At 44.0% G+C, this 70,001-nt stretch overlaps 6 protein-coding genes and 1 long non-coding RNA gene across 12 annotated transcripts; 3 read left to right on the forward strand and 4 right to left on the reverse strand.

The window, feature by feature from the left end:
• Window positions 1-5,036: 5,036 nt before the first annotated feature.
• LOC117894235 (1-acyl-sn-glycerol-3-phosphate acyltransferase alpha) lies at window positions 5,037-12,011 on the reverse strand. 2 transcript variants are annotated; one of them, XM_034801166.1, is made up of 5 exons: window positions 11,854-12,011; window positions 9,799-10,156; window positions 6,949-7,082; window positions 6,433-6,886; window positions 5,037-6,085 (listed from the first exon to the last, which is right to left on the reverse strand). In XM_034801166.1, the coding sequence occupies exons 2-5, from the start codon at window positions 9,978-9,980 to the stop codon at window positions 5,908-5,910; spliced, it is 948 nt and encodes a 315-aa protein (XP_034657057.1). In that variant the 5' UTR covers window positions 9,981-10,156; window positions 11,854-12,011; the 3' UTR covers window positions 5,037-5,907. The 2 variants fall into 2 exon arrangements, with proteins under 2 accessions (XP_034657057.1, XP_034657048.1); XM_034801157.1 differs by lacking the exon at window positions 5,037-6,085 and having other exon boundaries at window positions 6,112-6,886; window positions 11,854-12,010.
• A 1,832-nt stretch (window positions 12,012-13,843) lies between these two features.
• On the forward strand, window positions 13,844-16,095 carry LOC117894226 (multifunctional protein ADE2). Its single transcript, XM_034801145.1, has 5 exons — window positions 13,844-14,086; window positions 14,159-14,362; window positions 14,443-14,587; window positions 14,937-15,049; window positions 15,101-16,095. The coding sequence occupies exons 1-5, from the start codon at window positions 14,071-14,073 to the stop codon at window positions 15,901-15,903; spliced, it is 1,281 nt and encodes a 426-aa protein (XP_034657036.1). The 5' UTR covers window positions 13,844-14,070; the 3' UTR covers window positions 15,904-16,095.
• A 792-nt stretch (window positions 16,096-16,887) lies between these two features.
• Window positions 16,888-20,040, reverse strand: LOC117903638 (TBC domain-containing protein kinase-like protein). Its single transcript, XM_034815961.1, has 6 exons — window positions 19,662-20,040; window positions 18,187-19,596; window positions 17,908-18,114; window positions 17,583-17,854; window positions 17,217-17,513; window positions 16,888-17,139 (listed from the first exon to the last, which is right to left on the reverse strand). The coding sequence occupies exons 1-6, from the start codon at window positions 19,852-19,854 to the stop codon at window positions 17,035-17,037; spliced, it is 2,484 nt and encodes an 827-aa protein (XP_034671852.1). The 5' UTR covers window positions 19,855-20,040; the 3' UTR covers window positions 16,888-17,034.
• Window positions 20,041-20,311: 271 nt separating this feature from the next.
• On the forward strand, window positions 20,312-22,970 carry LOC117903819 (heparan-alpha-glucosaminide N-acetyltransferase). The gene is made up of 6 exons (XM_034816299.1): window positions 20,312-20,706; window positions 20,814-20,956; window positions 21,263-21,384; window positions 21,443-21,617; window positions 21,683-22,344; window positions 22,408-22,970. The coding sequence occupies exons 1-6, from the start codon at window positions 20,563-20,565 to the stop codon at window positions 22,890-22,892; spliced, it is 1,731 nt and encodes a 576-aa protein (XP_034672190.1). The 5' UTR covers window positions 20,312-20,562; the 3' UTR covers window positions 22,893-22,970.
• Window positions 22,971-23,476: 506 nt separating this feature from the next.
• On the reverse strand, window positions 23,477-30,131 carry LOC117903704. Of its 2 annotated transcripts, none has more exons than XM_034816085.1 (3): window positions 29,992-30,131; window positions 26,057-26,670; window positions 23,477-25,987 (listed from the first exon to the last, which is right to left on the reverse strand). In XM_034816085.1, exons 2-3 carry the CDS (start codon window positions 26,282-26,284, stop codon window positions 24,386-24,388), a joined length of 1,830 nt encoding a protein of 609 aa, XP_034671976.1. In that variant the 5' UTR covers window positions 26,285-26,670; window positions 29,992-30,131; the 3' UTR covers window positions 23,477-24,385. The 2 variants fall into 2 exon arrangements, with proteins under 2 accessions (XP_034671976.1, XP_034672067.1); XM_034816176.1 differs by lacking the exon at window positions 29,992-30,131 and adding an exon at window positions 27,617-27,785.
• Window positions 30,132-31,019: 888 nt separating this feature from the next.
• LOC117892367 lies at window positions 31,020-32,116 on the reverse strand. Its single transcript, XR_004648722.1, has 2 exons — window positions 31,572-32,116; window positions 31,020-31,498 (listed from the first exon to the last, which is right to left on the reverse strand). It is a non-coding gene; the product is annotated as an uncharacterized LOC117892367 (long non-coding RNA).
• Window positions 32,117-32,438: 322 nt separating this feature from the next.
• LOC117903337 (tyrosine-protein phosphatase 10D) lies at window positions 32,439-55,526 on the forward strand. Of its 4 annotated transcripts, none has more exons than XM_034815287.1 (12): window positions 32,439-32,733; window positions 34,075-34,491; window positions 45,338-45,584; window positions 45,646-45,924; window positions 47,179-47,854; window positions 47,917-48,377; window positions 48,447-48,875; window positions 48,943-51,146; window positions 51,203-51,461; window positions 51,536-51,664; window positions 53,722-54,276; window positions 54,788-55,526. In XM_034815287.1, the coding sequence occupies exons 2-11, from the start codon at window positions 34,312-34,314 to the stop codon at window positions 54,249-54,251; spliced, it is 5,394 nt and encodes a 1,797-aa protein (XP_034671178.1). In that variant the 5' UTR covers window positions 32,439-32,733; window positions 34,075-34,311; the 3' UTR covers window positions 54,252-54,276; window positions 54,788-55,526. The 4 variants fall into 4 exon arrangements, with proteins under 4 accessions (XP_034671178.1, XP_034671187.1, XP_034671195.1 ...); XM_034815296.1 differs by having other exon boundaries at window positions 32,445-32,733; window positions 53,722-54,264; XM_034815304.1 differs by having other exon boundaries at window positions 32,445-32,733; window positions 53,740-54,276.
• Window positions 55,527-70,001: the final 14,475 nt, after the last annotated feature.

Here is a 70,001-nt window from a genome sequence, read left to right on the forward strand (position 1 = left end):
GATATCCATTCTCTGAGCCTTAGCAATCTCACTTTTCGCTTTGAAGGAGTTCTGGTCCAGGACAGCTCAACGGCGAGTAGCATGTCGCTTCGCAACTACGCCTCCATAGATGTCACCATTCGAGATGAAGACGAAGCAGGAGAAGAAGAAGAAGAAGCAGAAGCATAAGAAACAGAAGAAGAAGGAGAAACATCCAGCTATTTGCCTTCTCACTGTCGGCTGCAGTAAAAATGTGTAAGTTTTCTTATTTTCTTGCAGTTCTCTTCAACTGCGAAGCCTCTTTTCCATCTTTAAGGATTGATTATAGTATGCATTGATCAAGCACTTATCTCTTATCTTATGACTGACTTGTCTCTCTCTCTCATTCCAAAAACTTCACAGTTAAAGTCAGAAATACAACATACAAAGAACAAAGCAAAGACTCCGAAAATGGAACGAGAGCCACTAAAAGATATCACCAACATGCAGACTGATAAAAAAGGACCCAACAGAACACCCAAAATGGGCAACCAGCCCGCAGATGCTTCGAGATCTTTAGAGGATCTAACTGATGGGCGGACAAGAGAGTGAGTTTCAGAGAGGAGCCAGAGCTCTCCAATTTCTTTGACAGTTTGGCTCAGTCTAGGAGTACGAGGAGTATTATCGATCCTTCACAAAGCTCGCTATCTCTTGGAATAGTCATATTTAATTTGGAAAGCAGCAGAATTCACACAGAATACAAAAGCACACAAAATACACAATCGCAAACCGCAAACAGCAGGAAATAAATGGTTTCGGATCTTGGAATTTTCTTCGAACCATCAAAAGGTGTCAGACTCTGTTAGACCAATAAAAAACTGATGGACTAATAAAACAAGGGATAAAGAAGGGACGTGTGAGACGCTTCTTTTATAGAGGCAACTTTTATAACCGACACTCAGTGCAACATCTGTACCTTAGCAGTTTTTATCAAATTTTGAATTTTTATACCCGGTACTCGATGAGTAAATAGGGTATATTGTATTTGTGCACAAAGTGGATGAAGGAAACGTTCCGACCCCATAAAGTATATATATTCTTGATCAGCATCAATAGCAATGTCGGTAGAGCCGCTCCGTCTTTCTTGAATTCCATTTATTCGTAGTTTTTCTTCTCATTAAAGTTAGAGAGATCGGCACAACAAGCACGATTGAGTACCAGCGGAAGACTGACTGCTTGAAAGCTCAAAGCACTCGCAGATGCCGCTTGCCAGAAGTCGCCTGCCAGCCGTCAGCTGCCAGATGTAGTCTGCCAAATGCCAAAAATATAAAAAAATAAAAGAAAATTAACTTAAACTCTTTTTCTTAACTAACTAACTTTAAACCCCATGCCATCAAAGGGTTAATCAGCACACTCCATTGTCGTTTCACTCACACTTACTATGCAGAGCCCTTTCACTCGCACTTATTGACAGCATTGTTAGGGGAGCCGTTCTGCCGACGAGACCTCCTTATGTAGTTGCTTCATGGGTAACGTCTATCTAAGTCGTTCGACTACAGGCCACTGTAGCACTTATTTAGAACTCGGCATACAGTCACCCATGAAGCAACTATAAAGGAGGGCCCGTCGGCTTTTTAGAGGGAAACGTAACAATACTGTCAATAAGTGCAAGTGAAAGGGCTCTCGCTGTAAGTGAGAGTGGGGCTCAGGGGGAAATGACCCGAGGAACGCTGCCGCCGACGAGTCCTCCTTTATACTTCATCATGCAGTCACTCACGTGATTTGGTGCTTTTGATTCTCTGCCGCTGCGACAGCCGAGCAATTGTGCATAGGCCCCATACGAAGCTGATTTTCTGTCGCTGCGGCGTTTCTCTGTGCTGGTGCCAAAGTGACAGGAAATCTCTACGCTGCGCGTGTGCCGACAGCGCTGCCCGAGATCGCTGCCGGCCTCTGCTCTGATTTCGTGTTTTTCAGGTGTACAAACGAAGGAAAACCCATCAATATCCTGTGAAAACATCAAAGCCATGCCCTATCCCTCGACATACGAATATTTCAAGTACAGAAACTTGCAAATCTTAGTACACCAGACGATAAATATCACTGTTGTGTGTTTCGAGTAAATCTAAACAGCTAGACACGCAGCTGCTTCCCAATTTGTGATTTGGAACTTGTAATCTAAAACAAAAAAACGCGAGCAATGAGTCGAATTCATATCGTAATGCGCTCTCCGGGCAGACTAGAAACGGATTTCCACTACTTCAAAAATCAGCCGATGCTACGGTTGAAGGAAACCTATGCTGATATCCATTCTCTGAGCCTTAGCAATCTCACTTTTCGCTTTGAAGGAGTTCTGGTCCAGGACAGCTCAACGGCGAGTAGCATGTCGCTTCGCAACTACGCCTCCATAGATGTCACCATTCGAGATGAAGACGAAGCAGTAGAAGAAGAAGAAGAAGCAGAAGCATAAGAAACAGAAGAAGAAGGAGAAACACCCAGCTATTTGCCTTCTCACTGTCGGCTGCAGTAAAAATGTGTAAGTTTTCTTATTTTCTTGCAGTTCTCTTCAACTGCGAAGCCTCTTTTCCATCTTTAAGGATTGATTATAGTATGCATTGATCAAGCACTTATCTCTTATCTTATGACTGACTTGTCTCTCTCTCTCATTCCAAAAACTTCACAGTTAAAGTCAGAAATACAACATACAAAGAACAAAGCAAAGACTCCGAAAATGGAACGAGAGCCACTAAAAGATATCACCAACATGCAGACTGATAAAAAAAGGACCCAACAGAACACCCAAAATGGGCAACCAGCCCGCAGATGCTTCGAGATCTTTAGAGGATCTAACTGATGGGCGGACAAGAGAGTGAGTTTCAGAGAGGAGCCAGAGCTCTCCAATTTCTTTGACAGTTTGGCTCAGTCTAGGAGTACGAGGAGTATTATCGATCCTTCACAAAGCTAGCTATCTCTTGGAATAGTCATATTTAATTTGGAAAGCAGCAGAATTCACACAGAATACAAAAGCACACAAAAGACACAATCGCAAACCGCAAACAGCAGGAAATAAATGGTTTCGGATCTTGGAATTTTCTTCGAACCATCAAAAGGTTTCAGACTCTGTTAGACCAATAAAAACTGATGGACTAATAAAACAAGGGATAAAGAAGGGACGTGTGAGACGCTTCTTTTATAGAGGCAACTTTTATAACCGACACTCAGTGCAACATCTGTACCTTAGCAGTTTTTATCAAATTTTGAATTTTTATACCCGGTACTCGATGAGTAAATAGGGTATATTGTATTTGTGCACAAAGTGGATGAAGGAAACGTTCCGACCCCATAAAGTATATATATTCTTGATCAGCATCAATAGCAATGTCGTTAGAGCCAGTCCGTCTTTCTTGAATTCCATTTATTCGTAGTTTTTCTTCTCATTAAAGTTAGAGAGATCGGCACAACAAGCACGATTGAGTACCAGCGGAAGACTGACTGCTCGAAAGCTCAAAGCACTCGCAGATGCCGCTTGCCAGAAGTCGCCTGCCAGACGTCAGCTGCCAGATGTAGTCTGCCAGATGCCGCGCGCCAGCGGCCAATCACGTCAGCTGCCAGACGTCGTCTGCCAGACGTCGCTCGCCAGCGGCCAAGCACAAGTGGCTATATTTATGCTTACTTTATTGGTACAGTGTACCTCAATTTATGCAATATACTATTTACAACTACTATCCTACTATTTCCATACTACAGCATACTACCCATGTCTGTCTGTCCGTCTTGTTTGTCGGCGCCAGACTGCTGTGTGCTCACACTGTTACAAGTGTATTTAAAAAACGAGAAGGGACGTGTGAGACGCGTCTTCTTACGCGTCACAACTTTTATACCCGGCACTCAGTACTACATCTGCACTTTAGCGGTTATTTGTCAAATTTTACATTTTTTCTTCATCTGTCATCTACATCAACAACACTGCTCACACCAACACGCTCCTTTAGCTCGCCACCCTCCCCTAAAGACACACACTGCAGAGTCGTGGCAGAGACAGAGACGTGTCAGGGGGAGAGGCCATAAACAGCGAAAAGCATGGTGTGAATGCTGCGGGACGGGGTGGGTTTGGCCACTGCAAATTAATTTCTTCATTGTGGCTATAATAATGATCCAATCGTATCCCAATTTGGTGATCTGATATATATGGTCATTCCCTACGGAATGGCGTTTTTCTGCTATCTTCAAAATTGTAGATTTGGGAGGTTTTCGCCCTTTTGCGGAGGCGGAAGGGGGTCCGACTAAATCATTATTATAGCCGCACACTCTGCTTCTGCAGTGTGAGGCCTCTGCCTCTGCCGTTCCTCTGCCTCTGCCTGTGCCTGTGCCTCTGCCGTGACTCTGCAGTGTAAGTGTTGGCGTGAGAAGTTCTGTAGATGGCAGGTGTAGAAAAAATTTAAAATGTCAAATATAAAATTCTAAAAAAAAACAATATGGTACTGACTGAGTACCGGGTATAAAAGTTGTGACGCGTAAGATGCGACTTACAAGTCCCTTCTCGTTTCTTCATCTGTCATCGCTACATCACTTCTCAACCCAAAACGCTCGTCGCCCTCCCTTTAGCCGAACACTGCACGGGCACTGCAGAGGCAGAGGCCGCCTCTCCATAGATTTTGATGACCAATACCTTAAACGACGCATAATTAATGCATCTATTCATAAAAAATAGTGGACACATGATTTTTTTTCGACTTTTCCCGAGTTTTTAAAGTCAAAATTTCGTAAAAAATACCTCACAAAAATCAACATTTTTGCATTTCAAAATTTAATCTTTCCCAAACGGTAAGCTAAAACCACAAAGTGTTTGGGTACACTTTAAATTAGTACTAAGTATATTACAACCAGATGTCAACCACCTCTAAAAAACTGTTAAAAAAATAGCAGATTTGAAAAATTATTTAAAAAAAAGTTCTGACAGAAAAAAAAATTATCATCAAACCATTTCTAAGCCCCATATCGTGTTGAGTAGTGTAATCGGATACGGATACCGTTCATTTTGTTTGATTCGTTGCATTTTTGTACACAAACACATTAAAATCTTTAAAAAAATAAAATTTTTAATACAATTTAGTTTAATTATATTTTATGAATCTATTTCACACCCTTCGGAGTTAGTCACATTGCTCCTATGAGGTGCGAGAATAAGGAGGGAATCATCTAAATATGTTGAAATTTCAACTTAAAGTATGGCAAATGAGATAAGTTTCAATCACAAGAACAAGATCATCACAAACTGGAACAAAACAGTGCTTAAACGTTTACACAGATCATTCTTATTGAACATGTTTAAAGATAGTGTCAACTAATTTATTAAAAAACGATCGGATAAAAAACAGAATGACAAAATATTCAAAAAATTGTTTTTGGTTTTGGTAATAAAATTGCGTATCAATTTTCGTTGGATCTATTTTTGTCCCATTGAATGGAAAAATTCATTGGTTTGTATACAACACGGATCGCGGAGTTCCATTTGCGTTCTGCTCACAGTACCAACTCTCAACTCTCAATGAGCAGAGCACATTTTATCTCTTCGCTGAAATCGAAGAAATCGGTCTCCGCTTGAGCTATAGTGTCAATAATTAGTTACGAATATTATCTAATGTGTAAAACACATCGATTTATATGGCTTTCTATTCATTTTTGGAGTTTTTAAAGTAGAAAACACATTTGCACATGTAGAAATCGGTCTCCGCTTCGGCAATAGTGTCAATAATTATTTACGAGATCGTGTTGAATATTATCTGATGTGTAAAACACTCGATCTGGTTTCCTATTAATCTTTTGAGTTTTTATAGTAGAAAATGCTAGCGTGCTCATTAGAAGCAAGACTTGTGGGATTGGATTGTTGTTCTGTATTTTTCCTTTATGCACGAGTATGTGGAAGTAGATACTTTAATCTGTGTCTTGACGTCATGTTGCACAGTGTTGAATTTGGTTTGTCGCTAAGAATAATATTACATATGTCTGACAGTCGTTGTTGGCTTGCAATTTGGTTATTGCTGCTCCTACTAATAGTCCTAATCCTGGTGCCTGGATAAGCCTTGCTAATTTATCTACTTGGATGTATTTATGAGGTTTGTGTGTGTGTGTGGGTCAAGTGTGAGATAAGATTAAAAGCTGATTATTTCCTATCGACTCTCGCTCAAGCAGCATCACTATCACTACATCTAGAGCGTTTTTATCATGCTTGCCTTGGCGGCTGTGGCGCTGCTCTTGTACGTCTCGTAGCTGGCCGATGCTGCTGCTGCGGCTCCCACATGAAGCGGTGCACAGCTCGTACTGCCGCTTTCCACAGTGTCATCTATTTCTGACACTGGTTGCGGGTCTCCTTCCAACGCTGATGCTCCTGCTGATGATGATGATGTTGAAGATAGCGCTGAGGACTTGAGCGGATTGTAACGCAGCTCCAAGGCCTCCGCAGAGGTTAGCTTGAATGTTTCAATCATCTGGGAACGTACACGCTCCATTAGCGGCTCAATGTCGTCCTTGGTCAGGCCTTCTGTGCTGACCGGCGGCAGTGTGGTGATAACTATCCGTCCAGCGTTGAGTATCTTCTTCTTGTCGTTGAGGAATGTGCAGTAGGAGCTAAATACCACGGGCAGTATGGGTATCTGCTCCTCAATGGCCATGTGGAAGGCGCCCTTCTTGAATGGATGCAACTCGCCTGTGTTGCGACGCGTTCCCTCTGGGAATACCCACAGCTTGATGCGCTGCTTCTTAATGCGTCGATTCACCTCATTCAGGGTCTCGCGCGCCTTCTCCCCCCGCACCCGATCGATGAATATGAGTCCTGCCAGCCAGGCGGCCAATCCAAACGGCCAGGCGTAGAAAAGCTCTCTCTTGGCCACCACGGTGCATTTGTTCATCACATGCCAAATGTTAAACATTCCTGTGCGATTAAAAATAATTATGAGCATAGATCACATCAACCAGATTCGATTCCTTAGTTACCCAGCACATCCAACGAGCTCTGATGATTGGCTACAATGATGCAGGCCTGATCCTTGGCCAGATGCTCCTTGCCACGCAGCTCCCAGCGCAGCCCAATCAGCGCTGTCACGCGATGACACCAAGTGCTGGCCCAGCTGCAAAATCGAGAAATCAATGATTTGAGTTTTGTTACAGTGTGAATTTGTGTGCCCTTAACACTTAGAGCTCATGCCAATTGTCTCCCGTGCGGATCATTGATCGCTCGTTGTCTCTATGAATCGTACTAAATCGCTTTGCAGGTTCTATGGTATTCTTTTTTCAATCATATTAATACCCAGCCAGACGTAGCCGGGCAATCAAAGCTATGTATAGGTACTATATACGAGAATTTACTATATGTGGACTAGAGTGACGCGTTTACAGCCGCTTTATTGCACGTCATTTAGAGGCTTGGAGTAGAATTAATTATAGGCCAGACGATGGCATTACCATTGTTGGATACCGGTGACCGGGTACCATCCAATCGATATACTGCATAAAGTAGTTGAGGAAACAAAGGCATAATTGATACTACAAGCACGAGTACGAGTAAACCACAACGTTATCAAATATTCATGATTTTTCACAACAGTGTCATACGAGTCGAGTCGTGTTGAGTCGATTCGTAAGTGCGGGACGGAGGTATGTGGACGGGAGAAATTATTACAAGTGCACTTGCAACCACAGCACTATGGGTAAAAAGCACGTTTTTTTGGCATTAACCAAACCAAAAGAGCTAGAGCTCTAAAAATTGGCATGAATGTTCGTTAGACTAAAGTAGAATTTCGGAATAAAAGTCATTTGGACCCCGCCTACCTCCCGCCCCCATACGAACTGGAACCCATTTAAGTCGTATTTAAAATAAAAAAAAGTATTCAAAAGATTAATTATGATAAAAGATCCTTTCAAACATTTTGTTTGGTTAAAAGCAATTTGATTGGAATCGCTCCAACGTACAATTTCGCTTAGTACTTGTTTAACTAAGCAATAAATTGGATAAATTTCGTTTGAATTGTAATAGTTTCATCTTTAGTTAGTCAGTTTTTGTCAATACTCTTTAAATTACAACATTTTATTGCGTCTGCTCTACGAATGTTGTTGGTCCAGACCTACAGCAGCGCTGCATGAGTGAACTCATAAGCATCTGCAAAATTTAAAATTGTTCGAAAAGGGGCAAAAACGGGCAAAAAGCATTAACATCACGTGATTCTAAAATATTTGGTAATTAACAAGTAACTTGAACTTCTGTGCAGTGGTGTGCTGTGCAAAAGTAATATTCACAGAAAACACGTGCAATTGTTAGTACCAAGCTAAAAGGCACTCGAACAAAACATTGGACAATTAAATAACTACACACAACCATACAAAAACATGTATTAACAATTAATATATGTATGTAAATGCCTCGACCTGTTATTTTCATATTTTTACTTGTATATAAACTTTGTAATCGAGCTACAATTACATCTGGAAGTTGCTCAATTTTTCCCGCACTTTTTCACAAGTCCAAGCATCTCAAAATCAGCCGACTTTAAAAAGCGCTCAAAAAACATATGGTACTAGGTAAAAATCTTCTAAAACCAGTTTTGTTCTATGTGGGTATTTAGGAATCAGAAAAGTTAAGTCGCATTCAAATATTTTACCCAAAATAAATTAAATAAATGCCAAAAATTCGGGCTTTTTACCCATAGTGCACAGGCACAAAAGGCGAGGGGACAGACACCGCAATGGAGCGACCTCGGGGCCACCTTTTGCCACAGTTTACCATTAGCGTGCAACAGCGCCGCCAGTGTCCCACTCTCACCGCCTTTCTTCTGGCCACCCTGCGCCACCGAAATGCGCAAACACGTTTCAAATCGGACGACAAGCTCCCACCTTCATCCATATTTTGGTATAGGTATAGTCCCAGCAGAAGGGCAAATCACCAACTTTGTCCTTCGATTGACACCCAGGGGGCGGTGTCGGCAAGCATTGCCAAAACAAAACAAAAAGCAATTATTAATGCCGTTTATGCGGTTGTTCGACTATGGGATACCCTCTGAACGGAATGTGTTTATCCATTTTCAGATGATAACGCTGACATCAATCCATATACCTTACAGTAATGTGACTCTTTGTGGCGCACTTTTGCATCCAGTTCAATGGGAAACTAACCACACAATCCAGAGTACTCTGGAAATGTATGTACACAGAATATACAGTTTCGATTTGTTCAAAGTGACATCCAGATGGCCCCACCGAGTTGCGTTTTTTGATTGCCACCTGCATTCTTAACTTGTTAATATTGATGGGAAATTAATGTTGTATGTGTCATTGACGTCGCATGGTGGTGGCTTAATAATTCATGTAGCATTGGGGAGATGGGATTTCTAGTCCCAACTTTGCAAAACCCTCCAACCACAAAGTCGGGCCGGCAGAGAGCCACCAATCGTACCGGTTTAGCTACATATGTATGTAAGTCCCAATATTGACTTGATCATTGGACCTGCACACTGTAAGTACAATTTCTTATGCGTAAATTAAGTGCTTCGTTCCCCAGCAATTTGTACCTCACGAGAGCTGTCGAGTATTTGAGTGTCCTACAATTGGTTATAGGCTAACCACTTTGAGGTTGCATGCCATTCGAATGCAGCAAAAATTGTGCAGAGTAGGATGCGGAATGATGGAATTCCTACAGCAAATGGCTTCTCAATTTATACTAATTTTCTCCCTTGTCGGCCAGTCCAAAACTAATCCTTTTAAAAGGACGTTCCACTGTAACTGCATGCAGAGTGGACGACGCAAGAGCAATGCCAGTCAGATTGAAGTTAATTAAATAAGAATAATACTTACAGCAGGTTGCGCACATCGCAGGGGCGTGTGAGGAAGGCCGGTATAAGTACGATCGAGTTGAACGACACGATGCCGTAGTAGATGAGGAATTTGAAATAATAGCGAAAAATGTGATTCGTCTCGTACAGGAAGGGCAACATCAGCAGCAGAAACAGTCCCAGCAGCTCGATGAATGAACTCATGGCGTATGGACCACAACCACACCGCCGTTGCCGGTTCGTGCCGGATTCAGATTATTTTTTCTAAATCTGGATCTGGGCTTGTCCTCCGTCTGTTCCTCATCCACCGCTTCTCCTCTTTCTCCGGCCAAGGCAGATTGCAGTATTTGCTTCAGGTAGAAACTATCGGTCTTTTTCCGCTAAAATAAAATAATCTTTTTAAATTATGTAAATCGGGAATGACCATTTCAATGACCAAGTAATGTTTGTTAGTTAGTTAGTTAATATCTAAAATTCCTTTTATATAACAAACAATTTAACATTTTTAGGGGCTCAAGAAGCAAAGGGGCGTCTCAGGCGTACATATGTATGTATGTATGTATGTACATATGTACATACATATTGAGAACGCCGGCGACAAAAATGCAGTGAAGTCAAAAAGAAGGTTTGAAATTTGAATAATTGTTAACATATGTACATACATATTCACATACTTATGTATGCATGCCAGCCAGTACTGAAAGTATTTCAAAGACTTCATTCCTTTTGTTGCTCCTTGATCAGCGCTTACCGCTGGATTTGTGCCGCTGGGCGCGTCGTGTATGCAGCATATAATACATATATGCATACTAATGTATGTATGTACATTTGTATACATAGTATGCACATATGTATGTACTTACATATGCATGGTTCTTGCAGCTGAGAAGCAGCAGCAGCCGGAATAAGAGAAGAAAAATCAATTTAGATTTGCGTCCAACGTCGCACGAAGAAAAAAAAAACAAAACACAACAAAGCAAGAAACAAGAAGAAGAACAAGAAGCAAACACTAACTTTAAGTACCGAAACACTCGATACCCTCTGCAGAACAACGCATACGACACACGTCTATTGATGCTAATGAAAATTCCTTAAGGGTTATGGGGGGATGAAAATGCATCGTTTACTGCGTTGCAAACATTTTGAAAAAATCATAATACCTTCGCCGCACGGGTATCAAAAATGAAGAGTTCGTTTGCATATTTACATATGTACATACATATGTATATATGTACTTGTGTATGGATGCATGTGTGTGTGTGTTTGTGTGTGCGGGCACCCATGCGAGAAGAGATACTGAGAACAATTAGGAATATCAAATAAAAAATGCATACTGCTGAAAGACCTTTGAGATCTTCGATAATGTCTCGTAAATAATTTCTATGCCCACTGTATGCCCACTCTTGCACTCTCGAAACAGTGACCGGGACCCGCACACATCTGGTAGAAAAGCAACACAACAACAGAGGGTTGCAGATGCAATCACAAAGAGAGAGAGAGAAAGAGAGAACGGCGACAAAAACTAAGGCACGACCATGAAGCAACTATAAAGGAAGTCTCGTCGGCAAAAATAGGCAGAACTTGCGAGTGAAAGGGCTCTCGCTGTAACCTTCCGCATTGACAAGCACACGAGCACTGAAAATAGGCAGAAGTAGCGAGTAACTCTGCCACCGACGAGCCCTCCTTTATAGTTGCTTCATGGGCACGACACGCCAAGGATAACAGAACAAAACGAAACAAAACCGTGGGAAGAAAATTTTCCATTTTTGCAAATACAATAACAAATTTGTACACAAATTTTGATTCCACTGTTCATATATTTATGTATTTAATTTAATGTCTTTGAATTGCTACTTATGTTGGTTTTGCCGCTGCTACCGATTCCTTTGTGGAAGACGTGACTCTGTTCTTTACAATCCAGTTAAACAAATTTTCAGATGAAACAATTGACAAACAGACGCGGACGTTTCACTAGAAGCGGGCGAAAAGCAACAACACCCAAACACTAGTGAACGAATTGAAATTTACAACAACAATAAGAGAAGCGTTTTGTTGCTAGTATAACAAAAGGTATTACGTTTCTTTTTTGTATTTTGCTGCGATGCGTCTGCGACTACTTCGACGCCGCTTTGATGGATGACGGGCGCGCCTTTAAACGTTAAACGCGAAACTGCTTTGGGGCGAAAATTCCCGTTGTCGGCGTTGGCGGCGGAAGTTCTATGACACTGAAACTACGAGGCGAGGCGGCAAATGCTGGTCCACAAGATAAAACAAAATCCGGCGCCGAAACCCACGACCTGCGCGTAGGGGTCGGTGCTGTGGGTTGGCAGTGGACACTTACCTTAGCTGTGAGGACACCCTGGTCCTATTGTGGCGGAAAATTTAAATTAACAATGTATCGAAACGCAGCTCCTCGCCCGCAGAGCATTATGGTGCAACATCTTGCTGCCAGTCTGGTTAGATCTCGAAATCGCAACATCACTTTTACGTTTGAAAAGCCGAAGATCGTTGTTGGATTTTGCAGATTTCGATGCCGTCCAACATCGATTGCTTGATGCAGTTGTCATTGAGTATCGAGTAGAATTATGACAGTAGAGGTGGACAAGCATCGATGTTTACAGGCATCGATACTATTGATACAATGTAGTTTTAACATAAAGCTCACAAGACTCTATATGTGCTTAGAAACTATATCTGTTCCATTTCCGAATTAACGAGCTTCTTCTCCATTTAGTTATTTCTCTCATATGTAGATAGACGAAACAAAATGTAAAACTTATCATCGATACTCTGCCAGAAAACATCGATGTTTTTCCATCCCTGGGGTTACATGCTCTCACGCAACTCTGTATGCTTAGGTATGAACTTTGCGCGAGGTTCAAAATTGTGCCAAAAAGCAACAAATTTACTTGAAATATGCTAGTTTTCTTTGATAAAACTTACTAATTAATTGGCGGTTTTCCTTTTTTCATTATTTTACTCACAAACAGCAATGGCCTCACAATGTATGGGTACAATTTTAGGATTTCTGGCGGATCGTTAAATTTTCCAAGAAGTCTGGATTGCAACCGATACAAAATCCTGATTACGTTCCCAATCACATTTGGCCGGCGGAAAACGTGTCGGGGAAAGGTTTATTATTAAAAACTATGGGGAAAAACAACAGAAACAAAAATATTTTTGTTTACCCTCCATTTGACAGACTTGAAGGAAACTATGGCGCGTCATTATCGCCATTTGATCTGTGTGGGGAGAGGGCCTAAGCCATACCAAAACTAGACTAGATTAAAGTATGAATTGGTTGCCGCTAAGGGCATACTCTAACTAGCTGTGGTGGGACGATTTAATTGAATAAAATAATCATTTTTCTTCAAACACTAATTTTTTGAGTAGCGCCTCATGCCATCTGTTTTCCTTTTTTCATTATTTTACCCCCAAACAGCAATGGCCTCACAATGTTTTGGCAGAGCGGCTGTCGTACATATGTAGAATATCCGAAAAACCCGTTGCTTTGCCTACGCTTTGCACGTACACGCTGCTGTAACGCATGACCGCATAGATAGTAGAGCAATTTTGCCGGCGGCACCTCCTTATATAATTACTTCATGAGCGATCATGATGATTATATAAGGTGGTCGTGTCGGCAGAACGTCACCGCTAGCAATGCTGTCAGTAAGTGCGAGTGAAAGGGCTCAGCATAGTAAGTGTGAGTGAAACGACAATGGAGTGTGCTGATTAACCCTTTGATTGCATTGGGCTTAAAGTTGCCCATCGCAAGAAAAAGAGTTGAAGTTTTTATTTTTATTTTGATTTTAATAATTTACTAATTGAGAGTAGTTTTCGTTCGTTTTAGTTTCTTAGTTCGTTTTCTTAGGTTCTTAATTCAAAAATAAATTGCAACTTTCTTGCTGCAAAAACTAAAATATGTGCGAAAAAACACGCACTGAACTCTAATGGTAAAAAACAAAGCGAAGGCAGCGGACGAGCATCCGACGAGACCTCCTTAGATAGTTTCTTCATGGCGAGCGATAATCCAAAACATAAAGTCGTGGAAACCGTTCTGTCGGTGCACATTACGCTTTGAGCGAGTCTTCGACGCAGACCCACAGCAGCAGACGACTAAAACGTAGCAGAACGAGATAGAGAGAGACAGCGAGCGAAGCACACACGCGAATATCAAGCACAAAGAGAAGCGCGCAACACGTGAAAACAGTGAAAGAGACGGAACACATCAGAAAGACAAATTGAATTTAATTCAAATTAATCAAAAAACAAAATATCAGAAGCAAGAAAGATGACAACTACATCCAGTAAGTGTGAAATCCATTGAATTCCTTCCATATCGCTATGCATTCATGTGTATGAAACCATTAATCTCACAGTTGATGGCTACAAGCTTGGAAAGGTTCTGATCGAGGGGAAGACCAAGCTGGTGTACGACCTGCCCGAGCATCCTGGACTTTGCCTGCTGTTGAGCAAGGATCGCATCACTGCCGGCGATGGTGTAAAAGCCCATGATTTGGCCGGCAAGGCGGAGATCTCGAATACCACCAACGGCCAGGTATTTCGGCTGCTCAACGAGGCTGGTGAGTTCCGTCCCCGTCCCCCCAATACCGCAGCTTTGTGTATTTTGTGCAATTTATGTGAAACTTTCAACATTCAATAGGTATACGCACGGCCTATGTGAAGCATTGCGGGGCTAAGGCCTTTATTAGCCGCAAATGCGAGATGATACCCATCGAGTGGGTAACCCGACGCCTGGCCACTGGATCGTTCCTCAAGCGCAATGTTGGCGTACCGGAGGGCTACAGGTTAGTGGCATTAATGCCGAGGTTATCGGCACCCCATCTATCTCAGTCGAAGCCGCCTATCAACCATCGTTGACGTTTGACGCTGCTGCCGCCTGCGGTAAACAAATTTAACTGCAATCGATGCACTGCATTGAGGTCAACGACTACGCCTGTCCCGATAAGCATCTGTTTGCCCAGCCATCCCCATTCCCCGCATCACGAATAGCATTGCAAAAGTCATCGAAAACCATTCCTAATGCAATTCGTTGCCAAGTTTCGTCAGGAGAATGTTAACTTCAAAATTGAAAGCAAAGCAAAGCATTCCTCCCACTTCCTGAAAGTTAATCACGATCAACCTTTGTCTTGCTAGATTCTCACCACCCAAACAGGAGACATTCTTTAAGGACGACGCCAACCACGATCCCCAGTGGAGCGAGGAGCAAATAATCTCAGCTAAATTTGAGCTCAATGGCCTGTCAATTGGTAAGCAATCTGAAGCACAGCCGTAACTTATCATCATCCTTGAATTAACAGGCCAGGATGAGGTGGACATTATGCGCCGTACGACACTACTGGTTTTCGAGATACTGGAACGGGCCTGGCAGACGAAGAACTGTGCTCTGATCGACATGAAGGTGGAGTTTGGCATCGATGCCGATGGCAACATTGTGCTCGCCGACATTATAGACTCTGACTCGTGGCGACTGTGGCCAGCAGGCGACAAGCGCCTGATGGTGGACAAGCAGGTGTATCGCAATCTCACATCGGTCACGTCCAGTGACCTTGACACGGTGAAGCGTAACTTTATCTGGGTATCGGAGCAGCTGGCAGATATTGTGCCGCGCAAGGATCACCTGGTGGTGGTGCTTATGGGTAGTGCCTCGGACACATCGCACAGCGAGAAGATCGCCACCAGCTGCCGCTCCCTGGGCCTCAACGTGGAGCTGCGCGTTAGCTCTGCGCACAAGGGACCGGAGGAGACGCTTCGCATTGTCCGAGAGTACGAGTCGGTGATGAACAACCTTATCTTTGTGGCCGTGGCCGGACGCTCCAATGGTCTGGGACCTGTCGTATCGGGCAGCACCAACTATCCAGTGATCAACTGCCCGCCCGTCAAGTCCGACAATATGCAGGTTGATGTCTGGTCTAGCCTGAATCTGCCCTCGGGACTTGGCTGTGCCACCGTCCTCTATCCGGAGGCGGCGGCCCTTCATGCCGCCACCATTCTGGGTCTGGGCAACTTCATGATCTGGTCCAAGCTGCGCGTCAAGGGCCTCAATAACTTCATCACGCTCAAGAAGGCCGACAAGGAGCTGCGCGGTGTTCGCAGTGCCTAAGTGAGCGACAACATTTCAACAACATTTCCATTCCGTTTCTCCTTCGTTTTGCATTTTTTAGAATCTTTTTTTTTTTTTTTGTATACCCTTTTCTTACTTTTCTATTGATAGGCATAGCATGACTCGTCTTAGGGATACCCTGTGTAGTCGTAGGGTATCAAGAATTAATAAAAACAAATCACTAAACAATAATTATGTTAACTATTCATTTAATTTAAGTTTAATTAAGAACATTTTTGAGTTTTTATGGCTCTTTTTGGAATGCCCTGGATCCAGGAGTCCTTCCTGACTTTTTGAGTATCGAAGAAAGTTTTCCATAAGAGAAAGGACTCGTTTTCGTGGTCTCTGGCAGACCTGCATGCTGCCAGTAAATAATGTGCAAACAATTATAAACAGCACACAATTTGCTTAAAGTTTATTCAACATTGCAACTATTTTTGGTGTAAGCTGCTCTGTGGTGATGAGGCCAAATGGATCTACCCAAAGATATTGGGCTGTCGGAAGCGCACTTTCTTCACATTCAACTCTAATGCAGCGCAAAAAGCCTAACGGAAGGTCCCGAACAGGCAATCTGGATCCACATCGACTATCTCAACCTGTACCTGTACCTGGGCCTGCGACTGTACCGAAATGAAAAGTTTAATTTAATATCTAAAATCATAAATTTTACCCTTTACCCTTTCTCATGGCTTGCCTTTCGACTATCGACTAGTTATATGTACATGCATACATATATTCGCCTGGGTTCTTGGATTTGTGGCTTTCTGCGTAATTATCGATGGCAGCGCAACGAAAAATCAACACAACAATTGTGTAAATTGAATTCAGATGGATAAATCCTAGAAGAGTGTAGAATTCAGAGCTGTTTGCACTCTTGAAATTCTCTTTTAGAGCAATAAAACAAACGGCCAGTTCAAAGGTTATAAATATTACACGTATGTACACAATACATCAATGTTTATATACGAAAAGTATATAGAATATATATAAAATATTATTATCAGTATAGTACAGTGCGCTTAGGCTAGACGAAAAAGAGTAGGAGGAGAAGGAGGAGGAGGAGCAATGAGGCTGACAAAGACGACACAGAGGGGACGATGTGTGTAAGCTGTTGGTTGGTTCTTCGATCAATCAATTCGAGATGAGTATGTTTGGCTCGATGGAGTGCAGGACATTGAATCCCTTGTGTAGGATGCAAGTGCGTTGCACGCCGCAGGCCACCAGAAAGTTTGAGAACTGTAAAATGGAAACGATAACGAATACGGAAACGGAAAAGAGTTTTTGTTGCGTGTTGCGTGTTGCGTGTTGCTCACCTCCACTGCATTCTGATGAATGTTGCTCACACAAACAACAATCCGCCCGCGTAGCTGCGCCTCCAGTTGTGGAACATTTAGCGCCTCCAAACGCTGCTCGCCCAGCTGTACCGTGGCAAACGGTATGTTGATACTATGCGGCACATGCACATGTCCGTAGTCCACCACGCTCCGCAGATCGATGAGTGCCAGATCGGAGGGGGAATGAAGCAGCAAGTGCTGCACATCTTTGGCACTGATGCGCGGACACTGCTCAACCTGCAGATGCTTCAGCTCCACATCAGTTACTCCAATATCCTGCAAATGAAAAGAAAGATTCGGTCAGACGTTGACGTGGTTGTAAATCAAAGCAAAAAAAAAACAAACCAGAGACTGGGGCGGCTGGGAATGCAAGGCGTGCTGGCGGTGCGTTATGCTCTTTGGTGTCGCCTCGTACATCTTCTGGGACTCGATCACACAGGCCTCCATCACGATATCGGGCAGATCGGAGAAGAGCAGTATGCACTCGTTGAAGCCCGAATCGAGCAGCGTGCTCCTTAGCTGGCGCAGAATGGCGATGCCGATGAACAGCGGATACGAGCTATCGCCCAGCATAAGTTTGTCCCACAAATGAAGGATCTTGTGCAGCGGAAACACATCTACAAAAAGGAAGATTCAGCAAAGAGAGATGGGGAGACTGAGGGCAGCTCACGAGAGAACATGGTGAGAAACCAGGGAATGGCAAAGAGCTCCGGAATGAAACTGATGCTGGACAAATGCTGGGCAAGGAGCGGCTCATGGAAGGCTGTTAGCTGCGAGAACTTGCTGAGATACTCCTTGATGATGGCCGAATTATCCTTGAGGAAGAACCAGTGCAAGTATTTCGGTATGAAGCGGAAAAGACTCAAAAATGCCAACTCTGTAAGGGATAACTCTGATCACACGACATCTTGGGTAGCAGATCCTTGGGGATGGCAGATCCAACACTCACCCTCATTGTTGAAGTTCAGATAGAGAAAGGGCGCCGTGAGCGAGTCCAGGCCCTGCCAGTAGACATACTGTGGATGGGCCGTCACCCAGGCCTTGAGCAGTCGTCGCAGCTTCCGGTGGCCGTCGGGCGATGACAAGAGCTCGTCGTACTGATGGCATCGGGGTATGTCCACCTCGATCTGCCTGTCCGTGGACGTCGGCGTGAATTTGTCAATCTTCCCGTAGCCGCTGTTGGGCACCACCTCCAGCAGTGCCGCCCAGACGGCACCACGCAGCAGCGGCGGAATATCGATGGCCGCCTCACGCTGCAACAGCTCGGCCGTGTACGGATAGGCTTGCAGCAGGCGTGCAAATAGGCGAACGCGATGGAACTGGTACTCAATGTCGCGCTCTCGTATCACCAGCGGCAGTTGTTGCAGCTCAAGGACGAACCGCTGATGCTGGGAGGAGAAGCGTGGCGAGTGGAGCAGCGGGAAGTAGACACAGGCCGGAAGCTGGCTGAGACGCTGCAGCAGGGCGTGCAGCTTGAGCGGCACCACTCGGTCGTCCATAAGGTGCGACTGGCTGCGAGTCGGACAGACGCTGGCACCGTTCAAACGCACAATCTGCGGCAGGCCCAGAATGGGCGCCTCGCTGCGGATGAGGCCCTCCTTTTTGAGCTCCGCCTGGACATCGCCACCGGCCAGCTGCCACAGGTGATAGATTTGCGACAGCGGACACCGCAGCAGCAGCGGCAGAGGCGGAAGATGGGACTCCAGCTGCTGCTTAGACTCAGCTTCTTGTGCCTTCTCCCGCTCCCGCTCCCGATCTGCCTGCAGGATGTCCGCGAAGCATTTGTGGGCAAGCAGCTCCCTGGGCAGTGGCCGCTGGCCGGGACTGGCATGGAGACATTTCTCCAGCAGCTGCCGCAGCTCTGCGTCCATGTTCTGGTAGGCCTCGAAGCACTGATGCTCGCGGGCGATCTTCTCCAGCACATTGTTGCTCCTGGCGAAGGCGAGTATTTTGCGGACTACATTGGAGATCTTTAGCTTTGGCCAGAGCTGCAGATCCAGCACCAGCTCCACCACCAGCATGGCCAGCGCCCATACATCGCTCTTGACATTGCCATTGAGTCCAAGCAGTCGTTCGGGTGCCATGTAGCGGATGTTGCCCACGGGAAAGGGCACATAGGCACCGCCCTTGGTCATGAAATAGAGGCCGTAGTTGAAGAGCTTCAGCCTTCCATCCGGTGCGATGAGAATGTTCTTTGGCTCCAGATTGTGGGCCACCAGATAGTGCTGGCTGAGGACATTGATGCCGCAGGCCACTTGGTAAAAGATGCGCAAGATTTGTGCGAGACTGAGCGGGGGATGTCGCTTCACATGCTCCTCCAGGGAGCAGCCCACATACTCCGATACGACAATGGTGCGTTCTGAAAAGAATCTCCATGTCAGTCTAGAGATAAACACAAGGTTGTTCGGGCGGTTTGCCTGTTACCATGCTTGCCGCGAATGACGTCCAGATACTGGCACAGGTGCTCATCTTGAACCTCTTTCAGCCGCTGGGCACGCCCCAGAATCGCTATCGAATTGGGGGTGAGCGGCAGGCCATTGCTGCCGCAGACATCGCCCGGATGCAGTTTCGCAAAGAAGGTGACGGCGCACAGGCGTGTCTCGGGTTTGATGGCCATTGATGAGGGGGTGGGCTGATGGATGGCTGACAGCAACCGAGTTCCTTCCTTCCTTCCTTCCGCTCTCGCTGTTCTCTCTCTTGCGGTGTTGGTGGGCTCAATTTCAAGCCTGCATCGGCAGCAACAATTATTTGGAAACAGAGTCCGGTCCGCAAAGCGAACAGCTGTTGGCGTTGCCACCCCGGACATACGCCCCCTGCTTTCGCAATAACTTGGGAAGCCGCCAATTGTGTTAACATTTCAAAAGTCGTATGGAAAATCAATGGGAGTAAACCAATCAATATCAACATTTGCGTAATAATAGTATATTACAGAAATAATCAAAATCCACACCAATATCCGCAAACAATCAAATTTGTACAAATCTGGCATGGAGTTTGCGTGCCAATGGTTTCCACCCATCTGGCCACTATGCACAGCTGTGGACACTGTCCAGCACTGCATTTAGTTTGCTGTTATAGTTGTGTTGTTGTTGTTGCGCTGATCCACTTGCGAATTAACTTTTATTGCGCACTCGAAATTGTTTTCATTTGTTTGCACCGAACATGACGCTCTCCAGTTATAAATTCTGACCAGTTAGGCTGCGTCGGTTGTCAGTAACGCCGAACAGGCTAGCGTTTACCATCATAGGCCGCGCCCCCTTTTGAGTCTGTCATTGCAATTTGCACTGATAACATTTGACTACGGCTCAGATTTGACCCAGAAAAAATGTCGCTGCTGGTGGAGTACACAGATCCGGAGTGGCGCGGTCTTAACATGCGCGCCCTTGGCGTCGACCAGGCCTACATGTACCTGCGGTCGGAGTATGCTGAGCACAGTTTTCTCTATACGCTTTCCGACGAATGCTATACGGTAATATGCGAGTAATTTGATTCGGTTTCACTCTTGAATCGATGACTATTAATGAAATCGAAATCTTCTCGATCTCTACCCCTCCCCACTCCGACAAAACGTAACAGTGCCCCTACACCAAAGTGAAAGCTCTGCCCGCCGCTGGCAGTGGACAGCAGCTGGCAGTGGAACCGTTACAGCTGAGCACGGCGTACGCTTTGAATTTCAAAATCTTTCAACACGATCAGGGTCGCTATGCATACGAGAATGTGTGAGTACACCACACACATACATATGTAGATGTGTGTTCTTTTTTTTAGCATATGTTGGTTTCCCCCGTTAACCAGTCGTTGCGTAATGCTATTGCTATAGCTTATTGGTAAGCAGCTAAGTAGCTAGTCCAGCGCTGGCATGGGTTGACTGCCTACTGGTAGGCAGCCAAGTAGCTAGTGCCACTCTGCGTGGGCGTTAATCAAAATTAATCAATTGTGTGCATACTTGTGGCACTTGACGCGATTGCCAAAGCGTTATCAAACCATTTAAAAAAAATTCCCTGCCACTCCACATACTGCCATAGCTCTTCCCTCTGCTGGCTGCGCCGCACCGATCTGCAGGAGTTCGGAGTCTACAATTTGACGCTCCTGGCCAATGGTAGCTGCGACTTTGCCGTGGACAAGCCTGGCGTGCCCATCAACTATGGTGAGTGTGTACCCCTGGGCCACCGATCGTAAAATGTAAGCTGTGGTCTCTTTTGCAGCATTCCTCTCCGTGTTCGTGCTGGTGGCCGCCGTGCTAATCCTCCTGAAGCTGGGAAGCTGCGCCTGGCGTTGCTATCGCTACGATGAGGCTGCTGCCGCAGCGGACAGCATTGGGGCCGCTGCCGCAAAGGCAACGCAACGCAAGCGGATGCGAAGTCTGGACACGTTCCGCGGGTAGGTTTCGGAGCCGCCATGGAGCACGAAATATTTACTCATTCTGCTTGGCTGTCCTTGCACAGGCTTTCCATTGTTTTGATGATATTCGTGAATAGCGGGGGCGGTGGGTATGCGTGGATCGAGCATGCCGCTTGGAACGGACTGCATCTCGCCGATCTGGTCTTTCCCTCCTTCCTGTGGATCATGGGCGTCTGCATACCCCTCTCGGTCAAGGCGCAACTATCGCGCGGCAACAGCAAGGCTCGCATTTGTTTGCGCATCCTGTGGCGCTCCATCAAACTCTTTGCCATCGGCCTTTGCCTCAACTCGATGAGCGGTCCCTCGCTGGAGCAGCTGCGTCTGATGGGTGTGCTGCAGCGTTTCGGGGTTGCCTTCCTTATTGTCGGCATCCTGCACACCCTCTGCAGCCGTCGGGAGCAGGTGCTGCCGCAGAGTGCCTGGCATCGTGCCATCTACGATGTCTGTCTATTCAGCGGGGAGCTGGCCGTACTGCTGGCCCTGATCGCCGCCTATCTCGGCATGACCTTCGGCCTGCCTGTGCCCGGCTGTCCGCGCGGCTATTTGGGGCCCGGCGGCAAGCACGACCTGGCTGCCCATCCGAACTGCATTGGCGGTGCCGCTGGCTATGTGGACCAGCAGGTCCTGGGCAATGCACACATCTATCAGCATCCCACGGCCAAGTATGTCTACGATTCCAGTGCCTTCGATCCCGAGGGAGTCTTTGGTAAGTCTTTGGTCTCCAATCGCTTCAGAACTTCCTTCAGTAATTCCATCTGTACCCACGCAGGCTGCCTGCTTAGCATTGTTCAGGTACTTTTGGGCGCCTTTGCCGGTCTCACGCTCCTTGTCCATCCCACCTGGCAGAGCCGCATCAGACGCTGGCTGCTCCTCTCAATTCTCCTGGGACTCATGGGCGGTGTCCTGTGCGGCTTCTCCCGTGAGGGTGGCGTGATACCCGTGAATAAGAACCTCTGGTCACTCTCCTTTGTGTTTGTTACCGTCAGCGTGGCGCTGCTGCTGCTTGTGCTGCTCTACTACATCATCGATGTGCGCGATGGCTGGTGGTCGGGCTGGCCCTTCTCCGAATGCGGCATGAATGCCATCATCATGTACGTGGGCCATTCAGTACTGCACAAAATGTTACCCTGGCACTGGCGTCTCGGGGCCATGAACACCCACTTTGTGCTGCTGCTCGAATGCACGTGGAACACGCTCCTGTGGGTGGGCATTGCCCTCTACCTGGACGCTCATGAATTTTACTACAGTTTGTAAGAAACATTCGATTTTATAGCTCAATCTTGTCCCACTTTGTACAATAAATGTAAAACTGTTATGTTTTTTATGTCAATCTGCAAGAGTGTAGGCAAGTTTGGGCTTCGATTTGCGGACGAGTGTTTCTGCCAGTTCACAGCAGGGCCAGAAAGAGATGGCACTCTTTGTTTGTTGTGTTTTTGCACACTGACAAACTGTTGGTCCTGGAAACAGAGTAAATATGGTGCTGGACTCCATTCTATTACTTAAATTCCCTTGGTCTTGTTCACTGTTTATACTTTCGAGTTAAATTCGTGACATTTTCTCAAGTGTAATGGAGCAGGGCTCGGCACGCATGGTTCGCGTTTCGTTTCTTCGTTTGTTTGCGAAGACAGCACGCAATACGGAACACTGCAATACATTGGCATTAGCTGCAATGCTTGGGAGTATCAATTTTCTCGTTGGCTGTATGTGGAAATCGTAAAATAAATGCAAAAACTGTGTTGTGGTTTTATTTTGGAAATGTTTTGTAATTTTATTTCTTATGCTTAGAAAACATAAATTTTGCCACTTTTAACGCTCTATTATTCTCCTTTTCTTTTCTTTTGTTTTTGTATTTCGTTATTTCGAGGCTCATTCCTAAGGCTACATTTGTGAGTGGGGGGTGAGGGGTGTGATTGCTTTCTCTCTCGATTGAGGATCGGGGATCCCTTTTCATCTCTCTCTATATATCTATCTCTCTCGACTACATACTACTAGGGCACTGCACTACTACATACACATCAGAACTACTAAGAATATATGTCTACATCTAAATATATTTATATCTATATTAAATGCTTTACGTCTTCTCCAAAAAATGATTGCAGCAGGGAAACAAACATGAGAAACACGTTTTTCTCCAAGGTACGCCACTGTCCAAAACGGGACAGCAAACACCTACGGCCTACATAACGGTATTCAGCCTGCACCTGGCTTTGGAGGAGCAAGCGAGATGACTACATTGCGCTGTGTAGTACAGGCGAGGCGGCTCCGTATCAAATAAGACAAAAAATTGTTAGGAAAAAATACAAAATCTGAGAGAGGTCCTAAAATCTTATTTACTTAAACTAAATACTAATTTAAGGTTTTTGCATATATTTCCAGGGTGTGAGGGGCTGGCCGATTAGCTGAGTATTCTCTACAATTAGTTTGCCATCGTAAAAAGTTGATAAATCATATTTAAAACAATGTAAAAAAAAACCCTATTCAGCATCCATTCATCGTTGTTCATCTGCATGAAAATATGTCATGGATGCTTCCTCAAAGCCCCACCGAATGCGGCATATGTACAAATGATGTGCTGTGGCGTCTCTCAATCTCTCAATAATAAATATATAAATGCAAATCTTCTCGCCGTTTCTTACGATATGTAAAAAATGAAAAAAAAAAAAAAGTTGCAAAACCACCAAGTCCCATCACCGCAATCCCTGCGCTGCCTCCTCCATCACATTCTCTCTCTCTCTCTCTCTCTTTTAGATCTTTGCATCGGCGGAACGTGGAGGTGGACTGGTGGCGACCACTGCCTGACCAACAAATTTAGCCGGCTTAACGAGTATAAACTTGGGATTGGCCACAGTGGCCACGGTGGCACCCTTTTTGGCCGGCGTTATGGTCACCGTGCTGGGGGCTATGGCATTCATGGCTGCCGTCTGATTGCTGGCAGCCAAAGAGGAGGCCGGCAGTATGGTGGTCACCCCGTTCTCATGCTGTATGGTGTTGGCATTATTGAATATTGCACGAATCTTATTACTATTCCCCTGAGATCCGCTAACGACATTGATTTTCAGTGCAGTTCCAGCGACGACAACTTTCTCTCCAGCGGCGACTGACACCTCGGGCGACTGCTGACGCTGCTGGACAATTCTGGCGGTGAATTCATTGCCGGCCAGCACTAGATTCTGCGTCTGGCCAGTTATGGGCAGGCCGCTGGCCAGAATCAGCTGCATTCCACCGGCCACGGCTGTGGTTGCGCGCTGCTTCAGCTCATCCGTGGGCGGACTGACGCTCGATTTGCGCTCGAGGACATGCTCATCGAAGCCAGAGTCCGAAGAGTTGTCGTTGAATTTGGTGGCCACCGACGACGAGGTCGAGCAGTTGGACGACGAAGATAGCGACGAGGGTGAAGCTGCGCCCATGGATGTAGTGGTCATACCCGGATGCAGGCTCGCGGTGGCCATGGCCGTGTTGGAATGTGACAGAGGCAGAGCCATAGCCGTGGCATCAGTCTTGTTCAATGGAATGGGACTTATTCTATGGATATCGCCCTGTGGAAACGACTCCAACTGACGCTTAAAGAACAGATGATGCTTCTTCATAGCTTGCATTGGATTTGCTACAATATTTCCTTGCTTCTGAGTTTGAGTTTGAGATGGAGCTTCAATCGCAACTGCTGGCTTGGCAACGCTGGCGGCGGCGGCTGCCATCTCCGCCTGCTGACGCCTGAGTCGCTGATGCTTCTCGCATGGCTTGTACAGCATCGGATCGATTATGTAGCAGCACATGCCCAGAGTCAGACTCTGGAAGACTGTGCCGCAACAGACCTCCAAACGTATCAGATCGCTCTCCTCGAAGAAGGGCACATTGTCGACGGCGCGTCGATGCTTTTTGGGCGCCAGTTGGCAGCGTCGCTTGCTGCCAGTGAGCTTCGGTCGCTTGCTGTTTTGGCCCTGCTCGGCGAGGGCTGCCTGGGAGGCGGCAGCCGTGCGCTTTCTGGTCTGATAGGGTGCCGCCATAATTGCTGGAACCCCTCCACCACCCGTAGTCAAGGTGGCCACTGGTAATTGCTCATCGTCGTTGCTCTCGTTCGAGTCGCTCTGCTGGTGCTGAGACATGGGCGAAGAACTGCTGGGACGTGGATGGTTTCTGGCTACTGGCTCAGTTGGCACGGCTCCTTGAACGGCCGTTATCTTGCCCTTTCGATTCTTCTTAAAGATCTTTGCAAACTTCTCGGGTATGAAGGAGCTGCCGCTGGAGCCGCCACCTCCTCCTCCTCCTTCGCCGGCGTTCTCTGCGTTCTCGCGCTTCTTCTGCTTGGCCATGGACTTGGTGCCGGGACCAGCTCGGGCATCCACCACCTGTATAAGCGAGAAAGAGAGCATTAGCATTAAGATTTTTTATCATGGTAGACTTTTGTTGGCACTTACATGACCCCAATGGCGCTTGCTGCCAGCGGGCAGACGCTTGAAGCGCTTCACCAGCAGCACGCACGCGTTGCAGATCTCGCCATTGCGCGGCTCCTGCAGATTGAAGCACAGCACCGATTCCTTCTCGTACTTGCGGGAGGCCGTGAAGCGGGAGCTGCTCGACTTGGCGCGGCAGATGCAACAGCCGTCGGTGGAGCGGTAAACGCGTGGTTTATGGAAGCTAAACATTTTTGTTGTTGTTGCTCCTTTACTTGTTGAAAATAAAAGCGTTTATATCCTTTATATCTCTGAAGTATGTTGAATGATTTGTGGAAGTTTTTCTTTTTGTGGTACTACTGTGTTGTAAGTATGTGTTTGTGCGTCTGTGGGTTGCGGATTGTGGATTGATTGTGCGTCCTTGCGCTTTCTTGTGTATGTATATATATGTGTGTGTGACTGTTTATGTGTGAGTGTGTGCATTCACAGAAGTTTTGTTAGTGTTATTTCTTGGCGACCATTGGATTTATACTGATGATTCGGAGCACAGCCAACAGCCATTTCTTGCGATTAACTGTTGTTTGCTGCATTTGTGACCTTTTATCGTTCGTCTTCGTCGTCGTAGTCGGCGGTTTGATCTAAATAACAGAGTGAGAACGAGAATTCAAGTTAAAAGCGGTTAAAATATTAAAACATATGATCATACAGCAGTGTTGACTAACGTTGGCACACAGCTGACAGCTGGCAACGCTGCTTTCTTTTCACTATTCTGCTCAGCCTGTGCCTGCGTCGCTTTATTACAACATAAAATGCAATTCCAATTCAAAATGAAATTCAACGCCAATCGAAAAATCTTTTACAATGCTTCCGTTTCGAAAAACCGGTTCGACCCGAAAGGCTTAAATAAATGTCTTATCAACATTCAATAAGTAGTATATATTTGACGCGGTGTTAATTAAATTTAGCAAACATGTTTTTAACAGCAATAAGATCAATGGGAGTAAGCGGGCGAGATAGCTAAGCCACGCGCGCGTTCAAATACACAAACACACACAAATGTATATACATATGAATGTATATCTGAAGCGCAATTTTCGTTGCCTGGCAATACCACTTCTGTACGTGTGATTGCAAGTTTTTGGGGACGCGCGCCGCATAAACAAAACACAGAGCGAAAAAGGGACACACACACACACACCTACACAGTGAATTTAAAGAGCGCTCTCTCGTTGCACTAGCAGTGAGTGAAGTGACTTTTGATTCTGCTGTCGGCTAGGCTCCCCCCTCCCTCTTCCAACTCTTAGCCAGCCGTTGATGTTGTTTTTGGAAAACTGATTTTCGTTTGGGTACAAAAGTGCGTGAGCGTCTATCTACGTGCATGTGTGTGCACCGGCTTAGCATTTGTGTGCGTGCATAAATTGAGCATTTTTTTTCCATTGCTTAAATGCTTGAAATGAATGCTTGTTTGCGTGCGTTTTTCGAAGGTGAAAATGCATTAACAGGTTTCCTAATATTTTCTTGTTGCTATTATTAACACACACAGCTGTCTGCACCAATCCCCCCCCCTGACAAAGTGCTATTTACCTGACTTTACAAGCGATCGGCTTTCTGCTAAGTGCGGCGAAACTTATTTTTTACACAAAACACTTTAGTACTTTTCAAGTTAGCGGGAATAATGCGAAATATAGAAATTTGCGCGGCGGTACGAGGAGCTCTGGGTAAAACGCGTCTGCACACAAGAAACACAAAGGCAAAATGACGAAGAAGTGTGTGCGAGCGAGAGATTGGGCAGCGCAAAGCGAATGCAGTGATAACGCAAGCGAGCAGCTGAGTATATATATCTGAGTACATCTCTCCATCTCGCTTCTACTGATGAGCAGTGCGTGGTCGTGTGTACGTGAGAATGCGCGTAGCGAAAATTCCGGTTGTATTTACAGCGACACACAGATACAGATAGAGCAAGACAGCACCGGTCAGAAAGAGATATAGAGAGCCGAAACAAGAGAGCAATAAAAACAACAATTTGCAAAACATTCACTGTTCGGCGGGAGGCGTACACAGAGTTGCCACCTGACAGATTCGAATTGTTAATTGAGAAATTTGTCGTTCTTTTGTTCGGCTGCGCTATGTGCTGTTGTCGTTCTTCCCAGTGTTCTGTTCCAGCAATTGCTTTCGCTTTCATTGTATCTTTCTGCTGTTTTGCATTGTTCCGGTAAAGAAACGTACACAAAGCGAACGAACAGAGCTGATAAAGCAACAACCTCAGCGCAGCTACTTACATATACGAATATTGGTGTGTAGTGGCTGCCCCCTCCCTTGCAACACAACACCAACGCTGGGGCACATTGGCTGTGTCATACGTGACAAACCAGCCATATACACAGAGTATCGCATCTCTAGCATGGGTCAAATATGTATACAATGTATGTAAGTAATTAGTGTAGTATAGTGGCAACGCTGCTGCCGCTGAGACAGCTGCGTTCGATGTAACCGCTTTACAACACTGACCTCGTACTGTTGTCCAAGGCAGAAAATGCACCACATTCTTGTTGTTTTTGTACGATGGGGCGAAAGTGGCCGAAAAAAACATGTGTTCGTGTGTGTGGATGTGCTACGTGCCTGTTGGGGCACACGCACAACCGAGATCCAACAGGAAAGGAGGCCAAAATCTAGGTCGTCGCTGTCCGCCTGGCTCTGGGATGCCAGCAAGTGGCCACAAAATTGAAATCAAAACAAAACGCAAGGCGCACATATGTACACATAAGAGAACAGGCACACCGACAGGCTTGAGTACGCATGTGTTGGTGGGGTACTCGGCTCTTTGGGCATTGCAAATAACAAACTGTACTTGTGCGAAATTGAACGTGTAAATCAGTAATTGAGCGATGGACGGGACTGAGACTCTCCCTAGGGAACCCTGTGGGGGCGGGCGGATGGTGAGAGAGAGAAGTTTTGTTTGTTTTTCACGTATATTTATGTGCATATGTATGTGCACACATTCACACATATAGAGTGCTGGCAAACAAGGTCAACGCGTTTGTGTGGCACGCACAAAAATCAACTTTCCTACGTTTTCAGGCCTCTGCGCCGGCAGAAAGTGAAAGACAAGTCGGTAAGTTGTCTTATTGGAATAATCTCATAAGAATGTGAAAAGCATCAGCGGCAGCGGCGTTAGCATGAAACAGGTTGTCGGGGCGGGCGTTTTGACAGTTATAACACATATTTACGTATACATTAAGAAGCATTTGCACAGGTAAATGGAGTGATAACGTAATGCACAAAAAACCGAAATAAAATAAGGAAAAAATAAGTGGCCAATGTTTGGAATAACTATTATTTGTTAGAGGGGCACAGGGACGTGGCGTGTGGAAGCAGTGTAATTGGAAGTAGGTTGTTTGCACTCACACACACACATCCAAACACACGCAGGTGACTGCAAGCAACAGCTAGGAGAGAGACGGGCGCTGTTAAGTAATACACTACACTGCGCTCTCTGTAAGATTGTATGTATGTATGTGTGAGCGGGCGAGTGCACGGCTATTGCTGGTCTGTTTTGCAGAGAAAGCGCGCGCAAAAGTAAAACAAAGAATGGACAATGGAAAATGCTTTGTGCCACATCTTTTCGACCCTTTCGCTCGTATTTCCGCACAATTACAATCGCCAACGAAATTGTTTCTTGGCTCGAGGCCGCCTCACATTGCCATTGGAAGAGTTCAAGAGACAGGCGGCAGCAGATCCATTTGATTATAGCCAAGTGAAGGTCAACAACGCAACAATCAATTTGTTGTTCAAATCGCACCACACACTCTCACAAACACGAGATTGTTTGCCAGGTTGCACACATGCACACAATTGAAATGGCATAATATTCTGCATCATTTTTTGGGAAGTGCGTATATGTACATATGCACGTACATATGTATACATGCATAGCTGAGTGTACTATATTTTGCATTTACCTGTTTATTATATTGTTGCCTCCTAAACTCTTTTATATTTGCACTCTTTCACTTTATTAACGTTTGATGGATTTAAAATACCCTAAAATAGTTTAGATTTTTCGGCAAAACGCAACACGATACCGACAGACAGTGTGACCGCGGAATTATCAATAAATTATACCGTCAGACCCTCAAAAATATACTATCTCATTTTAAACATATACCGTAAATACCGTAGTCTTAAATCATATTCCTCGATTTTGATGTTATATTTGATATTACTAGCTTGCAAAGACTTTTAACACTGAAAAAATAACTAAATCCGATTGAAGAATCAATTTGGCTTATTATAAATACTCTTTTTTATGGAATTGTATACCGATACCTTTCACATATTGTTTATGTTTCTGTTTGGAATCGTCTCGAAAATGTGTGGAAACTGTTACCTTCTCAAATATACCGAACAATTGTCTAAATATTCCTATATATATTGATATACCGTGCAAATACCGTAGACTCTATTTCGACGTCAAAATATACCGAAAAGTATAAAATATTCCGCAAACGGGCACCCTGCCGACAGATTCTGCTATCGCGATGCTAGGGATGGGATGTTACATATATTTCTAGGTGATAGTTTTTTGTGGGCTGCTATGATATTTTTATGAACGATACATTGATGTTGCTGGGCTTATCCAGATAGATATATATGTAACTATACCCGAGACTTTTATATCTCTGTGCATATATTTATTTAAAACAAAACCATCACATAACAAAAATCACATCTCGGCTCAACTGTTGTTTTCAAAATTAAAGTATGAAAAATATCGAAAAATGGCTTCTACTTCCCTGAGCATATCGATGACTCGATGCAAATGCATGTGGAATCAAAATTCGCGGGTATATCTGACAAAAAAAACAGAAAAATAGAGTTCTCTTCTGAGCGCAGGTATGATATATTGTTATTGTTCATTATTGTTACCCTTCATTCCCCAATATTTGTAATTTACCATATTCCATAAGCGCATTAAGCAATAATGGAATCGTGTTTTATATAGAATTTATTGTTACGGAAGAACTAAAGGAACATAAGAAGTAGGTGGCATAGCGCGCGGGACGTTTGGCGCTTCAACAATAACTGCAGCTGCAACCGCAACTGCAAATAGAACTGTGCGTGACACACACATATTCCCAAGCTGGAGCTGTATGATTTTGTTCAAATCTTTGCTCAGTCCATTTAGAAGGCGTGCCGCTCCAGCCACTGCGCCGCTGCTCCAGAGGAAAAGCCAATCATTCTACTGGGCAAGGGCGGCTTGACATTCAATATCGGTGGTCTTTGCCTACGCCCAAAGAACTGCTGTCTGTTTATGTACCGCCCAATTGTGTGCACTCTCCCTGTCCATCAACGAAGCGGTAGTGCTACTCCTGCCACTGTGCGGGAAAATGGTCACAAGCAAGACACTCGGCTTTGTAGATGTCAGCAATGATGGGCATGGCAAATGGTGAGATGGTAGGGGATCGCCTAAGGAGTATTCAAATGATGAAAGGAAACCTAAACGAGATGCAAGTCACAACTGTAGCCATAGTCAACTTACTGGTCTTCCTTCACGTCCGGGGCCGGACGTGGCCTAATTGCATATCCGCCGCAGATCTACACGAAATGGAGCCGCCGCAGTACTACATGAGCTGGTGTTGTGTCCACTGGGCCCATCTTGACTTCAGGAATGTGGGAATGATGAAGCGCCACAATCCACAATCCTCTGCCCTACTTGCTCAAGAATTGCGTGAGCGGCCCGCGAGTTTTGTTCATTAGCTCCTGAATCAGATGGCTTGCCCCCACAGCAAGGAATCTGAATTTGTTCGATCCATACTTTCCAAAATTGTTCTGCTTAGTGTGATATACAATGCTTGGCATGCTTTGATCAAAAAAAGAGATCGCATCTTGCGCAAAATTCGCTCGACCTATCGCACAAAAACATCGCATTTTTTTAGCATCCCTATGCAAATGGATTAAGCATGGAAGTACAAAATTGTTGGTGAATCGCTTAATCAATTGACCAAAAAGATGAATGGTGTAGATTTTTCCCGATACTAGGGAAGTTTATGATATAAGTGTACTGCAAAAATAAATCTTAGTCTAATACAACATACAAATGCACTATCGCCATAAGAACACATCGATATATTGATATATTAATATAACTATTTTAAAATCCAATTACTCCCAAATAGAATTGTCAATTTCCAAAATTAAATATCGTCTTATCGAATAAAACATATTTACAATATTAGTAAATCAATATATCATATATATATATAAGAATTCCAGTCGATATTGGAAAATATCGATCTTGATGTAGTCGGCGACTGAAATATCGGGCCGATATTATCGTATCAAAATTAAAAAATATCATCCATATCGATATAATAACAACAATCCTTTTACTTATAAAATATTAAAACTTCGAGCGCGGCGGCGCAGGTTGCGAAATGTCAGTAACAAGTTTCTGGTAAAATCTCGCTGTGAATTTGACCGATTTCGTTTCGTTTGTTGTCCGGCAGTTTGGCAAGCCACAATTTTTTTTTTGTGTGTGTGCCGTTTTTTTTTCATAGTGTTTACGACGCGCATGAATTAGTGCGCGATCGTTATTGTTTATTTGGATTTACTGTTTGTGCTGCCGCCGCCGCCGCTGCCAGCGTCACCGTCTTAGCCGCCGTCGCTGCCACTGCGCAGACGTTGGGCGGTATTTGTGGCAGGTATATCGTCCGAAAAAGCAGCTGAAAGATATACTATTTTGTACTAAAACCATCAAAAACAAAACGTGACTAGTTTATTTAATTGATGTATCAGCAGCAGAGGAAGCAACAATGCCTAGTGATTTTTGTATAGTTTTTGTTTGTTTGTGGGCATAAGATGACGTCGCCGCTGCGCCGCCGCCGTCGCATTTTGTTGTCTCTGGTGGGCACGCGGGTGTGTATATGTGCGTGAGGAGTGACGAGAGAGGAAAGGGACACTGTGCCGCCACAGTTGTTGATGCGGGGAGCAAATGCGTGCAATTAGCATTCAATGTAATTATTATTAACCATTCAGAGAAATGGGGGTGTCATTGTGAAGAAGAGGGAGAGAGGGCAACAGCCCCGCACAAAAAGTGTAAATGAGTAAATGGAAAAAGGAGCAGCAGTCACAGTAACAATTGTCGGGTAATTGCTGATATTTCGTAATGCAGCAGAGCAGTGCAGGAACAGATGCAGCAGCAGCAACATTAATACTACAGTAGGGATTCGTTAATGTAGACAATATAAGTTCAGTGGAGCCACAACAGATATGGCACGATGCAATAACGGGATATTAATATTGAACTATTAATCAATCCACAAGTGTTTTCGGTGTTTCTTTTTTTTTGTGTGTTCCGTTGAGCGACAAATTACTGTAGTTGTAGTAAAGCGCCGTTACATGCGCGTACATAGCCAGACGCGCACGTACGTGTGCGTGTGTGTGAGTGTGAGTGACTGTGCAATGTAGTCGACCTGCATTGACATGTTCAAGTTGTAACTTAGATAAGGTGAGGAATGGAAAGAGCGTTCTGTGAGAAAAGTCAACTATTTTGATTTAGTGCGTGCATCACACTGTATATACATATGTGCATATGTATGTACATACGTACGGCTGCACAGAGAGAATGAGACTCATCTAAGGGAAGGCGTCACCCGATATCAACACACCATGGACTTGTCAGCGTTTTTTTTCAAACCCACACATGCCAGTGCACACGCACTTGTGTGTGGTTTGCTTCTCTCTATCTGTCTCTCTCCCTCTGCATGTATTTGATGTCTTAAATGCAGCGGCCGCCGCTGCAACAGCGACGGTGGCTTGGTTTTGGTTTCCACCTGCAGAGCGACAGCGCGACGCGACATCGTAGCGCTTTCGCTTGCTCGAGTGTGTTTGTATTAGTGTTAGAGTTAGTGTTTATTTGAGAGTGCGCGTTTAGGAGAGAATGTGACAGTGCCGTTACACATTTGTTTGCCCATAAACGAAAATCGAATTAAAACATTACAATCGTTGCGCTTGCCCCCTCATTTCTCGATTCTCCCTTCCAGCTCCACCCCATTGAAAACAAGTGCAATATTAATTAAGTAATGACCGGTTCAATCCATATATGTACATATGCAATACGTACATATGTACATACAAAAATAAATGCATAAATGTATGTATAGAGTACAAACAGATGCTAGGAAAAACCAACCGGACAAATGACAAATGATGTTATAACAGAAAATAGCAAAAGCAACATCAAAATCTCGCACATCTCCGGGTTTTACTGTACCTGAAATATGGACTGCGCAGCTCAACAACAGCAACAGCGGCAGCCGCAACAACAAGAAGATTCACCAGCAGAGGCAGAACAGCAAACACATGGACGAAGACGGCGGCGACAACAACATACACAAATGCAGCCGTCGCATCCACACATGTGGATTGCATTGAGCATTTTGACAATATTTTGGCCGCAGGTGAGTGAAAGAGTCGTAACAAAAACAAAACGAGAAGGGACGTGTGAGACGCTTCTTACGCGTCACAACTTTTATACCCGGCACTCAGTACTACATCTGCAACTTAGCGGTTATTTGTCAAATTTTACATTTTTTCTTCATCTGTCATCTACATCAACAACACTACTCACGCCAACACGCTCCTTTAGCTCGCCACCCTCCCCTATAGACACACACTGCAGAGTCGCGGCAGAGTCAGCGGCAGAGGCAGCGGCAGAGGCAGCGGCAGAGGCAGAGGCAGTGACGTGTCAGGGGCCAGGCCATAAACAGCGCGAAGCAGAGTGTGAATGCTGCGGGACGGGGTGGGTTTGGCTACTGCAAATTAATTTCTTCATTGTGGCTATAATAATGATCCAATCGTATCCCAATTTGGTGATCTGATAGATATGGTCATTCCCTACGGAATGGCGTTTTTAGTTTTCTGCTATCTTCAAAATTGTAGATTTGGGAGGTTTTCGCCCTTTTGCGGGGGCGGAAGGGGGCGTGGCTCATTTTTGAAATACACTTGTAACAGTGTGAGCACACAGAAGTATGGATGCAAAATTTGGTGGCTCTAGCTTTTATGGCCTCTGAGATCCAGGCGCTCAACAAGACGGACGGACAGACGGACAGACGGACAGACGGACAGACGGACAGACGGACAGACGGACAGACAGACAGACAGACATAGACTCGGCTATTGATGCTGATCAAGAATATATATACTTTATGGGGTCGGAAACGTTTCCTTCTGTGCGTTACATACAACCGTTATGTGCACAAATACAATATACCCTATTTACTCTTCGAGTACCGGGTATAAAAAGAGTGCTGTGAAACGTGTTTAGGGTGCGGGTGCAAAAGTTGTGTGTGGCTCGTCTTGCCGCGGCTCCCCATCCCCACTACGGGAAACGGTTTAAAGTTCAGCCCTTCCAACTAAGGGACAACCCAACATTTTCCCTGTGGGTTTTTCTCCCAAAAAAACTCGTATGTTCTTTTAATTGATATTCAATATACATAGTTGCTTTTGTTGCCGCTGCTCCATAAGATGTATTTTAGGAACTGGTCTAACTGGTCGTCGTAGTTTTGCTGGCAGTTCTAGTACTTGGAACACACCAGCTTCAAAATTCCCAGTGAAAACACAGATTGACGAAAGACAGTAGCGGGGAAAGTGTCTGGTTGTACAACAGTTTTATGCAACAATTTTGAATAAATAATCATCTTTCGATTTTCGAACCTCAAGCCACAAAAACCTCAACAAATTTTGGAAACGGAAATGTCTCTATGTTATGATTGGTATATTTTCGTTTGCTTTTCAAGTTTTGGCTATTTCGATTTTTCCGGCTCGAACTGGAGATTTCTATCAAAGAGCAGACACAGATGGCCGGCCCCCCCTCCCTCTATATCGGTTGGACCGAAGGGTGTCTCAGCTTCGTACGATCCCCATATTCAGGACTTTACCCTTTCTTCAATTTCATTTATGTACGAGTGTGTCGGTTCTTTTATTATTATTTCGTTTACAAAACTCGTTTCGTTTCGTTTTGCATTGTTGTCGCAATGTTGAAAAAAAAAGGGGGGAAAACAACCAGCAGCACAATATAACAAAAGCCAACGACAAGTACAAAATAAAAAAAAAAAATAGCAAACGCAAAACTCAAGGTTGCTTCTGATGCGCCCCTGCTCCTGTATGATCCTCTTTCCTTTCTTCTTGGGGATCCTGGTGATTCTCGTTTGCCGATCTGATTTTCGCTTCGTTTAATAACCTTTTCTTTTTGGTTTTTTCTCTCTCTTATTTTGTTGTGCGTGTTGTGTGGGGAAATTCGTGAATATTTTCACGTCAACGTCTCACGTGCGTCGCGCTAGTCGCCTTGGCTTTAACTTTTATCTGCACATTTTCGTGCGATTGCAGATCGTGGGTCATTACGTGCCGGCTTATCGCTTGAACTTGACGCAAAGTATTTGTATTACTAAACGTTCAGAAACATAGCAAAAACACTTGCGATGACATCACCGAAGTATTAACCCGAAAAAAATGTGTCCCACAAGTGTCACATGCGATCTATACGATGGAAGTTCGTGAGGCCTACACAGATATTGTACATATGTACATACATATGTATGTACAATATGTATGTATGCATGTATGTATATTTTTAAAGGGTATTTTGTGAACATAAATTACACACCCAAAACATGGGTTAACTATCATTTGGCAGAAGATCAAACAAACATTGCCGACAATTAAGCTTCTCTCTACCAACCTCAACCCCGTCTCTCCTAACTGATGGCAACCCATTCATCGAACTGTGTCAAGTGTTGAGGGCAAATTACCCCAAACAATCCCCTAAGATACCGAACCGAAATAAACCTAAAAATGAAGCGATTCCATGGCACACTCTTAAATACTTTACTCAAATCTACTCTCTCTCTGTCTGCTTCCCCCTCTTTTGCTTTTAATGTTTATTTCGGGTTCTCATTTTGTTTACAAATTGAAGAACAAAAAAAACTTAAAGAACTCTTTAGGACTTCATTAATTGCATTCGGCTTGCTTTCGATTGCTATCTGCTTCTCCTCCTCCTAGTTCTGCTTCGCCTTCTGTTTGCTACCCCTCCCCACTTCTACTACTTCGGCTGCTTCTTGTGCTTCTGTTTTTGTGATCTTCTACGTTCTCTCCAATGTTTATGCGATGCCAAAGAAGGAGTGAAGGTGGAGAAGGAGAAAAGATATTTACTGCTAATTGGAATGCAGGGCGCAAGTGCGCTGCTACCCCTTCTATCTTTCCATTCTCTTCCTCCCCTTGTGTTCGTTCTCTCTCTGTCCCTGTTTTGGGTGGAGTCTGTCAGTTGATGGTATTCTACATTCCACCAAACTGTACCTTCTCCTCGGATCGGATCGGAACGGAACAGATCTGTGTTTTGTGGGGAAGAGGGGAGAGAATAGGAGTAGGAGTAGGAAAATAAGAAGGAAAAATAAATCCAAAATGACAGTCAACTGTCGTCATTCCTTTTGAAAACAGTAACAACAATTGATGAAAGGTTGGATTGATGGACGACTATAACTGTACCTCTCTTGTGACTTGTTTATTCCATGTACACGGAAAGAGTATCTATGTATGTATCTCCTTTCACCCCACTTCCCCCTCATATGTACATACATACATGAGGTTATCTTTTAAATATAGACAAGAAGCACACAACAAAATAAATCGAGGAGAAATCCCACATTTAGCAGCAAATTATTTTGCGGTGTAAATGTTAAACTCAAACATCGATCAGCGGAGAGAGTTCCAGAGCGTCTCGTGGAGGAAGGGAAATACATACATATGTACATATGTACATGTAACTTGATTTTTTGTTTGCACTTTGGAAAAAGAAAGATTTCCTCTGAAGTTCTTTTCATGTTGTTAATTTATCGATAATTTTAAAGTTCCTGAAACAAAGATTCTATTAAAGATTCAGCGTGCCCTTGCTACGGATTGAAATTAAGATCCTTCTTTCATTAGGTTATATCAAAAGCCGTGAAAAAATGGATCTCATAGTTCTCTTTCTACATATGTATGTTCATATGTATGTACATATGTATGTACATATGTATGTATGTATATCTCCGTCTGTCTCTGATCTTTAACCTGTCTCTCTGTAATTTATTAATTGCATATTAATTGCGGTCTACAAATTGGGCCAAGACTCGACCTGAACAGCCACAAGAAAAACTGTAGAAAATCACACAAAAATTGTAAAGTTGGCTTTAATTGCTACGCTTGTCCAACAAAAAAACGAGAAGGGACGTGTGAGACGCTTCTTACGCGTCACAACTTTTATACCCGGCGCTCAGTACTACATCTGCACTTTAGCGGTTATTTGTCAAATTTTACATTTTTTCTTCATCTGTCATCTACATCAACAACACGCTCACTCCAACACGCTCACTCCAACACGCTCCTTTAGCTCGCCACCCTCCCCTAGAGACACACTTTGCAGAGTCAGGGCAGAGTCGCGGCAGAGGCAGCGGCAGAGACGTGTCAGGGGCAGAGGCCATAAACTGCGCGAAGCAGAGTGTGCTGCTATAAGCTGCGGGACGGGGTGGGTTTGGCCACTGAAAATTAATTTCTTCATTGTGGCTATAATAATGATCCAATCGGATCCCAATCGGATATGGAATGGCGTTTTTAGTTTTCTGCTATTTTGAAAATTTGGGAGGTGTTCGCCCTTTTGCGGAGGCGGCAGGGGGCGTGGCTCATTTTTTAAATACACTGGTTTCAGTGTGAGCAAACAGCAGTCTGGTGCCAAAATTTGGTGGCTCTAGCTTTTATAGTCTCTGAGAACTAGACGACAAACAAGACGGACAGACAGACAGACAGACAGACAGACATAGACTCGGCTATTGATGCTCATCAAGAATATATATACTTTATGGGGTCGGAAACGTTTCCTTCTGTGCGTTACATACAACCGTTATTCGCACAAATACAATATACCCTATTTACTCTTCGAGTACCGGGTATAAAAAGTTAAAATTGAAGGCTTGGGCTCCACTCTCTCTCCCTCTCCCCTCTCTTTACTTGTGAAGTGGTGGAGCTGCATAAAACGGCTATTTGTTTATTTAATACAGCAACAAAAACAATAACAAGGCAGAAATAGCAATAAATACAAATACCAAAAGAAACACAAGCATAAAGTATGGAATGCCAGTGGCATGAAAGCCAAACGAAGCCAGCCATACCCTTAACGTGAACTCTTCCCGAAAGTTATAATGCTCGAATCAACTGCAATTTAGAAATAGGGCTTACATGCTATGCGAATTCCTTAAAGAATATATAGATATCGTGAGCGGTAAATTCCGAAAGTTCGATTTTTTCATTCGAAAATAATTTTGAACATTTGAACACAGAACCGACTATTCATCGATGTCAATATTGCATTTTGCTAATTATGCATTAGATATTTACATATTTACCACGCTGCATATGTGTATTTAACAAATAAAATCAATGTTACCCCTCGGATATAGGGTAATATGTGTGTACATATATTCGTATATCATTTGGTGCTTGGGTGCTCGCGTAACTGGTTTTTGTGTGCTTTTGGATATCTCTCTCACCTCCCTCTCAATGTCCCCTGTTTCTATGTTTTCTGTCCCAGTTTCTCTCTACCCCTCTCTACACTGTCTCTATTTTGGCCATACATATAATTAGCAACAAGAGGTACAAACGTTTTTAAAATCACAAATACTTCCCCTAACACAAAAATAAATTTCAAATTAGATTCAAATACGCACGCACGCATTATCGCCCCACCCCCATTTGCGAATTCAATTTGTGTTGCGTTTATTTGCTATTTATTTCTCCATTTCGCATACACTTTCTTTTCAGAGTGGGGCATTCTGAATATTGATAATTTGCCCACGATTTACGAAACGATGAGGCCCAATAGTGGCTAAGGGTATCAAAAGCTTCGATCTGATTTGATTTTCCTCTTTTTGGCTCTTCTTTTGTGTGTTTGGTTTCGTGCCTTGGTTTCGCATTGATTTCCTGTGACACGAAATTTTCACACTCTGTATTTACATACAAATGTATGTACATACATATGTACATACATATGTACATATATGTACTATGTATGAATTCGTGCATTTACACACTATTACTAACTATAACTATAAAATTATACACATTTGTGGTTATTATTTGTTCTGAGGCTTTTGGGTTTAATTTGATTTTGTAATTTATGGTCGCACTTAATGGAGGCGGCCGATCACGTGGGGCTGGGAGGAAAGTTTTTGGCAGAGTTGGAAAGTAGAGGAGTGGGAAGTATCGGTTGGGGGAATTGGAAGTGTATTCAAGGTCATTCAAAACGACAGCTGCCACTTGGATCCGCACTTTTGCCGCAACATAAAACTTTCCCAAAAATTGCCAAAAAACTCACAACAAAAATAAAAGAAGAAACAACTCACAAAAAGTGAAAGGCACAAAAACAGAGACAGCAAAATAACAAAAAGAAAAACAACAGCAAAAATAAAATATTGTTCACATTCAATGTGTACTGAAATATAGTCTTAATTTTTCTGATATTTTTCTATTATTTTATGGAATTTTTCTGAACTTTTGTGTTATTTTATTTTATTATACCCGGTACTCGAAGAGTAAATAGGGTATATTGTTTTGTGCACAAAGTGAATGTATGTAACGCACAGAAGGAAACGTCTCCGACCCCATAAAGTATATATATTCTTGATGAGCATCAATAGCCGAGTCGATTGAGCCATGTCTGTCTGTCCGTCCGTCCGTCCGTCCGTCTGTCCGTCTTGTTTGTCGGCTAGTTCTCAGAGACAAGAAGAGCTAGAGCCACCAAATTTTGGCACCAGACTGCTGTATGCTCACACTGAAACACACTACTTACATACACATGTATTTGTAAGGATGAAACTGCATTGCCAGGTGTGAAATAACATTCGTATAATAAGTAAACATTTAGTGGTAGACGCATCCAATGACACCACTTTCAATGGACATTCCAAGTGTCTTTTGTTACTCATTGAAAGAGTACACGCGATAAGGATTGCTTTTCATTCAGTCATCAGCTTCCATAATTATGGTTATCATTATTATTGTTATTATTTGTTGTTATTGCTGCACTATCACATTACGCGTGCGAGAGTGAAGGAGGGGTGACGGAGTCCCACATGGATGTTGCACCATACAATTAGGTGTGACTGTTTGTGTTTGTGTGTGGGCGTGTAGTGGGGGCGGGAGGCTTAATTGTTTGCCTTAATTTACTAAAAACCAATTTAACTTCCGTTTCCCACATGCAATCATCATCTTTGCTGTTGTTATTCTTGTTGTTAGTTTTTTGTTGCATGTGACATGCAAACCGACAACAACAAAAAAACACACACACACTCACAACAACAACAACAACAACAACAACAACAACAACAACAACAACAACAACAACAACAAAGAAACACAAAACAAGCAAATTGAGAAATCATATTCAAATTGCATTCACTTCCATATTCGTCGGAAAAAAACGAGGCACAATAAAACAATTTCAATTGCCATTTTCCGGCCTATGCTCCGAGGAAATTCCATTCAAACACTTTTTTACGTCTTATCTTATTGCTTGACGATCCCGAAATCTGATCTCCACCCAAAAAATCCACAATGACGTCAGAGGCGTCGGACGTGTCAGGGCTTAATATTCGAACAACGATCTTTGGAGCGTGATTAGCGTCATTATCTGATCATCAGATCACTCGTATCACTCGTATCGCATCCATTTGTACATATGTACATATGTATGTACATATATCTCATCAGATGATCCAGCAAGGCAGGCAGGCAGCAGCCGCCGCAAATTATCGACTTGCGCGATAATCTCGAAAACAATAAACACAAAGAAATGGAATATATACGGAATATGTATATACAGACACACGCAAGTGTATGTACTGTTTGTTAATTTTCGGCTTTTGATTATTAATTTTTGTGTGCTCTCCATTATACTGCGACACACGAAAAGTGTGATTATTTCAGGTTTGAAATTAAACATTGAAAATTGCTAATAGATAAAAGATGGGATGTATCCGAGGAGAGAGATGGATGAAAACATAGATATGTATATGTATATTTGGTAGATAAATATTTAAATAAAGCTCGGTCTTAGTGCCTCTTCAGCTGCTCCTGCTGATGCTGCTGTCTGCCCGAGGCCGCAAATAGTGTGTGGCATATAGTATTGACCATTGAGCGTTTATCCCCATATACCATGCATAGATGGTCATTCCAAAGGCCACACGCAGAATGAACGATAACTGTATGTCGAGGCTAGTCATCCTACAAATAGCACTACAAACTTGTCTGTGTGAATGTGTGTTGGCTATGTATGTACATATATATCTGCATATATAATTTATTACTGCCTGGCATGAGATGCAATCGCGCCGTTTGCCCATGACTCACCCACTGACATTGGCAATTCATGGGACATTGGCACCCAGTAAGTAGGGGGAGGGAGGAGCTGTGAAAGGTAATCCACAGGGTGCTGCTGTCATCGTTATCTCTAGGGGTGTTATAGCTGCGATTATTGCGGCGGAACGAATGCAGCGAGCTATGTAGGTCAGTTATGCGTACCGTAGACAATGGTCGAGCACAGGAGCAGTGGCAGTGGCAAGGTGTGGCCACTAACCAAATAGTATAATAGATATCCAGCTTTGAAGAAGCAAAACGTCACCGCAAAATGTGCGCCTTGGAGTCCCAGGCCTCTGCCTGGAGTCCCGGCTACAAGTATTAGTGCGTATAGAACACGCAGCAGAAGCCCAAGCTACATGGGTATTAGTGTTTGTAGAGCGCGCAGCTAGAAGCTACATTTGTATAAGTTCGTGTAGCCAATGATTTTGTAGCGCTCCAAACCGGTTTCACACGGACACTGCAAGCAATGTATGTGTTGGTGCGTTGACTTCCTAAACTCACAGTTTAGGAAAGAAAATTCGTTTTGATGATTTGATTTTGTTTTCGGGGCTTGGCGTATGAACCAGACCTGCCGCAACATGTGCAGAATGAGGGGTGGGGGTTGGTGGCCAGACCCTTAAAAAAAAAAAAAAATAAATATACCAATAAAAGTTGTTATTGTATTTGAATGCTGTAATTTTTTAAATGCAGATTTTATACTGCTTTATTCAAAATTGTATGCATATTATGGAAACGCCGTCGCTTCTCGACTTCGTTGCTACCGTATTATCAACATTGTTACCAAATCCATCTTTTACAGACAAATCATTTCATTTCATTTCATACAACTTTTCAACTGCTGTTCTCGTCGTCGTTTCTGTTCTCGACTTCATGTGCGCTTTAATTGTTAGCGCTTGAAACCTTTTCATTTTTTTTTTTTGCTTGTGAGCTAACATACCATTCAAAATGAAAACCCTCAAGACTTTATGAAGTAGCTTGCCCCTCAATATCAAAATAAATTTGTTTTGTGTGACCTTTATATGCCTTATATAATTTAAGGTGAAAGGGGTAACGGATATTAACATCTGAATATGTATACAAATAATGAATTGCGGCAATCGACTTGCGATACAAATATTTCCCATTAGAGTATTCAGAGTCACGGTGTGAACAAGCAAAAAGTTTTGACGGAACGGGACATGGAGACATGTTTGATGGCAAGGCGGCTGCCTTGCACATGTACACACACATTAACACTTGCACATTTTCCTCCGTCTCCCATCGGCAAATCGAGATTTGGACAACTGACCTCAAATTTGATGCCCAAGCAAGGCACTAAAATCTGCATAGACCCACCGCGTACTTATTTTTTTGTTTTATTTGTGTACATAATTTACATATGTATGTATAATGTACATACTATGTATGTGTAAATTTGTGCACAATGAGCTAACGATCAGCTTAACTATAAATTATAAATACAAACAAATGTACAAAATTACATACATACATACATACAGTATATATATAGTATATATATATTCTTCATCTATTACTATTACTACTACAATATATATATATACAATATATATATAAATATATAAACATATATATATATTTATATAAAAAAAAATAATAAGTACGCGGTGGGTCTATGCAGATTTTAGTGCCTTGCTTGGGCATCAAATTTGAGGTCAGTTGTCCAAATCTCGATTTGCCGATGGGAGACGGAGGAAAATGTGCAAGTGTTAATGTGTGTGTACATGTGCAAGGCAGCCGCCTTGCCATCAAACATGTCTCCATGTCCCGTTCCGTCAAAACTTTTTGCTTGTTCACACCGTGACTCTGAATACTCTAATGGGAAATATTTGTATCGCAAAGTCGATTGCCGCAATTCATTATTTGTATACATATTCAGATGTTAATATCCGTTACCCCTTTCACCTTAAATTATATAAGGCATATAAAGGTCACACAAAACAAATTTATTTTGATATTGAGGGGCAAGCTACTTCATAAAGTCTTGAGGGTTTTCATTTTGAATGGTATGTTAGCTAAAAAAAAAAAAAAAAAAAATGAAAAGGTTTCAAGCGCTAACAATTAAAGCGCACATGAAGTCGAGAACAGAAACGACGACGAGAACAGCAGTTGAAAAGTTGTATGAAATGAAATGAAATGATTTGTCTGTAAAAGATGGATTTGGTAACAATGTTGATAATACGGTAGCAACGAAGTCGAGAAGCGACGGCGTTTCCATAATATGCATACAATTTTGAATAAAGCAGTATAAAATCTGCATTTAAAAAAATTACAGCATTCAAATACAATAACAACTTTTATTGGTATATTTATTTTTTCCAACCCCCAAGGGTCTGGCCACCAACCCCCACCCCTCATTCTGCACATGTTGCGGCAGGTCAGGTTCATACGCCAAGCCCCGAAAACAAAATCAAATCATCAAAACGAATTTTCTTTCCTAAACTGTGAGTTTAGGAAGTCAACGCACCAACACATACATTGCTTGCAGTGTCCGTGTGAAACCGGTTTGGAGCGCTACACAAAATCATTGGCTACACGAACTTATACAAATGTAGCTTCTAGCTGCGCGCTCTACAAACACTAATACCCATGTAGCTTGGGCTTCTGCTGCGTGTTCTATACGCACTAATACTTGTAGCCGGGACTCCAGGCAGAGGCCTGGGACTCCAAGGCGCACATTTTGCGGTGACGTTTTGCTTCTTCAAAGCTGGATATCTATTATACTATTTGGTTAGTGGTGTGGCGTAATCAGACGAAAAATCGATACACCGAGTGATCGATTAATTATTGCATCGATATCTAATTTATATTTGAATGCTTTTCCGCTTTTTCTCCTATGTCCAGTATTCAAGCGGAGCCGATCTGGTGATTAATGTGCCCAATGCGAGCATCAATGACAATGCTTTCTACAGGATCGACTACAGTCCGCCGTTTGGGTACCCGGAACCGAACACTACGATACCGGCCAGCGAAATTGGCAAGGACATCAAGTTCTCCCGTGCCCTGCCCGGCACAGAGTACAACTTTTGGCTGTACTACACAAACTCCACGCACCAGGAGCTGCTCACCTGGACGGTGAACATAACAACGGGTGAGCCATAAACGGAATATTTTTGTAGAGAACTTTTCTCATTCCCATTCCATTCGAATAGCTCCCGATCCGCCAGCGAGTCTGAGCGTGCAGTTGCGCTCCAGCAAGAGTGCATTCATCACATGGAAGCCGCCAAGGATGGGCAACTATTCGGGTTTTCGCATCAAGGTGCTGGGCCTCACCGATATGCCCTTCAATCGAAGCTATGCGCTGGACGACCGAGAGACGCTCCAGTTGTCGGCCAAGGAGCTGACACCGGGCGGCAGCTACCAAGTGCAGGCCTATACCATCTATCAGGGCAAGGAGTCGGTGGCCTATACGAGTCGCAACTTTACCACAAGTAAGTCGCGGACGGGCGGCACCCGCAGTCCCGGCAGCAAATGTAACTTTTAATAATTCCCCCGTAACCATAATCGTTATGTTTAACTATGGACTATAATCCGGTGATGTGTAATTATTTATGTGTGTAATCTTAATATCTAATACCTACTGGCAATCTGGCAAATCTGGCAATCCGGTGATGGATGGATCCTGATACTCATCAAACTAACACCATAATTATCTCTCTTTCTCCCTCTCGCCCTCGCTCTCGCTCTCTTGTCATGTTGCCTTTTTTATGTCACTTTAATGCACTACCAGGGAGCATCTCTGAAAGAGATTGGAGCATCTATTGGAGCAGGTAACCCTCCCGTAGACCGCAGACCACACACACAACTTCTTCCTTTAGTTTGTTGTTTTTTTTGTTCTGTTTGTTGCTAATAAAATGGCTGATATAGAGATCCTTTTCACACTTAACGCTTTCGTACGGTGGTGCCATAATTCAATGGGGAATGGCGGGGCGAAGGTTGCCCGCACCTCGAATTCAGGGGCCACTGTGATGCGGGCGTAATGCGTTTTTATTTATGTTTGGTTTGTATTTTGACCCATCAATCGTGCTCGCTGTCTAAACTTCTCGTAACCTTTAACCCCAGCACTGCTTAACAACTTGGCACACCTGAGCTAATTCGCAATACAATACCAGTTTCCATTAGCAGCAGATTCGCATTTGAACTCGGCAAATAGTTTCCCATTTTAAAGCAATATCTTTATCGATTGGATACGCTTCTAGATTATGATTGATTATGAAGTATGGATTTACATATATATAGTGAAGATTATTTGTTGATGACTTATCGATTATCCATTGATCGGTTATTGATTTATCGCTTCGAGAAGTACCTATTATTTATTTATAGATCAGTTATTTATTGATTATGTATTGATTTGGTGTCAATTATATTATAATTATTATGATACATACTTTATCGATTACGTATTGATTATCCAGATTTTTGCTCAGAACTCATCGAATGTGCTGCTGGTGGAACACAAAGTTACGCATACACATACATTTTTAGCTAAGCCCACTAATACTCAGACCTACCTTAAATACATACATACATACATAGTAGATATATAGTAGATAGTTATGTAGATGTCAAATAAAATATATATCATCTATCTCATGCACATCATATCTCTCCCTCTCCCAACATTTACCGTTCCTGTGTGTCCGTCCATTCCATTCCACATCCGAAACATCGAACACACACAGAGCCGAATACGCCGGGAAAATTCATTGTGTGGTTCCGGAACGAGACGACGCTCCTGGTGCTGTGGCAGCCACCATTCCCGGCTGGCATCTACACACATTACAAGGTCTCGATCACGCCGGACGATGCCATCGAGAGTGTGCTGTATGTGGAGCGGGAGGGCGAGCCGCCGGGTCCGGCGCAGGCGGCATTCAAGGGCCTCGTACCTGGGCGGGAATATAACATATCGGTGCAGACGGTGTCCGAGGATGAGACCTCGTCTGTGCCCACCACAGCTCGCTACCTCACAGTGCCGGAGCGTGTACTGAATGTGACCTTTGACGAGGCCCACACCACCTCCAGCTCGTTCCGGGTGCGTTGGGAGCCACCGCGTACCTACAGCGAGTTCGATGGCTACCAGGTGATGTTGTCAACATCGCGGCGTACCTTCAATGTGCCCCGCACGGACGCCACTAGCGTTACCTTCGACTATCCCGATATCCTGGAGCCGGGGCGCACCTACGATGTGGTGGTGAAGACCATTGCCGACAATGTCAACTCGTGGCCGGCCACGGCAGTTGTGACGCTGCGTCCACGACCTGTCCGCACTCTGGGTGGTTTTCTAGACGATCGCAGCAATGCGCTGCACATCTCGTGGGAACCGGCGGAGACGGGCAAACAGGATGGGTATCGAATCAGGTGAGAATATAAGGCGGACAGCAGCTTTGATGCTTATACCTCTACATCTCCTTTTCCTGCAGATACCATGAGCAAACGAACGACAGTGAAGTGCAGAGCCAGTTTACATTGCCAGCGCCGTCAGCGCTGGACACAGTGATAGACACCGCACTCACAGAGTACACACTGGAGTCTCTGCAGGCGGGTAGACGCTATCTAGTGGGTGTGCAGGCCCTCTCCAATGGCATCGCCTCGAATGTCACATACATCACACGCTACACACGCCCTGCCGCGCCCATTATACAGGAGCTGCGCAGCATACCCCTGGGCCTGAACATCAGCTGGAAGAGCGATGTGAATTCACTGCAGGATCGCTATGAGGTGCACTATCAGCGTAATGGTACGCGCGAGGAGCGCACCATAGCCACCAATGAGACAGCGCTGACAATCAACTATCTGCATGCGGGCTCTGGCTATGAGATCAAAGTGTATGCCATCAGCCATGGCATACGCAGTGAGCCGCACTCCTACTTCCAGGCAGTCTGTGAGTGAATCCTTCCTTCCTTTTTTGCTGCCAAATTCTAATTTATAATTTTCGTTCTTTCTTTTGTAGTTCCCAAGCCGCCGCTGAATCTCACACTGCAGACGGTGCACACAAATTTGGTGGTGCTACATTGGCAGCCGCCGGAGGGTAGCGATTTCAGCGAGTATGTGGTGCGATATCGAACGGCTGCATCGCCATGGCAGCGGCTGGCCAATGTCCATGAGAGTCATGCCCGCATCGAGAATATGCACTACGGGGAGCGATATCTCATCCAAGTGAACACCATCAGCTTTGGGGTGGAGAGTCCGAGTCCATTGGAGCTAAATGTCACCATGCCACCGCATCCAGTGTCGAATGTGGTGCCGCTGGTGGACTCTCGCAATCTAACCCTTGAATGGCCGCGTCCCGACGGACACATCGATTACTATACCCTCAAGTGGTGGCCCACCGATGAGGTGGATCGCGTCGAATACAAGAATGTCACACAGCTGGAGGACTGTACGTTAATGCGCACCGGGTACTCTGTTTATATCTGTTAGCAATAATTATATTTTACATCTTTCAGTGACATCGCCCAGCGTACGCATACCCATTGAGGATTTGTCACCGGGCAGACAATACAAATTTGAGGTTCAGGCCAGCTCCAATGGCATACGATCGGGGATCACGCATCTCTCTACGCGCACCATGCCCCTGATCCAATCGGATGTGTTTATTTCGAATGCACGAGCAGGTGGCGGCGGGGAGCAGGGCGACAGCGATGGCAGTGGCAGTGGCGAGGAGGAAAGCATCACAGTGAGCTACACACCGACACCGCCATCGAGCACACGTTTCGACATCTATCGCTTCTCGATGGGCGATCCTCAGATCAAGGACAAGGAGAAGATGGCCAACGATACGGAGCGCAAGCTGACATTCTCGGGTCTATCGCCGGGACGTCTATACAATGTGACCGTGTGGACAGTGAGCGGTGGCGTGGCCAGTCTGCCCATCCAGCGGCTGTACCGGCTCCATCCGTTGCCGATCAGCGATCTGGAGGCCTCACAGGTGGCGGCACGCGAGATCAGCCTACGCTGGACGGCCCCAGCGGGTGAGTTCACCGACTTTGAGCTGCAGTATCTTAGCGCCGACGAGGAGGCACCACAGCTCCTGCAGAATGTGACAAGGCTCACACAGATTACTCTTCATGGGCTACGACCCTACCACAATTATACCTTCACCGTGGTTGTGCGCTCCGGGAGCAGCAGCAGCAGCGGCAGTAGTACGGGGCCGCCCACTCTGATGCGCAACAGTGCGCCGATCTCGGCCAGCTATCAGACACTGGCCGCAGCACCAGGCCGTGTGGATTACTTCCAGCCCAGCGATGTGCAGCCCGCTGAGGTGAGCTTCGTGTGGTTGCTGGAGGCGCGTGAGCAGCACGGACCCATCGATTATTTTCGCATCAGTTGCCAGAATGTCGACGATGCGGCGGATGTTGTAGCCAGCCACGAATTTCCCGCAAATGCCACACGTGGGCGGATCGATAGTCTGGTGCCCGGCAACAAGTATATCTTTCGCATTCAAGCGAAATCCGCTTTGGGCTATGGCGCCGAGCGTGAGCATGTCCAGATAATGCCCATTCTGGCGCCGCCTGTGCCAGGGCCGAATGTGACGCCCCTGGAGGTGGGGCGGACAAGCAGCACCATTGAGATAAGCTACCGTCAGAGTTACTTCTCCAACGCCCATGGGCTGGTGCGCTTCTACACCATCATTGTGGCGGAGGATGTGGGCAAGAATGCCTCCGGCCTGGAGATGCCCAGCTGGCAGGATGTGCAGTCTTATACGGTGTGGTTGCCCTACCAGGCCATCGAGCCTTACAATCCTTTTGTCTTAGGGGCCGCGACGAATGCGAATGCAAGTGTCACCAGGAGGAGCATGGGCAGTGGCTCACCCGTGGAGCGCTTTACGATCGGATCGGCAAACTGCGATAAACATCGAACGGGATATTGCAATGGGCCATTGCGTGCGGGCACCACATACCGCATCAAGGTGCGCGCCTTCACCGACGACGACAAGTTCACGGACACCGCATACAGTGTGCCAATCACAACGGAACGCAACCACACGCTTATTGTTGTGATCTCGATCTCGCTTCTGTTCGTTGCCATTCTTCTCGTGGCCTATTGCCAGCGGCGCTGTCATCAAATTTGTCGCGCCTCCAAGTTGTCGCGGATGCAGGACGAGCTGGCCGCTTTGCCCGAGGGCTATGTGACACCCAATCGGCCCATTCATGTGAAGGACTTTGGGGAGCACTTCCGCCTGATGTCCGCCGACTCGGACTTTCGCTTCAGCGAGGAGTTTGAGGAGCTGAAGCATGTGGGACGAGACCAGGCCTGCAGTTTCGCCAATCTGCCGTGCAATCGGCCAAAGAATCGCTTCACCAACATCCTGCCCTACGACCATTCGCGCTTCAAGCTGCAACCGGTGGACGATGACGATGGCTCGGACTACATAAATGCCAACTACATGCCCGGTCATAATTCGCCGCGGGAGTTTATTGTCACCCAGGGGCCGTTGCATTCGACGCGCGAGGAGTTCTGGCGCATGTGCTGGGAGAGTAACTCGCGGGCCATTGTCATGTTGACGCGCTGCTTCGAGAAGGGGCGCGAGAAGTGCGATCAGTATTGGCCTGTCGATCGTGTGGCCATGTTCTATGGCGACATCAAAGTTCAACTGATCATCGATACGCATTTCCGGGATTGGAGCATATCCGAGTTCATGGTCTCCAGGGTGAGACTTGCCTTTCATTTGTCTTTAATGCTTTGTTCAACTGTTTCGCTTTGTAGAACTGCGAATCACGGATCATGAGGCACTTCCATTTTACCACTTGGCCAGATTTTGGTGTGCCAGAACCGCCGCAGTCACTGGTGCGTTTTGTGCGCGCCTTTCGCGATGCCATCGGCACCGATATGCGCCCCATTATTGTCCACTGCAGCGCAGGTGTCGGTAGATCGGGAACTTTTATAGCCCTCGATCGGATACTGCAGCACATCCACAAGTCCGACTATGTGGACATATTTGGAATTGTTTTTGCCATGCGCAAGGGTGAGTGAGAGTCTCTTCCCTCTAAATTGAATTGAATATAACTATTTTTGGTTCTTGTTTTTCTGTTGTTGCAGAGCGCGTATTTATGGTGCAGACGGAACAGCAGTATGTGTGCATACATCAGTGCTTGTTGGCGGTGCTCGAGGGGAAGGAGCATCTGCTGGCCGATTCTTTGGAGCTGCATGCCAATGATGGCTACGAGGGTGAGTCGGCTGCGAGCTGCTACGGGAATAGTTATGGCAGTTGTATTTCTCTTTTGATTGTTGCTCTTCCATTTGTTGTGACTTTTTTCCCTACACTTTATTCTGCTCCTCCTTATCGTTTTACCCCCACTCCCAATTGTATTCCTTTTTATACCCGGTTTTCGAAGAGTAAATAGGGTATATTGTATTTTTGGGGAATAACGGATGTTTGTAACGCACAGAAGGAAACGTTTCCGACCCCACAAAGTATATATATATTATTGATCAGCCGAGTCGATAGACGGACGGAAAGATGGACATGGCTCTGTCTGTCTGTCCGTCCTTATGGGCGCCTAGGGCTCAGAGACCATAAGAGATAGGGCAACCAAGTTTTGCATCAAGACTTTTGCATGCTCACACTGTTACAAGTGTATTTCAAAAATATTATAGCCAGAATGAAGAAATTTATTTTCAGTGGCTAAACTCACCCCGTCCCGCAGCCTATACTTGTTCTTTGCACATTCTCTCATTCACACTCTGCTTCGGGCTGTGCGCGGCTTCTGCCTCTGCCTTGCCTCTGCCGTGCCTCTGCCGTGTGTGTGGCTTTAGGGGAGGGGGGCGAGCTTAAGGAGCGTGTTGGCGTGAGAAGTGATGTAGATGTTGATAAAAGATGTAGAAAAATTTAAAATTTAAAATTTGAAAAAAGCCGTTAAGGTACAGATGTTTTACTGAGTACCGGGTATAAAAGTTGTGACGCGTAAGAAGCGTCTCACACGTCTCGGTTTTTATACCCGGTACTCGAAGAGTAAATAGGGTATATTGTATTTGTGCACAAAGTCAATGTATGTAACGCACAGAAGGAAACTTTCCGACCCCATAAAGTATATATATTCTTGATCAGCATCAATAGCCGAGTCGATTGAGCCATGTCTGTCTGTCCGTCTGTCCGTCCGTCTTGTTGAGCGCCTGGATCTCAGAGACCATAAAAGCTAGAGCCACCAAACTTTGCATCCATACTTCTGTGTGCTCACACTGTTACAAGTGTATTTCAAAAAGAGCCACGCCCCCTTCCGCCTCCGCAAAAGGGCGAAAACCTCCCAAATCTACAATTTTGAAGATAACAGAAAACTAAAAAAGGCCATTGCGTAGGGAATGACCATATCCATCAGATCACCAAATTGGGGCATTATTGTAGCTTTATTATAGCCACAATGAAGAAATTAATTAGCAGTGGCCAAACCCACCCCGTTCCGCAGCTTATATTTGCTTCACGCAGTGTGTGGCGTCTGCCCCTGCCGTTCCTCCGCCTCTGCCATAGCCGTGGCTAAACCCACCCCGTCCCGCAGCTTATATTTTTTTTTTGCACATTCTCTCATTCACACTCTGCTTCGCGCAGTGGCCGCACACTGGCCGTCTGCCGCTGGCTCTGCCTCTGCCGTGAGTCTGCAGTGTGTGGGTCTAGGGAAGGGGGGCGAGCTAAAGGAGCGTGTTGGTGTGAGAAGTGTTGTAGATGTACATAGATGACAGATGAAGAAAAAATTTAAAATTTGACAAATAACCGCTAATGTACAGATGTAGTACTGAGTGCCGGGTATAAAAGTTGTGTCGCGTAAGAAGCGTCTCACACGTCCCTTCTCGTTATGCTTTTAAATCGTGAAAATTCCGTCCTAAACCAAATACGATGATTTATGTACATATATAGTTTTGCCACGCCCCCCTGCTCCAAACACAAACACACACAGTCACACAAATGAAAACTATAAAAATGCTGGAACTGGTTTTTTTTTTAATTTTTTGGTGGTTTTTTGATGGAAATGTTTTTTTATTTAATTTTGTTTTAATTTTTTTTGTAACTAACAAAATAATATTTTTCAATAATTTATTTTCTTTTTTCTCTTCACCAAAAACACACACACCAACCCATGCCTAACCCCCTCTACACGAACACACACACACACTCACACACACACACACACACACACACAAACACACCATAACACACACGCATATCTCAACTTTTCATTATAAACAAAAAAAAATGCTTCTCCTAAAACCGAAAAAAAAAATGCAAAAAAAAGTGACTAAAATTTACTTAGAGCGCCCGAATCAGCAACTACAGCAGCAGCAGCAACCGCAAATGAAGCCCAAAATGGGAACCCTTGGAGCAGCCATGGGAGTCAAGACTCTGCGTGCATCACTAGCACTGGCCGAGGAGTTGGACCAGGAGCTGATGGGAAAGCCGGAGGAGGAACACGCAATGGCTGGAGTGTCACTATCGAACAGTAGCATTAAATCGAATGAAAAAGCTGATAAGAATGCAGAGGAAGACGAGGACGATGATGATGATGATGACGATGACGATGATGATCAGCAGCCATTGAACAATGAGACGACAGCCACATTGTCGACAGCCAGCAGTAGCAGTATTAGTGAGAATCAGGTGGATCATGACGAAAAGCAGCAGCAGCAGCACAATCAGCGTGACCAGGGAAGAATTTGTTCCAAGTCCGAAGCAGAGACCGATGGAGAGACCGATGACGATGACGAGGACAAACAAGATGGAGATGGGGCCAAACGTCGCGAGGCTGACGAGGATGGATGGTGGTAGTGATAAGAGAAAGGTTCGCTTTTAGGTTTGTACCCCACCCACCCCCACACACACACACGCACGCAGAAACACTGACATCCACTACACTGTCCTACACACCCACAAGCATAAAACACAAGAAAGCAAGCAGCACCCAAACACGACCAAAGACCAATCGCAACAATTGCCTTAAACAAAAACAAAACATTTAAAAAAACAAAAAATATAATTTGATTAGGACTTACGCTTTTCCTTACGAATAACTCATTCGCAAAGACTAAACAAATAAAACAACAACAACGCAACGCAACGAACACAAAATTCTAACAACTGCCAGAGCATACGAGGATTGTATATAACACAAACACAAGCACACAGATACACACAAACACACGCACAAACAACAAGTATATTTAATTGATGCACCAGCAACTTCCGGTTAATGTCCCACTCTGCCTATGTGTATTGTCTCTCCTAGCATTGTGTGTTTCGATCTTTCAACTGAAAATGAGCATTGCATTGAGTTTAAATAATTTTGACTTTGAAAAATCTTACAGATGACGAGGGAATCGCTGAGACGGGCATCTAACGTTTGGCAAACACACACAGCGACGCATCGATATATACATATATATTATATAAAATAGTAGCTATTAGATTTTTGTTCTTAGTGGTAGTTTCATATTTTTTAAGCATATCTCTACTTGTACGTAAAAATTTGCCTGTGATGTGCTGGATGTGATTTGTCTACAGCGGAAGGGAAAGGAGAAGTCAGATAAGTCTGTCTGTCATTGTGCTCACGCCGCTCCATGCCGCCAAAACTAGATAAAAACCACAAGAGCGTAACCTTAAGCTTCAGGTGTAACCGTTATACCCCCCCTCAATCGCGTCCCCTAGTTTGTCCTCCAATACCCAGATATTGTGTATAGTTTTTTTTTGTAAATTTGTTCTGTCCTCCCTCCATTTATGAAACAGCATCGATCAATGCTGTGCGACTATTATTATAATTATTTGTATTACCCCCAACCCCCACGCCTACGAACTATGTATGTATGATCAATTAATTGTGTTTAATGTTTATTATTATTATTATTATGTAGCTTGGATTCGTTTTATCGTTAGATTTTAGTCAGCATTTAGTCAGAGAAATGTTTTTAGCTCTAGCAGCAGTCTCCGGCCTGTGTGTGTCCTTCTGGCCATATGGTGTATGTGTGTGTGTCCATGTGCCATATAAGGAATGGAAGCGATCTATTTGGGCCAGCAGGCAGACAGCAGGCAGCAGGAGCAGCAATAGCTTGCTTTTTAGCATTTATTTTAATTTAAAATTTATTTAATTATTGTATTTTTTTGTCGAATGTGCAAGCACCCACACCCCACCCCACCCTCCCCCACACCACACGGAAAATCAATAAATTTATATATTGAGAACATGATATATTTTTGGATTATTTCTTCCTTGCAATTTACCATGCATCATTATAAAGAGGAAATTAAGAAAGAATTTTCGCAAACGTACTATGGGTAAAAAGTCCATTGGCATTAATCCAAAAAATAGAGCTGGAGCTCTACAAATTGTAGAATTTAGTCATTTGGACCCCGCCTACCTCCCGTCCCCATACGAACTGGAACCCATTTACGTCGTATTTAATATAAAAAAAGGTATTCAAAAGATTAATTATGATGAAAGACCCTTTAAAACTTTTTAGAACTTTAAAAAAAATATATTTGATTGACTGATTGAATGATTTTTTGGTTAAAAGTAATTTGATTGTAATCGCTCGGATAATTTTCGTTTGAATTGTAATAGTTTCATCTTTAGTTAGTCAGTTTTTGTCAATACTCCTTGAATTACAACTTATTATTGCGTCTGCTTCACGATTGTTGTTGGTCCAGACCTCCAGCAACGCTGCATAAGTGAACTCATAAGCATCTGCAAAATGTAAAATTGTTCGAAAAGGTGCAAAAAGCATTAGCACCACATGATTCTATAATAATTGGTTAATAATAACTTGAATCTCTGTGCAGTGGTGTGCTGTGCAAAAGTAATATTCCAGAACACACTTGCAATTGTTAGTACCAAGCCAAAAATATACACAAACAAAAAATTTGACAATTAAAAAACTACAAATAACTATCATAAAACATGTATTAGCAATGAATTGAAATATCTCGACCTATTATATCCATATTTTTACTTTTATTTAAACTTTGAAATTGAGTTACAATTAAAGCCTTTTCCCGCAAATTTTCACAAGTAAAAGCATCTCAAAATCAGCCGACTTTTAAAGCGCGCAAAAAATGTATGGGACTCCGTAAAAATCTTCTATAACCAGTTTTATTCTATCTTGATATTCAGGAATCAGGAAATTTCAGTCGCATTCAAATATTTAACCCAAAAAAAATTGCATTAATGCCAAAAATTCGGGCTTTTTACCCAGAGTGAAATGGGTAAAAACAATCGAGCATTTCGTTAAACCAAAATATTAAGCGAAAATAGTGCAAAAATTGATTGAATTGTTGTTTCGATTGGGATGCGCTATTTCGATTAAAAAGATTCTACACCTGTGTATATACAAATTTACATATTTTCTACGTGCATTTAACATTTTGCTTACATGCAGAAAAATCAGTGCCTACTTTTGTGGGCAGCATTTGAATACGTGCTTCCATATTTGGCCAAGGCCATTGCAATGGTCTGGCGGCGCCACTGATCCGAATTGTAAATACGAATTTGTATGTTGATTGGAATCCATCTAGTCGAACGTGGATTGCACGAGCGTTTTTGGTGGGATTTGAGGAGTTCCCAGCTGCTGCCGCTGTCGTAGCCAGGGAGCGTTCCAGGTAAAATGAAGTACAGCAGAGAGGAGGAGACGGGAATTTCAACCATCTTAATGGGCTGGACAAGCCAAATACAGCAAAAATCAGCTAAGCAATTATAAGGCTTCTAAATGTTACCACAAACAGACAGACAGAGACACCAGACAGTTGGCGGTTGGCAGTGGCTGCTTTGGCTGCTTAGGCTGCTGTTGCTCTTGTTCGGACTGCAACAAGTTCCAAGAAGAACAAGAAAGTAACAATGATAATGACGCTTCGAACGAGGATGATGATGAATGTCAGTTGGAGTCAGTGGCGAGGAGTCGTCGGCATTCGTTTAAACAAATAAAGCCAGAGACTAATTGCATTTGCACTTGTTGTGCGATATATCTTTGCTAGAAATTATATGGCCCCGGCCACAATGGATGCGATGCACTGCGATGCACGGCGATGCGATACGATGTGATGGGATGTGCTTCTTGTTGGCTGAGCATGAGAGGGTGAGAGAGAGAGAGAGGCTGTAGGATGTGTATGGATATACTTAGTAGATGGTTTCTGTGCACAGTTTAAGACACGTCATTTGTCATTTATCTTTTGTGGCCTTTTAGCGTTTGGCTTAATTGACTTCTTCTGTTCTTCAGCTGAAGAACAGCCAGCCACCAGCTGAAAAGAGACCTGAAACAAAAAGATATATAAAAAAATGAGCAGAGACTCACACAAACAGCAAACCGCAAGGAGGAGAGAAATGGGAATGCCAAAGACCAAGACCAAGAGCAAGAGAAGGCGACGGGCCATCATCTGGTCATCATTTGCTCGCTCAAACTTCCCATAGACATGGCCATTGCCTTGTCTTATGGTCAATACCAATTGACCATAGTGCGGAACATTTAGCTTCATTACGTCAGGCCATGTTCGTGGCTGCACTGCAGAACCGTTTTAATTAGATGTAACCATAATAAATCACACACAGACAAACAAACACACAAAACCAAAACCAAAATCCACTGCTTCTCCACTGCTGCTTTGCTGAGCGCTGAAATGGAATGAAATGTCAAGATCAACGAGGACAGAATCAGCATCAGCATCAGAATCAGTAACCATCCATATTTCTTGTTCTCTTTGGCAAAGGTAATCATATTTCGGTTCCCATAAAAGTGCAACACCACCACTCGCTTTTTTCTCTCTTTCTTTCTCTCTCTGATGTGGCATTGACATGCAAGTTGGCAGTTTTGGCGGTTCCGCAAGAACATCACTCAGATAAGACCATAAAGTACCGAAAGGGGGTTTCGAGTAGCCCACCCTCAATGTGGCTAATGTTTTTGATGTTTTGTGATTCGTGTTGATGCTTTGTATTCAATCCAATGGATTATTGGCTGTCAGGAAGTCAGGCAGTCAGGCGCCCGCTCCATCCATTAGTGCTGTTTTTGAGCCAAGTTTAACCCACATTGTGGCCATTAAAGAGCCATTCCCGATGGCCATTTGACAACGCCCAGTGCGAAATGCAAAAGAGGTACGGGATGGGATAGCAAAGGATAGAATAGGATAGAAAAGATGGTTTGGGATGGGATGGAGGCAAATTGCAATGGCAATTGCCAAGCTTCATTCCTTTGTGCTGTGCACCCACTGCATCTGCTCGATGCAACATCACAGATAAGTGCATACTGTGCATGTGGCATGCCATGCAACTTGCAGCAAACTAGACTCTGCACCAAAACCCTACAACTTGGTTTTGAACTTGCGAATTTGCTAGACAAGCAACAAGCAAGGCAGCCAGGCTCAGCGTAAGCGAACTCAAACCTCAAGAGGTGGTACCAGTACTCAGTACCCACTACCCACTACCCAGTCCCCTCCCTCTCACCACCAGCAAGCAGCAGCAGCAGTAGTGCTGCAACAATGCCAGCAGCAATCAGCGGCAAGTGAATGAGCTTAAATTGTCCATGGCTAGAGGGAGACAAAGCGCTTGGTTGGTTGCTCTTGGTCTTGGTCTTGGTCTCTTGTCTCTTCGTTCGGTTTTTGTGGTGGATATGATGATGGCTTCGCTGGCTGACTGCAAGCCTGCCAGCTTGCCCCACGTCTAGGCCCGCCTGCCTCGTTGCATGTTGGTTGTTGCCTCAACGCCCTCAGTACGTTATTATGCCTGTCTGGTCGTCTGTGGAGCATCAAGGCACTGGGGCAGCGAGGCAGCCACACACACACTGGCATACACGCACCGCCGCCGCCATACAGATGCACTTACAGAAGAGCAACCGCAGTTACTTTTGGCTCTGACTCTGGCATAGAGAAGCCTCAATTAAGTTGCAATTGCAGTTGTTGTTGTTGTTGTTGTTGTTGTTGTTGTTGTTGTTGTTGTTGTTGTTGTTGTTGTTGTTGTTGCAGCTGCCAAAGCGTTGGCGGCGTCGGAATTTCACTATGCACTGCCCACGCGCTGCTCGGCTGCTTGGCTGCCTGTTCTGCTGATAAAGTCCAAAATGATGTACTACTACCCATGTTGCTGGTTGCTGCCTGCTGCTTGCTGCTGGCTGCAGTTCTCCTCTTTTCTCTGTGGAATACACTTCCTAAGAGTCGCGTGACTTGAAGCGAAACCTAAAGCAAAAACAGCTTGAAGACGGCTCCATTTCAGATGCGCTCTTATACTGTTTTGTTAGTTTTCTTTTTGATATTTTTCCTTCATCGAATGATACAACATAATGGATGGTTCGAACAAGATGTCTCTTTGAAATTTGAAATCGAAGCAACGTTTGCCTGCCAAGGGTATGTAAAGCTTCGGCTGTTGCTGGCGACCCTCTCTTTCCTTTAACTATTTTTTCCGTTTTCTCTCTTTTTTTTTTTTTTTTTTTTTTGGTTTTGGTGTTGTTATCGCTCAGGAGCGCAGCCCGAAACGAAGTCAAAGAGCGTCCCAGCGTGGCTCGTGCACTCTTTCTCTCTATCTTTCTCTCTTCCAGCGTGGCTTAGCCATGAATGGAGCAATGAACTAACAGCTAAGATTCTACATAAGGGCTGGACAACCTTTAAGCAATAGTTTTTTCGCCACTTCAATGCTGTGAACAGCTTTCGGGCGCAGATCCGCTCCTGAACTTTAGCTGGGCGCTGATAAGAAAATTTATGGTTACCTGGCTGCTCTGGCGGCATAATTGCGCACCCACATCCACTCCACATGCAGTCCGGCGGCACCAGCCATGGGATCAGGAGGGCCGAAGTGGAGGAGTCGCAGAAGCAGCAAAAGCAGCAAAAGCAGGCTTGTGGGCTTACTTTGGCTTCAACGCCAATTCTTCTGTAGCTCTCAACCACCGCCACCACCCCAGCCTCAGCCCACAGTTTTATTTTGCTGGATTCCACTCGGACCGAGCTTCGGACCCCCTTGCCCCTCATGTCTGGTGTATTGCCGGCAGTTGACTTTGTTTACCCGCAAGTTGTAATTTTCTGCGAAAACCGTCAGCCACAGAATTGCTTTTCTACGTCTCTCCGTCTTCGTCTTCGTCTTCGTCTCTGCATCTTCATCTCATATCCAACTCCAACTCCAACTCCATCTCGGACTCAGTCTCTGTCTCTGATAAATCCCGCTTCTGTCCGTCTTCCTCTTTGTCGCTCTGTGCTCTCTGTCCACTGTCTGGGCAATTGCAATTGGTGCCCCCGAACCAGCGGTCTTGAGTTGATCTTGCTTTTGGGTTTTGCCTTGCTAATTGCTTTCCAGAGATTTGGGTCTCTCTGCTTAGGGAATTTGTCCCCAGCGCCTCCTCTCGCCGATTGACAGGCTTTTAGCCAACGAGTAGCTCCTATGGCATCCCAGCCATCCAAGCCATCCATCTACTGAATGCTGAATTGTCACATGTGGAATTTCGCAAGACTCTATGAAATGGCCAGGCAAAGATGAGTGTCGATACGTTTTGTGCTACAGGGATGTGATGGGATGTGCTGTACGATGACCGAACACAGAATGAGGTCAGAATGGGTTTTAAGCAACCGAATAAATATAGGGAACAAAAAAGCCTAAGAAAACAATATGAAACATAGGGAGCTCTGCCACTTGAGAAACAAATGCATTTCTTAACGATTCGAATCCATTTAATAACAATAACCATTCAGATTGAGAGTGTAAAAAGTCTGGAATAAGCGGGAACGAGAGCCCAAGTGGTGACATTCCTCAAGGCCGCTTAGAAATCCATTTCTGGAGACATCATAAGAACGAAGATATCATCAACTTCGCTGCTGCTTGGTGGCCTGTGGTAAAAACATACTTTTAATGCACTAATCACACATGAATAACAGCTACATTTCTAGTAGCCACCTTTCTAGTGTAGATTGTTGAAGCTTGGAAAAGTGTGGGACTCCTCCGCTTTGAGTTGCATTTTACATTAGCTCCTCGAATTCAGCAAGTTCAGTGTTCAGTGCCATGTAATACAAAACCCCACAATTTACGAGAGGCCAGGCCAAAAAAATAAATTAATTTAAGCTAAGGATAATATTTTACGCTCACTTACATATGTGCAGTGATTTGCACATGTAATGAATACTCAATACTTGGGTAGCTGCCTAGCAACTTGTAGATACGAAAAGATTTGTGTGAAGGTTTACCTATAGATGTAAAAAACATTTAATAAGGAATAAATTGATAAAATGTTGTACAAAACCATAAGAATATATAGGTATAGATCCAGTAATGTTGTAAATGTAAATATACCATTAGAGTAAAATAAATTCTGCAAGCAAGATGGGGTAGGGTAAGCCTCTCTCTGTCAAAAACTTAGAACCAACCCAGGAAACAAGTATATCTTATTTGTGCGATTCTGCCGTATACTCGAACATATTTATGTAGCTCTTGGTAGAACAGGCGCAGTATTTGGAAACTTTGAATATTAAAGTTCGGATTATACTCAATCGTAGGATGGTTTAAGCATTTCCCAAGAAAAAGGAAATCCCTTCATCGGACAATATTTGGTATTTCATTTAGTTTTATTTGCATTTCATCAGTGCAAAAAGGGAATGACTGAAACAGGGGAAATAAAAAGCAAAGAGCTGGGAACTGGGAAGTGGGAACTGGGAACTGGGAGAGCAGAGAACTGTACCGCTAAGATGCCTAATCACATCCAAGACGAGCGATGACCGATGATGGGCACAAAAGTTCACATGAGATGCTGCCGCTGCCGCCTGGTTCCCAGCCACCGTCCCTGGCTCTCGCGATCTGTGCCCTGGTCATGCAGGAAGTTCAAGTGCGCGAGAGAGAGAGAGAGAGAGAGAGAGAGATAGAGTCAGAAATTCAGACATTCATATATTCCGACTTGCCCTCGACTCTAGACGACTCTTGGCCCGGTCAAATCTTGGCCCCAGCAGTAGCCAAAGAAGCCACAGAAGCAGCCAAAGAGGGCACGGAAGAGGCAGGCAGCAGGCAGAATACTCACGACCGAGCCCGATAGAAGATCATAAAGTAATAATACAACAAAAACAAAAAAAAAGGAGTAGAAAACGAGTAGCGAATAATGCAATACACATTAGATATAGAACAAGTCTATAGAAAATTACGATTTATGTAACAAGTTGAAGAATTCAAGTGCATTTATTTCCGCATCTGGAACTAAGTGGAAAAGCGAGCGAATAAAAAAGAATACCCATTACGATCCTAAACTGCGGAGAGTCTTATGCACAAATCTGTAGAAAATTTGTTGAAAATCTTTTGAGTTATAAAGAGTCCAAGCCATAAAATGGAACAAAGAAACATTTGCAGGTGTTTGGATAAAATACCAATTAATTAATATACGCTCAAAATTATTGTAATCAAACACTAAAATCTCAAACGCAATTTCCATTTAATATTTCCATTACATTGTATGTATGTATGTATGTACATCCAACTCGAAACATCAGTGGGTCCAATCAACTCTTTGGACACCCATTACTGCGCACAGAGATGACGATCAAAAGCAAAGCAAAAGAAAGCGACGTTCAACTGTTGTGGACACTCTAGACGGGCTGGACAACAGATGGACTGGGCCGAGGGGAAGGATCAGTCAGTGCATCCATCAGAGCATCAGAACCATCAGAGCATCAGTAGATGTGACCACGGGCCAGTCCATGAGCCAGTCAGCCAGTCACCCATTCAGAGACAGTCGGGCAGTCGGGGCAGTCGGTTATTAAATGTGACCATAAGAAATAGAAATAGAAACAACACCATAGAAATCTTTTGCAGGCAGGCAGGAAGGTAAGGGAGAGAGAGAGTTATTATATAACAGCGCGTAGAATTGCCTGGGCCGAGGCCAAGGAGGATGTGGATGGTAGTGGCTGTTGGCTAGTCGATTGCATAGAGAGAGAGAGAGAGAGAGAGAGAGAGCTAGCCAGCAGTCCAGTCGGTTGGACTTGTAAAAATCATAGCGCTGCTAAAGCGTAAAGGCAAAGAATTATAATTTTCCAATCAACTGATAAATTTTTAATGATGCAACTGCCACAAGGCGATGCCAAATGCCCGATGCCCGCGATGCAACAGAAGGAGATCGAGGTGCAATGGAGGTGCAGTGGAGTGGAGTGTAGGCCTCTAATATGTTGTCCAAAGTGCATGCTGGAATTCAGCTAAAGTCTTCTGCTACGTCTCCGATTCGTACACCAACTCTCCAACTCTAACTGCAACTTCATCGTGATCATGACCATGATCATCATCATGATCATTGGTCGCAGACGTTGTCGCTGTCGCCTTGGCCATGGGACATGTGTAAGAAACATTCCCATAGGTGTGATTGCTGGCGCGCAAGAACAAGTAAAACACCAAATTACTGTTACCCACACAGACACAAAAATACGCAGACAGACACATGGCACTTGGGCGGGTGGTCGAATGGCAATGACAGGGGGATAGGCCACTTGGTGACGACCGACTCCTCCAAACCATTGGCAGTGGACCAACAAAAACACAAAAAAACGAAAAACGAATGAACGAAGGAACGAAGTGGCTTCGTGATCGATGCAAGCTTTTGATGTGCCTGACGACTGCCTTGATTGCTTGCACTGTCCCCCACGCACTCCCCTCTGTCCAATTCAAAGCCAAAGCCAAACCCATCCAACTCTGTGGCTGGACACTTGCCATGCAAATTGTCCGAGGCGCGGCGCCTGCTTTTGATTGAATTGTCTCCTTGGAAGCTTAGGATGAGATCATAGAATTTACACTTGAAGATTAGGCAATGCAGTGAGAGTTGACAGATTCTCCATTTGGTCTCTCGCATTGAAATAAATAATAAACTTTGCTATGGAAATATCTGGAAGCTGTGGGTATTCTCTTACAACATTTTAAAAACCATATTCACGTACTCGTTTAGCCATGACAAAAGTTTCAAAATGTAACCATTCTTTAATAATATTTAGGCTATAAAAAGCTCTAAAATTTCCAACGTTCTTCTAAAGTTCCAGCTCTCCGTGGTGTCGTCCACAATCGCGTTATACATGAATAACTGCACACAGTCTGCGAAAATTGGAAGTGCTATTAAATATACATACATATGTGGAAGAGGGTCAATTATTTATTTTAAACCTTTGCGCTGGGGGTGCTTGGTTTTGGGCTTGGTTTTGAGCTTGGTTTTGAACTTGGTTCTGTGCATCGTTTCTGTGTGGCACTTCCAGTGTCATTATGAATTTATAAATGCCATAATAGATGAGCCACAGTACGCCGAAAAAAAACAGGACTTGCATTTTGATTTGGGATTTAAAATTTGTATGTGATTGTGTTTCAATTAATTTTGAATGTAAACACAAAATAAGTTGATGCCAACAATCGTGAGTACTTGGAAGATATTTTTATACCCGGTACTCGAAGAGTAAATAGGGTATATTGTATTTGTGCGGATAACGGTTGTATGTAACGCACAGAAGGAAACGTTTCCGACCCCATAAAGTATATATATTCTTGATCAGCATCAATAGCCGAGTCTATGTCTGTCTGTCTGTCTGTCCGTCTGTCCGTCTGTCCGTCCGTCTTGTTGAGCGCCTGGATCTCAGAGACCATAAAAGCTAGAGCCACCAAATTTTGCATCCATACTTCTGTGTGCTCACACTGTTACAAGTGTATTTCAAAAATGAGCCACGCCCCCTTCCGCCTCCGCAAAAGGGCGAAAACCTCCCAAATCTACAATTTTGAAGATAGCAGAAAACTAAAAACGCCATTACGTAGGGAATGACCTTATCTATCAGATCACCAAATTGGGATCCGATTGGATCATTATTATAGCCACAATGAAGAAATTAATTTGCAGTAGCCAAACCCACCCCGTCCCGCAGCATTCACACTCTGCTTCGCGCTGTTTATGGCCTGGCCCTGACACGTCACTGCCTCTGCCTCTGCCGCTGCCTCTGCCGCTGCCTCTGCCGCTGACTCTGCCGCGACTCTGCAGTGTGTGTTTCTAGGGGAGGGTGGCGAGCTAAAGGAGCGTGTTGGCGTGAGCAGTGTTGTTGATGTAGATGACAGATGAAGAAAAAATGTAAAATTTGACAAATAACCGCTAAAGTGCAGATGTAGTACTGAGTGCCGGGTATAAAAGTTGTGACGCGTAAGAAGCGTCTCACACGTCCCTTCTCGTTTGTTATGGAAATTTGATGGGAAATGAAAGTACTACCTGTGCATCTGTCAGTCTTTGGGATGTCTTGAAATTAATATTTATCAATAAAGATATTCCATGCAAGGGATATAAGGTAAGAATTGTATTTATACGATCAGTTTCACTAGAAATGTTTGCTTAATTTTCGAATTTAATCATGGTATTTGCGAATAGAATTTAATGGACATCCTCAGTTGTATATTGGGGAATATTTTCTTGAGATTTGCATCTCCCATTTGGCTATGACTGATGGCAATTCCACGGGCCATCGATCACTTTCAATGGAATATTTACTGCCAAGCAAAAAGATTCTCGCAATCTTCCATAGATGATCTGTGGCTAAACTGAAGTATCCATGACATACTCGTACTGGTCTGTGTATGAATCTGTGTAGGATATGCACGAGAGAGCCATGAGAGAGTTCCCATTTTGGCAACCATCGATGCTGACCGTTATTTAATAAGGAAATTTAATCAGACAAGCAGTCGCAGTCGCGGTAAGGGGCTGCTTTGGGGAGACACTCTACACGCATGTTAGAGTGTCCAAAACTCAGGTGGCGATATGTCCGTGTGGCCATGTGTCCGTGTCTGCGGTGCCAGGCGCCAAATGCTTAGAACGTATTTCATTTCGGGATCTCAGTCGCCGCACGCATACAAATTACGAATGCAAATTCAATACACAACCCCCCTCTCCCGCACCACCTATTCACCGCTACACCTCCGTGTTTTTTTTTTGCTGGAGGAAAAGCCGCCTTGAGTGGCCAGCAAATTGTTCGCACGCTTCTCTCGCTGGTCGAAAGGTGGAGAGAGGGGCTATGGGGTAGGGGAGGGTACAACAAATGCGTTTGGGATATTCGCGCATTTTCTTTTATTTTTCAATTACGACGTGCTCGAAGTGAGACAAAGCACAGACAGAGCCTCAGACACAGACCCAAAGCGATCTGCTGAACGGCCAATAAAAAGTTGATCGTCGTGGCCTGGCAAATCCACATCCACATCCACATCTCCGACCATCTTCAGCCATCTTCAGCCATCTGCAACGATCACCGGCCATGGCTTGGGCTCGATCATCGCTGTTTGTCAATTAATTGATTGCATTCTCTTCATCGACTGTAATAACTGTCGTATTTGCGCTTAAATATGTGCATCTTTTTCCCCCATTCCTCCACCATTGTTACGGGGCAAGATCGCCGATCGACTCATGTAAAAGTTGTTTCGTTCTTGATACTGAGGGTATACTGATGCACAAAAGGTCTATAAAAATATGCTAGACAATGATATAGCTACGTATACATGTCTGATTAGATATATGTACATTTCGTGTAGGAAAGCGTTCAGAAGCAATTGCACACCCTACTAGAATTGTTCGATATCTATAATTAAGAGTAAAAATTAAGAATACACTCGGGAAGAGAAACATGGACTACTCTGGCACTAGTTCATTAAGTTACAATAAGTATTAATATTGAGAGTGTAAAAAGTCTGGAATAAGCTGGAACGCGAGCCCAAGTGGAGACATCCCTCCAGGCGGAAAGGAAAATAATTTCTGGAAACATTAGAAGAACGAAAACATCATCAACTTCGCTGCTTGGTGACCTGTGGTAAAAACTAATTAATCGTGAAGAACAATTACATTTCTAGTCCGATTATGTTTGCCATTTTTACATGGCCACCAGTATGAGTGTGAACTGTTAAAGCTCCAATATGAGTGGGACTCCTAGGATTTGAGTGGCGTTGAGCCCCTCGAATTCAAAAAATCAGTGTTCAGCGCAATGTAATACATAACTTGGGATTGGGAATCATTTTAGCTTGGGATAATATTCTACGCTCACTTATTTGCAATGATTATTTTGTGATCAAAGCTCGATTGACAGCTAGAATATATTCTGATGGGCTTCTACTTTTTCTAGATTTAATGGAAAGCTAAAAAATTATTTGAGCCCTGATGATAACCAACTTTATTTAACAGGTTACTAAAGAGAGCATTTGAAATTCGTTGGACAAGTGCGCCCCCAAAAAAGAACTGAATGCTGATGATGCAAATAGAGGCCTGAGGGTTGGCCAATGATCGCAATTGATTTATCATATAGTTGTGGCCACATCCTAAGCTGGCAGGCCAAAAGCCATTTACCGCTACAGCGTCTGGCTCGCTCTATCGAGTTTGCCTATCGAATTGTTTTCAGGCTAATTGAGGTTCTCCCATTTCTCAGGTTGGACATTTGTTGAAACGAATCTCCATTCATTGCCAACAAACGCCACTTGCCCATTAATTTTCCATCTCGCATTTTCCATTTCCCAGTTTCCAGTTGTCTGTTCTTCAGGCCTGCTTTCGCCACAGACCTCGCGTTTGGGCCTGGAAAAATTTGGCAAAAATATATAAATCATTTAGTACCATCCCATTTGGTTTGAGTTAATTGAATTGAATGGAATTCATTCGATTTGGCTCACAGTCGCAAAGCCATTGTCTATGATTGATGGCTTGCTCATTTCCCCCACACCACCCCACCCCGCCCCACACTTTTTCCTCCAATTTCCATTTGAATCAATCCCGCTGAAGAACTACAAAGTTTTTCGTTGTTTTCCAATGAAAGAAACCCAAACTGAACTGAACGCAAATGAAATGAACAAAAATAAACAAAAATGTAAATTGATAACTTGGATTTATCTATTTTACGGCTTTCTAGTTCTCAACAAGTTTTTTTGGCCACAGTGCGTTTCGGCACTTTAAAGCCAAGTTTTGAAAATGTAGGGAACGGAAAGGGACTAACTTGGGGATAACTCTCCGCATGAGTTAATAAAAGAAATCAAAAGAAATCCATTTATCGGTTATTAAATATTAAAATTAAATAATAAAGGAATATTTTCAGCAAATAAGTGGATCGATGGATTGGTTCAGTTTCCTTTACTTAATTACTTTATTTTAATTTTTGGATAATTTTTAAAAATAAACCATCGACAGGGTTTGATTTTTAAATGCAAAAAAAAGAGAATATATGTATATGTACATACATACATACACTGCCAATCAGACGAATAGACTCACGAGTTTTCCAAGTGAAAAGAGGTTTCTAAAAATCCAGCAGCGAATGATAGTGGAGCAAATTTATTTTTCCATTAACCAAGATTCTTTTCCTTGTTTGAAAAGTAAAGAATTCGACTTCTAAGTGGAGAGGTTTTTTTTTATGAATTATTTTGTGTAAATACCCCAAAAAAAAGGCCCGTTTTAGCGATCACCGAATAGACTCAATAATGAATATTAGGTAAAATCTTTCAAAAGCTTTGTAATAAATATTTTTTTTATAATGTTTGGAGCTTAACTAATAATGTTTGTGGAAAACTTTTTTGGAATTGCTTTGTAATGTCCTTCAGGACATTAAAATTAAGGGGATTCAAAGGGTTCAATTAAAGCTCGCTGCAGGCCTGTCTGATGCAATTATGAAATGGTTTAACTTCTTAAAATTGTTGACAGGACTCATATCCTTTACGTAAAAGCTATCCCCATGCGATCCCTGCAAAATTCTGATCAAAAAAAAAAAAAAAAAACTTCAAAATTAGGTGAAAATTTGAGTCTTTCATCCACTTCTTTATCAATTTACCGTTATATTTCGTGCGAGTATCCTGGTGAAATTAGCACGACCGTGTGACAAAAATGTTATTAGCATTGTGGTATTATTGAAATTAGACAAAAGTTATCCTCTTACTGGGTCTCGCAAGGATTCTTGCATTGTTGTCGCGCGTGTCATGACACCGGAAACCGAATTTTTTGTATCCGTTTTTTTTTTATAAAAAAAGTTTTAATTTGAAAAGAATAGGTCGATTTAATTATTCTTTCATGATCTAAAAAAAAGAAAATTTTTGACTCGTTACAATAGTCCTTTGAGGACCATACTGGTGTTGGGTTCCATTTGCTTTTATGGCGCACTTGACACCCGATTTGTTTCGTGGATGTTGAGTAAATCAGTAGGAAAGCTACTCTTAAAGTCCTTTGGTGAGATTCTGCAACATTTTTGTCACACGGTCGTGCTAATTTCACCAGGATACTCGCACGAAATATAACGGTAAATTGATAAAGAAGTGGATGAAAGACTAAAATTTTCACCTAATTTTGAAGTTTTTTTTCTCTCCTGATCAGAATTTTGCAGGGATCGCATGGGGATAGCTTTTACGTAAAGGATATGAGTCCTGTCAACAATTTTAAGAAGTTAAACCATTTCATAATTGCATCAGACAGGCCTGCAGCGAGCTTTAATTGAACCCTTTGAATCCCCTTAATTTTAATGTCCTGAAGGACATTACAAAGCAATTCCAAAAAAGTTTTCCACAAACATTATTAGTTAAGCTCCAAAAAAAAAAAAAAAAATATTTATTACAAAGCTTTTGAAAGATTT

This window comes from Drosophila subobscura, chromosome A (assembly GCF_008121235.1).
Source record: "Drosophila subobscura isolate 14011-0131.10 chromosome A, UCBerk_Dsub_1.0, whole genome shotgun sequence".
NCBI classification, from domain to species: Eukaryota; Metazoa; Arthropoda; class Insecta; order Diptera; family Drosophilidae; genus Drosophila; species Drosophila subobscura.

Bases quoted from the DNA above. Each gene is read 5' to 3' on its own strand.
- LOC117894235 (XM_034801157.1), bottom strand. From the start codon at position 9,980: ATGAGTTCATTCATCGAGCTGCTGGGACTGTTTCTGCTGCTGATGTTG. The intron at 7,083-9,798 runs GTAAGTATTATT...TCGATTTTGCAG, and splicing joins TGCGATGTGCGCAACCTGCT to CTGGGCCAGCACTTGGTGTC. The intron at 6,887-6,948 runs GTAACTAAGGAA...TTAATCGCACAG, and splicing joins GAGCTCGTTGGATGTGCTGG to GAATGTTTAACATTTGGCAT.
- LOC117894226 (XM_034801145.1), top strand. The intron at 14,363-14,442 runs GTGAGTTCCGTC...AACATTCAATAG, and splicing joins TCGGCTGCTCAACGAGGCTG to GTATACGCACGGCCTATGTG. The intron at 15,050-15,100 runs GTAAGCAATCTG...TTGAATTAACAG, and splicing joins GCTCAATGGCCTGTCAATTG to GCCAGGATGAGGTGGACATT.
- LOC117903638 (XM_034815961.1), bottom strand. From the start codon at position 19,854: ATGGCCATCAAACCCGAGACACGCCTGTGCGCCGTCACCTTCTTTGCG. The intron at 17,855-17,907 runs GTGAGCTGCCCT...TCCTTTTTGTAG, and splicing joins GTTTCTCACCATGTTCTCTC to ATGTGTTTCCGCTGCACAAG. The intron at 17,140-17,216 runs GTGAGCAACACG...TCCATTTTACAG, and splicing joins TTCATCAGAATGCAGTGGAG to TTCTCAAACTTTCTGGTGGC.
- LOC117903819 (XM_034816299.1), top strand. From the start codon at position 20,563: ATGTCGCTGCTGGTGGAGTACACAGATCCGGAGTGGCGCGGTCTTAAC. The intron at 20,957-21,262 runs GTGAGTACACCA...ATACTGCCATAG, and splicing joins CGCTATGCATACGAGAATGT to CTCTTCCCTCTGCTGGCTGC. The intron at 21,385-21,442 runs GTGAGTGTGTAC...TCTCTTTTGCAG, and splicing joins TGGCGTGCCCATCAACTATG to CATTCCTCTCCGTGTTCGTG.
- LOC117903704 (XM_034816085.1), bottom strand. From the start codon at position 26,284: ATGTTTAGCTTCCATAAACCACGCGTTTACCGCTCCACCGACGGCTGT. The intron at 25,988-26,056 runs GTAAGTGCCAAC...TCGCTTATACAG, and splicing joins GCAAGCGCCATTGGGGTCAT to GTGGTGGATGCCCGAGCTGG.
- LOC117903337 (XM_034815287.1), top strand. From the start codon at position 34,312: ATGGACTGCGCAGCTCAACAACAGCAACAGCGGCAGCCGCAACAACAA. The intron at 45,585-45,645 runs GTGAGCCATAAA...CCATTCGAATAG, and splicing joins GACGGTGAACATAACAACGG to CTCCCGATCCGCCAGCGAGT. The intron at 47,855-47,916 runs GTGAGAATATAA...CTTTTCCTGCAG, and splicing joins CAGGATGGGTATCGAATCAG to ATACCATGAGCAAACGAACG.